This window comes from Simochromis diagramma, unplaced genomic scaffold (assembly GCF_900408965.1).
Source record: "Simochromis diagramma unplaced genomic scaffold, fSimDia1.1 OVJJ01000323.1, whole genome shotgun sequence".
Classification (NCBI taxonomy): Eukaryota; Metazoa; Chordata; class Actinopteri; order Cichliformes; family Cichlidae; genus Simochromis; species Simochromis diagramma.
Window position 1 is genome coordinate 654,442 of NW_024386770.1, and position 71,937 is coordinate 726,378.

Here is a 71,937-nt window from a genome sequence, read left to right on the forward strand (position 1 = left end):
GCAATAGTAGTGAGCTTTGTAAATCGAAAACACAAAAATGACCTAATGAGGCAGTCCAGACAGCTGAGAGGAAGCGGAGTAAACTTCAATGAACATCTTACAAAAAAGAATGCAGACATCACCTGATAAGCTCACATACTACAAAAGGAAAAAAATCCAACTAACTTGGACGAGAAATTGTAAAGTGATGATGAAACTTAATGGAACACCAGAAGAAGCTAAGTTTATCACGACTAAGGATGTAGAGGATCTGGATATTTATAAGAGATAATACTCCTGGAGTCGAGGGCAGGTGTCATGGTCCTGGCTCATTCGACCTAGCCTTTTCTGTTTCATTATTGGTATCCCCTTGTGTTTTGTGTTAGGGTTCTGGTGTTTGGTGTTTTATTATTCCTTCCTGTGTTCTTCCCCGTGTGCTCTGTTCGTGTCCCTGAGTTTGTGTTTGTAAAACAGTTTGTGAGTTTCCTTGTTTATTAGTTTTATGTTTAGTTCAGGCTTGGTTTTTTTATGTATTGTGCACTGTAAATAAACTCACTTACATTACCGCCGCTGTCTGCTGCTTGGATCCTCCTTCTCATCACCACACGACTGCTGCCGCAGCCATGACAGCGGGTGCTAATAAGAGTTCCTGCTCCTTTTCACCCATGGGTGCAGTGCTATATTAATGGGAAGGAGGGTTTTTATGTAGGAAATGAAATACTGTTGAACCATGCTTGAAACAAATAAATAAATGAAAAAAAAAGAAATCTGCGGCCCCTGGTGAGATCTTCATTAGATCTGCTGCAGTTTGCTTACCAGCCTGGCATCAGGGTGGAGGACACCATCATCTACCTCCTGCACCGAGCTCTGACTCACCTGGAGAAGCCTGGAAGCACTGTGAGGATCATGTTCTTTGATTTCTCCAGTGCTCTCAACACCATCCAGCTACGACTTCTGAGGGACAAGCTGGAGCTATCGGGAGTGGACCACCACCACATGTCCCAGTGGATACTGGACTACCTCACAAAACGTCCACAGTATGTGAGGACACAGGGCTGTCTCTGACACGCTGGTCTGCAGTACGGGGGCCCCACAGGGAACTGTGCTGGCACCGTTCCTCTTCACCCTCTACACTGCAGACTTCTCCATCCACTCCCCACGCTGCCACCTACAGAAGTTCTCTGACGACTCTGCCATAGTCGCCTCATCACAGGTGAGGACGACTCAGAGTACAGACGGTGGACTCTGGACTTTGTGGACTGGTGTCAGCAGAACCACCTGCTGATCAACGCCGGGAAAGCCAAAGAGTTGGTGGTGGACTTCCGGAGACGCAGACCCACCACACTGACACCGGTGAACATCCAGGGAGTGGACATTGAGATAGTGGGTGTTCACCTGAATAATAAGCTAGACTGGAGCCACAACACTGATGCTCTGTACAGGAAGGGTCAGAGCAGACCCTACCTGCTGAGGCGGCTGAGGTCATTTGGAGTCCAGGGAGCGCTTTTAAAGACCTTCTTTGACTCTGTGGTGGCATCCTGATAATCCTGTTAAGTTGGCTGTTGGTTTTTAGGCAAGAACATCATTACCATGGTGATCAGTTCTTTCTGGGCCCATGACACTGATCAGTGCTCATATATTGTCACACATCATTTTTTTAAATGGTCAGCAGGTGGTTCTGTTTATGTCTTATGCGGTAAATATAGAGCTATGACAAAATTATCCAGCAGACTGTAAAAACAAACAAGTCAAGACTTATTTCTGTTTTGACAAGAAGAGAAAGAAAGGAAAAAGAGTATAAACTTTTTAACAGCAGGTGATACAGATTTTCCTCATTAGATGCTCATATACAGTGGGGCAAAAAAGTATTTAGTCAGCCACCGATTGTGCAAGTTCCCCCACTTAAAATGATGACTGAGGTCAGTAATTTGCACCAGAGGTACACTTCAACTGTGAGAGACAGAATGTGGAAAAAAAAATCCATGAATCCACATGGTAGGATTTGTAAAGAATTTATCCGTAAATCAGGGTGGAAAATAAGTATTTGGTCACCTCAAACAAGGAAAATCTCTGGCTCTCACAGACCTGTAACGTCTTCTGTAAGAAGCTTTTCTGTCCCCCACTCGTTACCTGTATGAATGGCACCTGTTTGAACTCATCATCTGTATAAAAGACACCTGTCCACAGCCTCAAACAGTCAGACTCCAAACTCCGCCATGGCCAAGACCAAAGAGCTTTCGAAGGACACCAGGAAAAGTATTGTAGACCTGCACCAGACTGGGAAGAGTGAATCTACAATAGGCAAGCAGCTTGGTGTGAAAAAATCAACTGTGGGAGCAATCATCAGAAAATGGAAGACATACAAGACCACTGATAATCTCCCTCGATCTGGGGCTCCACGCAAGATCTCATCCCGTGGGGTCAAAATGATCATGAGAACGGTGAGCAAAGATCCCAGAACCACACGGGGGGACCTGGTGAATGACCTGCAGAGAGCTGGGACCAAAGTAACAAAGGTCACCATCAGTAACACACTACAACGGCAGGGAATCAAATCCCGCAGTGCCAGACGTGTTCCGCTGCTGAAGCCAGTGCATGTCCAGGCCCGTCTGAAGTTTGCCAGAGAGCACATGGATGATACAGCAGAGGATTGGGAGAATGTCATGTGGTCAGATGAAACCAAGTAGAACTTTTTGGTATAAACTCAACTCGTCGTGTTTGGAGGAAGAAGAATACTGAGTTGCATCCCAAGAACACCATACCTACTGTGAAGCATGGGGGTGGAAACATCATGCTATGGGGCTGTTTTTCTGCCAAGGGGACAGGACGACTGATCCGTGTTAAGGACAGAATGAATGGGGCCATGTATCGTGAGATTTTGAGCCAAAACCTCCTTCCATCAGTGAGAACTTTGAAGATGAAACGAGGCTGGGTCTTCCAACATGACAATGATCCAAAACACACCGCCCGGGCAACAAAGGAGTGGCTCCGTAAGAAGCATTTGAAAGTCCTGGAGTGGCCTAGCCAGTCTCCAGACCTCAACCCCGTAGAAAATCTGTGGCGGGAGTTGAAAGTCCGTGTTGCTCGGCGACAGCCCCAAAACATCACTGCTCTCGAGAAGATCTGCATGGAGGAATGGGCCAAAATACCAGCTACTGTGTGTGCAAACCTGGTAAAGACCTATAGTAAACGTTTGACCTCTGTTATTGCCAACAAAGGTTATGTTACAAAGTATTGAGTTGTATTTTTGTTATTGACCAAATACTTATTTTCCACCCTGATTTACGAATAAATTCTTTACAAATCCTACCATGTGGATTCATGGATTTTTTTTTTTTCACATTCTGTCTCTCACAGTTGAAGTGTACCTCTGGTGCAAATTACTGACCTCTGTCATCATTTTGGGGGGGGAACTTGCACAATCGGTGGCTGACTAAATACTTTTTTGCCCCACTGTACGATCTTACAAAATGAAAACAAACGAATGGACTTGAGGATAGTTAAAGATCATAAACAACCAAAGACTTTCCACATTTGCATTAGACCCACGAGGTATCCCCTGCTGAGTAATTTAATGTATCTCAGTGCCTCATGTTTTGTTGCTATTGTTACAGCAACAATTTGTTAATTAGTACCACGAGACCGAAAACTCTCCAAGGAGGATTCAGCTAACCCCAACCTCCCACACTAGCACCAGCTGAACTGAATCATCAAGGTCCTGCTTGTTTGTTGCAGAAAGTTTCCATTAAACTTCAGATGTAAACAAAGTCACTAGTTGGCTCCCAGAGATTTGCTCACACTCGAAACTTTTAGACAAATAAACAAATCTAAGAAACAAAGAAATAAACAAAGAAACAATCAGATGAATTGTTCAGGAATAAGATGTCATGAGTCTAAATTAAAAGACATTTTAAGACCAAAAACTGTGTCGCCGTGCTACCCTGCCCCACCCCACCCTGACCTCAAACCCAAACATTAACATCTCCAGATGTTTATTTTTGGACTTCATTGTGCTCATGAGTGAAAATGGCATAAAACTTGTTGAAACAGTATATTACTGTATTTCTTGTTTTTTGTATGTGTGGGTTTTTTTCTCTCCACTTTAGTCCAAATTCAGTAAGTCAGAATTAAACCCAAATAGTTTAACCAACAGATCTGCAAGGATAGATTATGTGGCATCATATGGAAGGACAAGACAACTAAATTTGTGATAAAGAAAACTGAGTTTCTGCTATGCATCCTGATCGGGATGCAAAGTGCATAATAGAAAAGTCCAAATGAAATACAGACTGCAGACTTCTCCAGCCTCTTAACGTGGAAATTGTAGGTGACTAAAATGTGAATTTGATCACATCTGGTGCACTGAGGCATACTGACCAACCATACGTTAGCTTTCGCTTAAAGTAACACCTGGGATAATGTGAAAGAAAAACAGCAGTTTAAAAGTTAAGCATAGTTGCAGTTTGTAGTTCAAGTCTTTTACTCAAACATAAAAAAACAAGCTTCTAATCCTTCTTGTTAACTGCCCCATCAGAATGAGGGTTTTTCAGAATAAAGGACAAGAAGTGTTTGTAAAAATCTGTTTTTTAAGGTTGAAAACGTGCAACAAACTGTGGTTCAGAAAAATAAAAAATCGTGGTCACACAATAGACCATTTGACCTTTGTAATCTTAGTATTTGAACTTTAATCTGGCTTGTTCCTGCAGTCGGCCTGAGTGTGTGCTCTCATCTTCGTGCCATCTTCCGGCTATAATGAGTGTTCTGGAGGCCTTATAGTTCCCAGGAGTCTCAGTGACCAGCAGGTTAATTGAATTAAAGGTTGCAGTAACAGTTTCTCTCTTGAGAAATCTGGGGAACTGGCAGACTGGCCTTTTCTTTTCATATTCACTTTCTTGGGATCTGATCATGTGCATCTGTGCATTACTGATTACTTCAGATACTTTGAATCTTATCTTTTTAATGATAATGGCTCCAAGTTTCACTTCTTTAAAATTCACTTGTGCACATCAGCACAAGCACCTCAGCTGTGGTGGAGGGGTGACGATCTGAGTGGACGTGGACTCCTCTGTGAGGACATCTGTCCAGTCAGAGTCCAGAGCTCAGAGAGCTGTGCACGAATCAATGCTGCAAACCTCAGTGAAATGAAGAGTGGAGCATAACTCTTCCACAACAATATGAGAGACTGATGAAGAAAACCAAAATTTCCAGCTATTACTGCTTAAGAAAGCTCTAGTTGTGTGGACTAAGAAAAAAATATTTTTCAAATGATTATATGCAAACAAAAGAAATGTGAGAAGTCTTTTTGCAGGTTAACCTGGGTTAACCTGGGTCATTTACAGTTGCAGCTGCCTTTGTCTGTTAGTGTCTCACCTGGCCTGCTTTCAGTGCCATGTGACTGAGGTGTTAGTAGACCCAGTAGATCAACAGAACCCATAGATATCTTGCGATAAAGGTTATGGTCAAATACATCTCACACATTACAGCACAGATATTCTCTGAGTCTTTACCACCCACGGCTCCACTGGTTCTTTTTTGTTTTTTAATTCAAGATTAATAAATTCTCCAGTTAAATAGACCTTATTCAAACATGCCATTATTACATTTCTGTAAATGAGATTACACTGAATGACAAGACTTATTTCTGATTGTGATCAAACTGAAACTGAAGTGAGTTCTCCCAAACTTCTCATATGTTTACATTCATTTGCACTTTTTAGTGTGTTTCACTGCTTTTTTGGTATTTCTTTTTTTAAATGTCAGTTTCCCAGAGTACACTTGAAACTCAGCAGGCAGAAGGTGATTATTAGCCCCTGTAGAGCTTTCATTACCACCTGTTATAATCAGTGTTGTCCTCTGAGCCCCATTAGCCTGTCTGTCTCTCAGAGGACTAATTACAATCAGAAATTGTTAATAAGTGTTTTGTTAAGATCCAGCTCACAGAGGAGCTCATTAATGACCACCTTTCTCTCAAAAACACTGATGCTCATTACCTTAGCAGCAAATACTATGATGAAACACGGGAACCACCAGGGGGCAGCATAGGCTCCCAGTGGTCCTAAAAATACAAAGAAGGAAAATGTTTGACTTTGAGTGGACCTCCCTGCAGATCTGTCCTTTCTAATGAAGAAGTCACACAGCTTCCAGATGTGGGAGGAACTATATCTACTTTTATTTTACTGTGTGTTCAGACATGAATAAGTTAAAATGCATGAAAAACGATGACGAATGCAATCTTTGAGATTTGAGAACAATAAGAACATGAGTGCACTAAAATCAATTATTAAGTAACATGTGTAATGGCCTTTTCTGATAAAAAGAGAAATATCAGTTTTCTGGTACAGTTAACCTTTTCCTCTGTTTGAAAAACTTCATTTAAATCCACATCCAGTCATACGATTTTTACACCTTCAATTATTCAAAGAGTAAGAAGTCTTAATTCTTTATTTTTAAAATATGAAAAACAAATATTCTGCTGGAGTCTAGCTGCCCTTTTCAGTTTCTGCCATCCTTGGTTTCTGTTCAGAATCAGATCTTTTCTAACCGAACTTACATTTCCACAGGGGAAACTGACTAGAGCAGGGGTGCAAGAAATAAGCTTACAAAGAGTCCAAATTAATATTGAGTAGAACTTAGTTCAAGTTTCTCATGTGGCCGTTTAGGAAAATGAATAACTGTGACTTTATGAAGCTTTAGAAATATAAATTTCATGTGATAAACATTTTTCTTCTGAATGCTCTCATCATGTTTTTGATAGAAAGTGTCGGAAGTAAGTACTAGTAAGTACTGTGGAAAAGTAGAGTACTTTTGGAAGTACCCACTTAAAATAGCTACAGTAACAGTCTATAGCAGGGGTGTCGAACTCCAGGCCTCGAGGGCCGGTGTCCTGCAGGTTTTAGATCTCACCCTGGGCCACCACACCTGAATCACATGATTAGTTCATTGATAGGCCTCTGGAGAACGTCAAGGCATGTTGATGAGGTCATTTAGCCATTTAAATCAGCTGTGTTGGATCAAGGACGCATCTAAAACCTGCAGGACACCGGCCCTCAGGGCCTGGAGTTCGACAGCCCTGGTCTACAGTCTAACAGAGGAAACAAACCTGACGTCGGCCAGACCGGCTGCAAAGTTTTAAATGAATAATTGTGTGTTCCAATCATTTGAACCCTCCTGTTATGTTGGTTTCCAGGAACACCAATTATGCTCCTCGGTTAATTTGACCCGGGTCAGAAACACTGGTATTGATTATTTTACAATTTTCTTTTATAATTTTGATTTTCTTCATTTTCTGTAGTGATGCAGATGACATGTGACATCTCTTCTGTTCTGGGTCAGTCTGACCCGCAACATAACAGGAGGGTTAAACCTCTGATAATGGGACTAAAAGCAGTTTTTGGTTTTTGCCTGAACTGTTTAATTCTTATAAAGTTAATGCAAAAATGATTTGAGTCATTGAATTAAAGCTGAAAGTCTGCAATCACATGTTGATTGTTTGATTTACAATCCACTGTGGTGCTGTTCAGAGCCAAAAGTACAAAGTTTTGGTTTCTCTGGTTATAAAACACCTTTCTGTGAGATAGGGTGACCATATTTTGGCTTCCAAAAAAGAGGACACTTGGCCCAGTCATGAAGAACTTTAATGACTGAATAAATGTTCTTTAAACTGTTTGTTTAAAGAAATTTTTAACGCATTTAAACGATACCTTCTCTGTGCGGTTAATGAATGGTGAAATGTGTGTTTCTACACACACACATGCTGGGTTTTCACTGCAGCTCTTGCAACACAATTCAGTGCATGAAGAATCATTTTCTTCTTTATTATTCGATTGTTATTGCTCTGCTTAGATTTTTGTGCCTCAGCCAACACATTTCAGAAGTTCGAAGGCAACAGTCTCTGTTTCTGGTTCACGACAACTTTTACTGTACAAGATTACTGAACAGACTGTGGAACAAGGTGAGGCTTCATCCACAATGAGAAAAACACAGGCAAATGTTAAAAATTGACCAGATTCAAGATGTTCCAGCACCAATCGGACAATACGAGGAGAATCTACACCATAAACTGACACATGTACAAAAAGCCAGAAGGAAAAACCACACAAGCTCCTCATCTTCAAAACTGTAAATGGTTAAACAACCAGGTGGAGTCACCCAATGACGGCACAACATTTGTGGGACTTTTGGTAGTTGCTCAGCAGATGTCGCACCACATGCTCAGCAGTAAAAGCCTCCAGTTTAATCTTCCTGCCGGGGAAGTCTTGGAGGTTTTGGATGATGTTCCAAACAGAAGAACCACAACCAGAGGGATTTTGTTACTACTGAACTCCCACAAAACTGCCTGGTGTCTTTGAGGGCTTCATGTTGAACATTGTTGGTGTTTGGCTGGAAGCAAATAGAGTGACACACTAACACACAAACCTAGCGATGACTCCTCCAGAAAGATGTTCCACTCTTTGTATTTCTTTTTGCAGGATTATGGAATATCAGATAAAAGCTTCTTTGTCTCAGACTTGAACTGAAACAGATTCTTCATGTGCTGTTAGATATTTGGCTTTAAATCAAAAGTGTTTTGTACCCAGCTGGACACGTTGGAGCCTCCCTCACGTAGCCATGTGGAAGTGCTCTGCTTCAAGCTCCTGTTTGATTTTATTTCTGCTCTGCTGAGCATTTTTCTGCTTGCAGCCTGACGTCAGTTCTTGTCCTTCTAAATAAAAAGGGAGGATCTGTACAGTCATATTTGCCTTTTCATGTATGTGACATTCAAAATTTAAGACCAAAGGTCACAACATGAAAAGCTCAAGGATCACCGGTATCACATTTAACATTTTTCACTTATAATGTCATTTCTTTTAGAAACACAATGATATTATTGTGCTCTGACTCTTTCTGGAGGCCTGTGCAAAAATGAGCTCAATCAATGCATCAATGCATGATAGACAAGTGATCATGTAATTTTTCACTGGTCCTGGGACTCAGTTGGAGCCATGTGATTTTTTGAATGATAAAAAGTCCATCAGGTCAAAGAACATTTGACTGGACTTTATCTCATGCTGCTGGTAAGATCATCATCATAGAAAACATTACTGAATATTAATGAACTGTTTGTTTGAATGCTGTGACCAATGAAAATTACTACCACACCTATTTTAGCTTTTTTAATATTTAATTGGTTCAAACAAACATTATTCAGGTTTGTGAGCGTTTGTGAGAACTTCTGCTTTTGTTGGCTTAAAATCCAGGTTTTGAAGATAGTAGATGCGATGTTTTGTTCACCTTGTGTTTGCATACCCAAGACTTACAATCCCATGTACAGTGTTTTCTGCTTTGTGCAGTGCTGCTATGGATTTATGTATTTATTGCAAAATGACGGTAACATTCTCTAATTCCTGCTTTGGGGTGTTTTATGTTTGTTTTGGAGGCTGAATTGATTGTGAAAGTTTTCTCTTGTTGCTGGGAAACTGTCAAGAAATGATTGCAGCAAAAAACAAAGTACTCATTGAAGCTCTTTTTATTTTTTTGGGTATATTTTGAGGAAGTCTGACAGCAAAGTGCCTTCCACAGAAAAGAAGAAGGGCTTTTCCATCACATTTACAGGCAGCATTTAAAAATCTTATGATAGATATTTATTATTTCTGATCTTAGTTATATTCCAAGTAATGTATTCATTGACGTCAGCAGTTCTCTGTCTGATCAGGCACATTTAGCAGGGTTGTGAAATCACTGGCGCTCAGTGGATATCAGAGGTGGCTTTGTGATGTGTCCAGTTTGTTCCAGTTCTTTAAGTTAAATCAGCTGAAGTGTAAAGAAATGCAGAGAAGCAGTGAATACACAGGCTGTGCTGCAATGCCAGCACTACATAAGAACAGATACATACAGTTAGGTCCATGGTGTAAATGGACAAATGAAATAACTAAAAATAAAACGTACATTTCTAATACTTGGTTGTGAACCCTTTGCTGGCAATGACAGCCTGAAGTCTTCAACTCATGAACATGAGCAATGTTCTCTCTAATGTTTCATGAGTCTGAGCAAACACACCCTTGGACCACTGTGAGCAACAGCAGACGTGTGCACTGTGGTCACGCCAGCATCCAATCCATCCAATTTACACGGTTTATTAAAATAATCAAATTACAGCATTTACATTTATGTTAGACTACTTTTAATTAACTGCTTTAGCCCACTTACAATGAAAATTAAAAAAAAATCTTGTTCATGACCTGTGCAGCATGTTAACACTATTGGAAGTAAAAATAACTTGAACTCCAGTTTTGAAAACACAACTTTCTTTTTTTTTTTCAAATAAAGCTCTGACTTGTATTATCCCATATGGAAAAGATATATATAAATCTTATAAAGTTTGTATCTGTCTTGTGTGAAACTTGTATGAAAAGCATATAAGAGTGAAAACAGATATAAGATCCATTGAAAAATTATATAATGAAACTTGTATGTTTCGGATACTTACTGAAACAATATATGAAAGTAATGAGAAAGTGGCCACTTTCATGAGTAAATCATAGAAGTTTTTACTATTTCTTTTCCATATGGGATGAGTCTGAGTCTGTGGTCTGGGAGAGAGTCTGTAACTCTCTGTCTGCAAAATACAGTATATAATGACCAATGTTGGGCAATTAATTATATAGTTACTTCTTTAAAAGAGTAACTGAGTTATGCAAACAAAGTGTTTTGTAGCTGTTTACCTAAAAATGCAGCCAAGGCGTTTTTTTAAATAAACATTTCAAACTATTTACAGAACAATCAGCTGTTCTGCATCAAATCTGATGCCACACAAATTATTTGTGCCACTCCAAAAAATAATTTCTGTCCACTATGAGATGAAGGAGAACAACAGCCTGATACCTGCAGGCCTGACAGCAGCAGATGTATCACTGCTGTAACACCTGTAACACTCAGCAGCCGCTAGTGATGGGATTTCCGGCTCTTTTTAGAGAACCGGCTCTTCAGGTTGTTTTGTTCCTTTAATTAATTTATTATTAACAATAATATAAAATTATGCACAAAAGGAATTACTAATGTAAAAAAAAGTGGTTTTATTTGGCCCCAAGAGACAAAGCACGTACAAACTCCAAAACACATTTCTAGCTTTAACAGTGATTTCACAACCCTGCTAAATGTGCCTGATCAGACAGAGAACTGCTATCATAACACTTTGTCCGTCAGTTGTTCCGTCTGTCCTGCTCACATCTCCAATGGTTGTACACATTGTCATTAACATGGCTTCACTCCACATCAGCCGCTTTGCTCGCTAAAACACTGGTGTCGGCACATAAGGACGCTGTCACAGCCTGTCAACCACGTCGATTAGCTGCGTATATACGAATGTGAATCGCATCATTGGCTGGACTATGGGATAAGGCGGCATCGTTCTAATCCTACACGGGCGCAGCCAGTCACTGACTGACTAACACTGCAAAACAGAATTGTTAACGTATTTATTTTAATTTCAATTCAGGTTAGATTTTTTTTTTTTTTTTTTTGTGCGCAATGCAGATTTTCTGTGCGCAGAGACGTGCCAGCAGTGCGCAATTGCGCACGCGCGCAGCTTAGAGGGAACATTGGACGTGACTGCTGTTTTCGTCCTTTTTAATGCTCTGCAGACTTTTACTGCAGCAGCTTTAAGTTGCTTTTTGTTTGTGGGGCTTTCTGTCCGAAGTTTAGTCTTCAATAAGTGAAATGCTCAGATAGGTTAAGATCAGCTGACTGGCTTGGCCATTCAAGAATATTCCACTTCTTTGCTTTAATAAACTCCTGGGTTGCTTTGGCTGTATGTTTTGGGTCATTATCCATCTGTATTATGAAATCAGTTTGACTGCGTGTAGCTGAAAATGAGTAGACAGTATGTCCCTGACACCTCAGAGTTCATTTTGCTGCTTCTGTCCTGTCACATCATCAATAAATACTAGTGTTCCAGTGCCACTGGCAGCCATGCATACCCAAGCTATCACACACTTCTGCGCTTCGCTGTGCTATGAGGTCCAGTCAATAGCCTTGTCTTGTTCTAACTGCTTAAATCAGTCTATCACCTTCTTCCTGAAAGACCATCTCTGAATCGAGGAGGAGGCCTAAGGGTACATCTTTGGCCATCTTACAATGCTGTGATTGCAGCCATTCCCCAACTCTCTGTGAATGGTACTCATGGCCATTGATCAGTGGTCTTTGATCAGTGGGTTTTGGTCGGTGGTTGTTGATCAATGGTCATGAGAATTTGCATAATTAAGATTAAGGAACTGACCTCCCAGCCCATTGTTCCTTCAGTGGGCTGGTTTCAGTCATTATGCAAATGTACTGTTTATAAGATTTGGGGAAACCTGCAGTCAGCTGAGACTGAAGAAGTCACCTGGATGAGTGACAAAACATTTCTCCCACAAAACGCTACGTCCAGATGAACAGAATCAACTTTTGGAGATCACCAAAGATGTGACTCCCTGCACGCCAGCAAAACCAAGAAGGGTTCTTGTGCTGAAATCTATGTTTGTCTTGATTCGTGGCGCTCCCACAATGCATTGAGGCGTTACGTCAACTCCAAAGCCCTATCCGGTCTTTAAGTCTGACGTCACTAGCCGTGTCTGGACCTAAACTCCGCTGCAGGTCCATATATCAAACGATCACTGTGGCATTACTGAGAGTTAGAAACTGTCTAAAGTCTTTCATCTTTAATAAAATGATCAGCGTTCTGCTCTAATTTATGACATTTAACGGAGTTAGAAGTTAGCAGGACGTTAGCTCGCTAGCTTCTATCTAAATACAATATAGCATGTCCTGAGTTCAATTCAATTCAATTTTATTTATATAGCGCCAAATCACAACAAAAGTCGCCTCAAGGCGCTTCATAGATACAGAGAAAAACCCAACAATCATATGACCCCATATGAGCAAGCACTTTGGCAACAGTAGGAAGGAAAAACTCCCTTTTAACAGGAAGAAACCTCCGGCAGAACCAGGCTCAGGGAGGGGCAGCCATCTGCTGCGACCGGTTGGGGTGAGAGTGCGGGGTTTTGGAAACAAATTCAAACGTACAGCTCTGTTATCACTTCCAGCATAAATAAAGACAGAAAACTAAACAGCAGTGATGTTTGTAGGGTTACTGAAGTTTGGCTAGCTGCTATATAATGATGTGCTACTTGACCGCTAGCGACACAGCTATGTTAGCATAATATAAACAAGCTAACTTTTTTTCCACTCGATAAAAGTTAGCGTGAGTGTTCTCGGTGGTCAGGAACAAATGTAATCGCATGGCAGGATGCTGTAAAAGGACCAAACTTCAGCCAGGAGAACAACTGAGATAATCCATCCACAATACGAGGTTAGTCATTCATATACTGCTGCATGGGCTGGGCTGTAGTTACAGCCTAAGGTTTTAAAAACTGAGCTTAAATAAATGATTAGCGGTAATAAAAGCCGAGGGAGGTCAACAGTGATCACTGACTGTTTTAGGAGCTTTTTGAGATTAAATAGAAGAAAATACAAAACATTAAACATGTTAACAACACAAAAGCCATATTAAACGCAGACTACTTTAGGCCCGGAAGTAGGATTCGTCACGTCATCACGTAGCTCACATCTTAGTGTCCACACAGATAGTGCCACCTCTGATCATTACAGTTATCTCAGCTAAAGTTTGAATTGCAGGAAGAAGAAGCTGGAAATGAACCAAAGGAATTTATCTCTTCCCACTGGGGACCCTCAACATTCTTTCCTTGCTGATGTGAAGATCCTATCTGGACCATTTTTAACTCTCAGCGGTGCCTGAGTGTTTTTTTGCTTTCAGTAACTGAAGGAGCATTTAGACCTCCAAATACTTAACAGCTTTAGGTGAAAACAAGGAACTACTCTAAAACTACAACTCCTGAATTTAAGCTCATTAGAGCAAAATTCATTTGTAAAACTAGTCATTGGGTTTTATCTGTGAGCAGAAACCGCTCACTGGCATATTTTCACTGTTGATCTGTGAGACAGGTCAGTCCACGGGTGTTACTATATAAATGTTTTGTTAATGTTTTCAGGAAAGAAGTTAAATTGTATAGAAGTCTTTGAAAAAAAGGGCTTAGTAAAGACTTTCCTGAGGAGTTAACGGTTCCAGTGACTTGTTTATGGCTCTTATTGACTCTAATGGGGCAATCAGAGCACGCTCAGTGGGCCATGAGCTGTCAATGAAAAGTTGCTAGAGAATAAGAGAAAAGTTAATATGGCGGTGATGAAGACATTTTGAGGTCTCATAAATAGGACTCCACAAGCCAATCAGTGATGTTACAGTGGGTATGTCCATCTTTGTATACAGTCAGTGTGCTGGTGAAAGCAGTATGTGTGAGATCATATCAGGTCCAGACATCCTCTCAGGATGCCCCAGGTTCCATTTATGTTCATAAAACTTAATTTTTTTGTTCAATCAGTAATAAATATTCCTGCATGACGTTTTATCACTGTTTATAAATCCCTTCTTAAATATTTACCTTAATAGATTTTAGATAAAGAGTCTGCAGGTTCAGACATCCCCAGCAGTTAAGGTTGGAGTGTGACAGATGACGACAGATAAGTGGAGTCCCGGCTCCTGTCAGTCTGAGGATACAGATGTTAGCAAGAACCAGAAACCTAAAATTACAGCTTAACAGTGTGCAGTCAGAGGTGATCAATAACAGGAAACAGACAGCTCAAGAATTTAAATCGTCCAACCTGCCAAACACAACCAGAAGAAAACCACATTCAGCAGCAAATCCAACAGCTTCACATGTGCTCTAGAAATGAAGCAAAGAAAGAAATTAGATTCACTGCCTTCAAAGCACCGCTGATGCCAAACTAAACAGAACATTTGAAATGGCATATCTGAGAAAGTCACATGATGTTTGAGGAAAAACTTTTTTTTTAATCTGGCGACTTTCTGAGTTAATCCAGAGACTTCCTGTCAGTACTTGTACTTGTACTTTTCATTTTTTAATTATTCCTTCTTCTCTCTGCGGGGAACATGAAGAGGTAAGTGTTCTTCATTCAACATACATGTTATTTCTGACTCTATTTCTGACTTCCGTGCCGTCCGTGTGGACTTTCAGTGAAACTGCTGAAATATATTTAAGTTAAACTTTCTATATGTGTTCAATTTCCTTAATTTTAATCAGTCATGTGACTGCTGGACTGCAGGTCTGAGGGTAGAAATTTAAAGCTCTTACTGAGATTTCATGCTTCATACTTTCAGACTTCAAGTAAACCCCCGCGTATCCTGTCCTTACTCTCTAAGAGTGCTTTTAGAGCAAGGTGGGACATTTTATGGTCCTTTTGTCTTGATCTGTTTGGAACCAGAAGTAGGAATAATGGGCGGAGAGGGTGGAGGGCAGAGTTATCAGCTGATTCCAGCTGCATTCATGCACTGCATTGGAGCATCAAACTACTTTGTCACACCCTCTGCCATGTGATTGGTCAGAAGATGTCATCAAAATACTTCAATTCCAACAGCATAAACGTGGTCCAGAAGTCCAGTCCAGGGACTCCAGTTAGCTAGCAGACAGCTATCAGCTACAGCCGCTTGTGTCGCCACCTACCTGTCAATACCAGAGGCCACGCCCCTAATAATGCAGACTTTAAATTTTAGAGCAATGTAAACATTTGTGGGAGTCTCTGCTGCCTCTGCTGGACGTTGGAGGAACTGCACCTTTTGTGTTATTTTTTTATTTAGGTTTTTAGTCCTGAAGAGAAGAAATCCCCCCCCCCCCCCCCACACACACACACACACGGCTTTTTTCCCTTTTTTCACAGATTGTCTTAACACAGAAGGAGGGTTCAAACTCTACCACTCTCCTCGCTCCTGTTGTCTCCTCCTATTCTCAGTGAGTTGGAGGTGTGTTGGCAGCTTGAGTGGAACAGAAAGTCGGAGCTGCAGCGAAGTGAGAGCAGCAGAGAGACGAGCTACACAGTGAGTCTGAGTGTTTTTCTCTGTGGGAGGTTTCAGGCTTTTAGTGGGACAGCTGGGACTTTTCACTAAAGCTGTGAGTACGCGAGTGTGTGTGTGTGAGTGACCACGTGTGTGTGTGTGTGTGTGTGTGTGTGTGTGTGTGTGTGTGTGTGACAGCTCAGCCGTCGCGTTGCAGGAGTGTAACTTGACGTTGCTTCAGACAGAGAAAAGCTGGCTGCAGACTCTTTGTGCTGTTAGTTGGAATAAATAAATTCGAGCTTGGAGCTGGATTTTTAAGCTGTTTGGTGTGTGACACGGCCTTTACAGTCATGGCGATCACGAGGAGCTAAACATGGTCAGAGACCAGCATAATGAGCTCAGCAGCCAGGCTCAGTCAGAGGTTTCACAGAGTTCCAATAGCACTAATATTATATTAACAGAAATCATAAAATGTGTTTAAATATTAATTTAAATCTTGATTATAAAGTTAACAATGATGTCATGACCTGCATGGCATTAGTTATTCCCAGGTTTAGTTTGCTCGTTCTTCAGGGACGTGGTGACGATGTGAGGAGCCTGTACACAGAGCCATGAGTGGGCCTGATTGTGTGATAAGCTATCAGTATCCTGGTTACTCATTATCCCATGCTGCTTGTTTCCAAACACTGTGCTGGCTGTCAAACATTTAATCTACTGAAAAAAAGACCTTGTCTTTGACCCGACTTGTAGGACATCTGCTGGAAATCGTTTCCTGACACCTTCAAGGATTTTTCTTCTTTCAGTAGTCCAACAAAAACCAACCAATCCCATTTTAGCAGGCTTTGGTTGGAGAGGCACCGGGGAAACCATCAGCAATCTTCAGATCAAGCATGTTCACGAACAGTGATGAGGAAAACTGGCAACATGGAAGACCTGAAAAACTGGCCAAAGGAAAATGTTTCCTTCATTACAAACATTCAGATTATTCCAACCATCAGGAATCTCACCTCACTCCGTGAAGTCTGTGTGGAGGCAGAGGGTGGAGGTGGTGGTCATTGGTTTTATCTTCAAACATGAAGGTCGTCTGTTTGTGGCTCTGACAGATAAAATCTGTCACAGAATCGGTTGACGTCTAAGATAAGAAGCTACTTCCTGTCATCTCCACCTCCTTCTACCACAATTTCTCTGTTTCCTGTTGTTGTTGTCTTTGTATTTCAGCCTGATTATGGAAATACGTCACACAGCACAAATCAAATCAAACACATTCTTGTGAATTTTGTTCACATTCAGTTCTGTTTTAGGGGAAAAAACTCTTTCAAAGAAAAAAAAAGCTTTGACCTTCTTGGTAAACATCAACATTTGTCTTCTGGTCCTTTGCCCTTCGTAATAAAAGCTTCCAACCAGACTCCTCTTCGCCATGATGGCTGTGCCAACATCAGTCAGTCCACCGTACTGGTCCAGGATGAAGTGATGACTTCTTCACAGACATTCATGGTGCCCAGAGGGTGAATGCTAATGTGCCGTCAACTGGTGAATGCAGTTCCTCTGCTTGAAGCGTCCTACGAAACACTGACAGTTTAAGAGCTAGTTGGACAGAAGCCAATGGGAAAACAGCCTTTTCAGGTCATTTTTAATAAAAAATGAAGTTAATTTTGCAAATTCATATTTGTCAACATGAAGAAATATCCAAAGTATGCACTCTGGCTACTAACTGAGCCAATAAGCATTCAGTGCTGATGATAGTGAAAACACTCCGACCAAAGCTTTTATCATTCTTCTTTAAAAATGCTGCAGAAGGTTCGAACAGCGCAAACACATCCAGAGGTCCAGTGCAGGTGAAGCTAGCAGCCACAGCAACCTGTGTCACCATCCACCTGTGACACAGGTGGTGCTGACCTAGCTGCTCTGTGACGCCGTGTCAAATCACCCTCAGAACGATCAACGTTTTACTCAGCAGCTCTATATCCAAACACTCACACGCCCTGTGTGTGTACGTGAGGACCAAAATCTGCATTCTGCTATACTTGTGAGAACCAACAGTCACTTGCGAGGACACACAACCCAGTCCTCACAAATTTGAAGCCTTTAAATGCCTTCAAATTTGTGGTTTTAGTGTCAGGGTTACAATTAGGTTATGATTAGGTTTAGGGTCAGGGGCTAGGGAAAGCATTAGGTCAATGAAGGTCCTCACTAAGATAGCTGAACGGGGTTGTGTGTGTGTGTGTGTAGGTGTGTTTGTGTGTTTTTGTGTGTGTGTGCACTCAGTACTTCTAGAAGGTAGTGTTTGCTCAGCATGAGTGTGTCGGGCTGTTTGTGCTGGACTTTCTGCTGAATAAAAGCGATGAATGGCAGGTTCACCCATGTTTGTGGTTCACAGGGTCACTCTTCAGTCTCCGTGTGAGTCAACAGCCTCAACATGACCTCTGACCCCAGAAGCCTACGAGCTCCTGCTCGATCCAGGAGTCTCTTCAACAGCATCAAGGTTTGTCTGCAGCGCCACAGCAAAGATAGGATGGAAGGAAAGAAGGAAGGGACTGAGGGAGAAAGGAAGGGAATACAACAAAGGAAAGAAAGAAAAGATGAGTTGAAGGAAATTTGTAACATTTATTGTTTATTTCAAACTTAGAGCTGAAAAAGTGGGAGTGGTGCTCGGGCCTGTCCGGGCTCGTATGAGGCCTGCTGGGTAAAAACGGTGGACTGTAAACGGTTAAAGGCCGATGTTGTGTCAGACAGATGTTCCAGTGGTTAAGGCTTGTCTCTAACAGCTCGTCCCACAAAGATCTGATTTCAGTGTTTAACCCTGGAGAACCCATGGGGTCAAATTTGACCTGGTTTCTCCAGGGTTAAAGTGATGAAGAAGAGCGCTCAGCTGGGTTTGTTAGTCTGCTCTCCCAGAGTGTCTGGAAAAACAAATGAAACACAATGACTTGATCACAGGATCACATGGCGCTGTAGCAATGCCTGTGACAGTAAAATCAGAAGTGGGCAAGGTCAGAGGTCAGATCCCTTCAGGCAGCGGAGAGATTTAAAAGCTGGCCTCAGACGCTCGCCTGTCTAAACACTGGAACCTGTGGGACTGAAACTTCACATCCTGAGCTTCATCCTGGAATTGTTCTCCAGTCACATGATCCCAGGACGAGCTCAGGGCAAAGAAAAATACTGTTTCTTGTCTGTACCTTTCACGTTGTGCTGAAATTGAGCCAGAAACAGACTGTTCAGTATGCACGATGGATGTAACCACCCTCAGGTTACTTCCGCACTGTGGGTGGAGCTACAAGTTACCACCTATAGATTCTCAAATGCTAATGTTAGCAGGTTTGGTAACTAGTGTGAAGTAAAGACAAAAGAAAATGTCAGAATTTAAGTCGGCAAAGTTGGACTTCAGAGGTTTTAACACAGCCTGTCGGTCTGTGTGTCAGTTTGTTGCCTCGTGTGGACGTAAGGGGAACTGCAGCTTGTGTTAAAATACGTTTTCTGACTTTCTGTCTTCTTCTTCTTCTGTTTGCAGTTCTTTGTGTTTTGCCACAGTTTGCTGCAGCTGGCCCAGCTTTTGGTGTCGGGCTACATGAAGAGCTCCATCTCCACCATCGAGAGGCGCTATGGCCTATCCAGCCAGAAGTCTGGGCTCTTGGCCTCCTTCAACGAGGTCAGTTCAGCTAGGACTCTGAACTCCTGCTTAATGAATTCATGGCTCTTCAGAAAGTCACAAGTTTGTTTTTGGTTTGAGAATACAGTCCAGTATACGATACAAGATGGCGATAAATGAATGATAATCGGAACGAGGTCTAAGCTTTATGTTTGAGATGTTTTAGTTGTCCTTTTGATGAAAACAAACAAAAACCTCAATATGAACCTGAAGGTGACAGGATTGGAAATCTTTGATGTTAGTCTTACATTACGGATGTTGTGTGTCTGCGTACAGGTGGGAAACACCATCCTCATCATCTTTGTGAGCTTCTTTGGGAGTCGAGTCCATCGGCCACGGTACATCGGCGCTGGAGCTCTGCTCGCTTGCCTGGCCTCTCTGCTGATGGGGGTAACGCACTTCATGAGTGAACCGTACCACTACACGAAGAGCATCATCGGTGAGAACACACACAAACACAAACACACGCACACATCGAACCTCCTGAGTTTTTTGAATGTTCTTTATTTTGTGGAGTAAGTTATCAACTGTCCCTGGTTTACATACTTCCTGGTTAACTGGAGCTCAGCCTTCTCTGACGCTCTGTTACCACAGTAACCTTACAGCAGTTATATTATTGGTCAGATTATTAATGCTCCAACAGCACAAACACAGTTCACAGGTCCAGTTAAGGGACGTTAATTAGCTGCTGTGCCAGTATATTAGAAATAGATTGAGTTCTGACTGAATCTTCTCCCTTTCAGTTTTATTTGCACAGAACGAAATCTGTGTGTTGAATTCAGACAATCTTAAAAGTGTCTCTCTGTTTTCCAAACAGCCTCCAATGAAAAAAGTGCCAACCTCTGCCAATCAGAAAGCTCAGTCACCACCTCATCCTACAATCAGACCTGCCTGAAACAGGAGACGCCTGCCCAGCAGGGGATCTACCCCATGCTGCTCCTGGGTCAGCTGCTGTTGGGCGTCGGAGCTGTCCCCATCCAGCCCTTTGGCATCTCCTACATCGACGACTACGCAAGCAAAAGGAATTCCCCGCTCTACCTCGGTAGGAAGCAGAGAATGATATTTTAACTCGCAATTTGGTCCCGATGTCACGTTCTGGGAGATTAAGTAGTTTAGAGGTTCAATACACCTGAGATGAAGACGTCAAGAAGTCTTTTGAGGGGGTTTCCTCAAAGTGAAGTCCCAAGTCCATCAGTGTCTCATCAGTGTTAGTGCACTGCATTTAACCAACTGTTACTGATTAGATTGAAGATTCTTTATTTGTCACATACATACTTATACAAGTACAACATGCAGTGAAATGTATCCTGACACACTCCCCGACTGTGCAAAAGGGGAGAGAAGAACATTATACACATTGAGTGAGTACTGCATTTTATGAATGTTTCTCACGTTTTGAGCCTCTGAGCACAGAAAATAACATTTTCTATGACTTAACATCTGTACCAGGTATTTTCCACTAAGGAGTATCCTCCATCTATGAGCTTATACTTTCTGAAGTGTTCAAAAACTTTTTACTTTCAAAGAATTCATAGCTGATAAACTTGAAACTGTTGTTGAAGTACGGATGACTGCAATCTAAGACACAGCTCATATACCAACACTGGTCATAACTGATTGCTGAAATTTGATCTCATAGAAGATTTTGATTGGCTGGTCTGGATGAACACTCTGATAAACGTAATTCCCGCTGAACTGCCAACTGTGATGCAGATCAGGAGGAAAATATTTAAACTCTCTAATTGGCTGGAGTGTTGAGTCTTTGATTCGAAGAAAAAGGGTCCAAACGCACTTCCAGCTTCAAACCATTGTTAGGTTGAATGTTTGAGGCGGAGACAGGACACGAAAAGAATCAGAAGACTTTCCCCAATCGCTGAAACAGATTTCTGGTCTCTGTGGTGGACTTTTTTTTTGACGAAAGAAAATGAACAATAGGGAAGTTTCCTCTAATTCAAAGACAAAGCCAGAATGACCCAAAGAGACACAACAGTTATTGCTCTTCAGCATGACTGCATTTCTTTTACCACCCACTGTTATATCATAGCTGTGTAACAAATACCTTTGTTCCTCATAACCATCAGGCAAACATTGGCAAGAGTTGTATTTAACAGACTGAAAGCAGATCACTTGAGGCCATGAAAGATTTTCTGCTCAGGTCAACTCACATTACAGAACTTTAACTGGGCGTTATAAAAATATGAGAAGGCGATAACAGCAGAGACCGAGGTCATCAAAGTCCAAGAAGCTCACCTGACCTGTTACAGAACAGTCACTGTGACAACAGACGTGATTGTAGTGCTGCATTGTAGTTACATTAGCCTGCGGCGTCTCTGCTTATACAACAAACCTGTTTTAATTAGGATCCTGGGACCTGCAGGCAGGAAGTCTTTAATAATGATGTGAAATTTCTTCACTATAGCTCCATTGTTGTTCTAATTTCAGCACAAATGCTGCCCTTGCTGCATATTTTGTAGACACGGTGTGATTTCTTCTCCTTTTGCTTTTGTTTTCTGTCACGCTGGTGTAAGGAAAGCTGGGCATGCTCAGATGTTAAAACCTTTTCTTTAAATGTGAGATTGCTTCATACAACAAATTTGCTGTTTTATCTCATTTTATCTCATTTTCAAGTTTGTTAAGCCCTCTGAGTGTAAGAAGAACTGCAGGACAGCGACACAGCAGCCACATGCAGCTCTTTGTAACACCTCACAGACCTCGCCGCTGTTTCTGGTTCCATATGTATAATGTTTACTGTTGTAACCTCATAATGAATCTGTCTATGTGATGGTGAGGAGGTAGGAAATGTTTGGTTAGCAGAATCTTTTTTGTGTTTGACGGAGGCGCCTGAAAAAAGCAGGTAAAGTATTCCAAAGTGATGTTTGAGGTGAAAGGTCAGGGTCAACCCGTTGGCCAGCAGGCGTCTCTTTCATCTTCTCAGGGTTTTTTTTATCGTGTCTTCCAGGCATCCTCCTTGCTATGACCTCAATTGGCCCGGCCTTCGGATTCATCACTGGGGCCCTCATGCTACGCTTCTATGTTGACTTTGACAAGGTACCCAAAGGTGAGGAGACACACTGTCCTAATGCTATACAGCTGTTTAAAGAAAGTTTATCTTACTCATTTTTAAAAGGAAAGGAGGACTTCCTGCATGTGAGCACTCAACATGGTGTTAATAAAAACAGTGTAAAGCTGACTAATGTGGGTCATTTCCTCTAAAATCTTCTACAAAAGATAAAAACCCATAAAATAAATCATATTTAAATGATGCAGTTTGGCAAACAGTGGCTGAGGTCTTCACTGGTGGTGGGAAGTTCTTTAAGACAGCCATGTTCTCGTGACCATCAAGCCGCAGACAGGTTTTGTAACAGATACACACCCTAATGACCTGTTTTTGTGTATTTGCTAACTGGAAACGGTGCAGCAGCGCTCAGTCCTCGGGCTGTTTATGCCGTGCCAACATTTCTACAAAAGGGTGGCGGTTTAAAAACAAGTGTTCTAGTTTATCCTGTTTTACTCATGAGAAAGCAATGCTGAAACAAAGAATGATATTTAAAGATTAATATTTGGGTTCAGCACACCGGGAGATTGTCAGTGTTTGCACACTTTATGCAGTTACTGCTGTGGAGATACTGAACCCGACTCTGCTGGAGGCATTGGTCTCTTGGAACAATACATTGTTATGTTTTTAACTTATATAAGAAGCATCATCATTACTGTCGATATTTGGTGCAAATAATAGAAATGAACTGAACTCAAAACTCTGACATCCAACAAATGATCAAGCTGTGAAGCCTTTCGTGAATGAGCATTTCTCATGTTTTGGCGGGTTTCCTGCTGCCTCTTCTTTCTTCACACTCAGCCAGACGTAATTGGAGGTGTAAGCTGGTATTTTGTAGCTGACGTAGTAGATTATTTGCTGTTGAAAGTTTCAGCCTTAGGGCAGATATCCAGATTAGAAATATGTTCAGACAAGGATCTGAGGTGTTTTCAGTGAAACTATTATATTTATTTCATTAAATACTCCACAGTCAGCTCTTTGAACCAGTCATACTAATTATCAGTCACCGGCCCCACTCCTGCTAACCAATTGTGTTTTACTTGCATCTGTTTGAAAGAGTGTAAACACGAAACATTATTTTATTTTATCTGCTAGAATATGCAGAAAATAGTTTTAAATGTTAAAAACATTTCTTCAAGTCAAAGATTGTTATATATGATTTAATTTTTGCTTGATGCATAAAGTTAAAAGATTAAAACTCATAAAACAAGTTTTAAAAACAAACATTTTCATTTGATTCAATGTTATATGATGGATTATGCAGAAACAATAAAATTGGGCTGGGAGGTCTATCGCTTTAATACATATTCAGGGTTCACATATCCTAACCCTAACCCATGTTTTTAAAAAGTAACTAAGTAACAAAGCAACTAATTACTTTTGAAAACTAGTAATGAGAAAAGAAACAGGATTACTTCATGTTTGTGACATTGCATTTCCAAGCTTCTTGCTTTAACGTGTGACCCTAACCTTAAGTGGCTAGCTGGTAATGTGCTGGATGCTAACAGGCTAACTCCCACCATTTCTGGGATCAATAGTTCTGCTACATCTGCTCATATTTCAGGTTTCGTTTCTGATCTAAGTTGAGTGAGAGTTTCGTGACATTCAATCAGGCATTGCAGTCGTTTGACGTCTGCATGATTAATGATGTTACAGTCTCTTTACAGACTTGTTGAAACAATAACTTGCTTGTTTCAACATTCCCAGTGGAATGCGTACATGGGCCAACAGATTGTGAAAGTGAATGTGCCGTCACACAACATGTTTAACAATTTGCATGTTTAGAAAAAATGTAAAATGTTGCATCAATTCTGTGTTTGTAAGTAAAAACATACAGAGGAGAATGTGTGCGAGTGTGTATATCTTATTTTATTTTGTGGGGACCAGGGACCAGGATGGGACGTGGAAAATTGAGGGCGCTTTTCTTTTGCTTCATGAATGTATGTTTGAGGTTTAATTTGTGGTGCTAAGGTTGGAGAGTTATGTTTAAGTTTAATTTCCTTGAAAAAAAAAAAAACAGCACACACGCAAGTTGAAGCTGTCACCTCGTAATCTGTATTAGGGATTGACACACTTAAATATGTCACTGGTGGTGGTTGGTGGACTAGTAAATGAAAAGCTTTTTTTGATGTGGTTTGATTTGTAACACAGTTGGCATGTAGGTTCATTGGCTTACACTGAGCCTTCAGGCAACTTAGCGCTGAGTAAGCACTAAATATGTTCAGAGGAGAGTTTAAGGACAAATATGTTCAATGAAACAATATTAAAAAAAACATTTACTGCACACACTACAAACTGTCCCTGTTTTTCTATAAAGTTTTGTCAATAAAACACCAAAATCACCCAATTATAGATTTTAACCAGCAGTCATGTGCTTCATTAGCAATAAGTATTTTTATCATCTTAAAAGCTCAACTTTAAATGCGTTTAGGCAGTTTTGATGATACATTCCTCCTTTTTCTTTCACTCATTTAGGATCACAGGAGATGTAATAAATAGATATGAAATTAAGGAACCAACAGATTTTTCTGATAACTAAAGTATTTTAACTTTTAATGTTTATCCATCCTTTCTTCTTTAGTTTTACAAAGAGTCAGCTACTCTGTGAAATAGTAATAATAATAACAATAACAGCTGGATTGATAGTGAGGACAGTAATTGGACAATAGATTAAAATTTGTAAAGCATTGTTTTTGTTTTGGAAACAAAAACATTTGTCTTTGTTTTTCTACAATTAATGGGTTTTATTTTGGAATTCTACTCTTGGTTGCTGCTGCATAAGAGCTGTCACACTCGCCTTATTTGAAACCTTCACCACTGGAACCAGTGCTAATGTCAGAGAATAGATAAAAGCAGAGCAGTCTTAACATGACAATAACTGCACACTGAGCAGTGTAATGAGGTTAATATAGTAAACAGGTAAAGCAGGTTAAGGTGTCCATTGCAAGATTTTTGGAATGTTGTTGTTGTCAGAGCAGGACCAAGAGAGTTACTCATTCCTGATCTTCAGTAATTACAGCCTTGCAAAGTTCCCACGGAGTTTTTCAATGATCAGGTTCCACTGGGATTAGCCTTCATTGTTTGGCGATTCAAACATGAATGTCACTAAAATCTGCAGAGGTTCTTCATCGTCATGGGTGCAGCCACAAACAGATAGGTAGAACCATTTTCATTGGTGTCCCTCGATAAGCAAAGCCATAACTGGTTTAATAAATCAAGGAAAACAAGTGAACATTTTTAGATGGGCAGTGACGTTTGTTTCAGATTGGCAGCATGTCATTGGTGCACAGTTAAATTAGTGGAAAGTTGTGTTTACAGACCACAGGTTGTGTCTTGATATCTATAAATTTTAGGATGTAGACACAATTACAGCGTCCATTTTTTTTCTTTAGTGTGTATTTTCAAACCTCCAATTATACATTTGGCTGATGTTATGTTGGCTGCTGGTTTATATTTGGATAAAAAGTTTATTTCTAGGACTGCTAAGTTCTTCTTGCACCTGCAGACTGCACAAATGCACAGATCCCTTCTAGTAACAAAGAAAAAAAATACTAAGTTCTAAAACTGGTGCTGAGACTTCTTGGATGGTCTGTTAGTACAATTAAATGCAGAGCAGCCATATTATAGCTCAGATAATTAAAAATGCTCCTAAAGGGTCCAAAAGCACAAACATGAGCCAGAGGTTGACGTGAAGGAATCCAATTAGCTGAGGTGAAGCTGACCAGGCAGCTAGCATCTAAATTTTCATCAGATTTTGCTTAGAACGTTCACACAGTACTGAATGAGAAGTTACACACAGTGAAAACACTAGAACCAGGGACCTGTAGGTTCTTGCAAGATCGAGTTATGGGAAGCTCACTTTTACCAAGCAAAAGAAAGTCGTTTGTGTTTCATCCAGAACAACCTCTGAAAGGGAAGAAGATTTCAGCTTGTACTGTAAAAGCATTCAGTTTTAGTTCTTTGTTAGGAATGACTCCATGACCAACCCTAACTATAAATAACAGCAATGGCTGTCCAAACATGGAACTCCACCAGCGTAGGCTTCATCTGACTTCTGTTTTTTTGTGTAAATGACGCATCTTTCAAACAAAGGAGGTATGATGACTTGTTGTTATACCATAAAGCGCACAGTATGTGTACAGTAGGTTTTTCCCTTAACTGGCTCAGTAAGTTATTTGGGGGGCAGTTGTTTCACCATTTAGGTCCAAGTATGCGTTTAAATTATCGACTGTATATTACAAATGTGAAGAACAAGTTATAAGTCAAACCTGCAGACGTACTTCTATCAGAAGATTCATGAATTTAAGCAAATTCAGTCTCTGTATACATGTTTTATTATTACTTTAGGCAGAACTACTGGAGTCAAAAGATTACTTCCACCTGGTTGTATTTCACAACAGAGCAGCATCACTGAGAACTAATATCACATGATTACTTTGAAGGTATAATGAAAAGGGGGAGGTGGGTTGCAAATTGGTTTGGAGTTTAAAGGTTAAAGCAGCGTAAATATTGCACCCTATATAATAATTTTTGGATATGTACTTGGATGAATGACAGGCTTATGGGCTGGCAGTGAATTAACCCTATGTTACATGTATTGATAATTTATTGGCTGATATAAGGCAATAAACAGCTGCAAATAAAATGAAAAAAAGAGTCGTATTCTTCGCATGTGGCAACACAGTGGTGCAGTGGTTAGTTCTGTTGCCTAACAGCAAGTTTGACTCACCATCTGGCCTCTCTGTGTTAAGTTTGCGTGGGTTCTCTCCGGATACTCCCGCTTCCTCCCACAGTCCGCAGACATGCATGTAGTGGGGTTAGGTTAACTGATTATTCTAAATTGCCCATAGGCATGAATGTTAGTGCGAATGGTTATCTGTCTCTCTGTGTTAGCCCTGCGACAGACTGGCGACCTGTCCAGGCTTTACCTCGCCTCTTGGCCCCCCTGACCCTGATAAGTGGAAGACAATGGATGGATGGATTCTTTGCATGGATTTCATGATTTGTGTTCTCTTCTGTTTCCAGAGGAGATCGAGTTGGACACTAAAGACCTGCGCTGGGTGGGAGCATGGTGGCTTGGCTTCCTGGTAGCCTCGTGCCTCCTCTTTCTCACTGCACTACCTTACCTCTTCTTCCCCAGAAACATGCCCAAAGAGGTGAGTCAGTCCTATCTAATACAGAAGAGTTATTGTTGGTGTAATTGAACTTACATGTAGACAAAATGTTCATGGACATAGTCAGCATCCGTTATGGGCCTTAATATCCCAGATCACGTTATTTGTAACATTTAATCCAGCACCACTCAAGGGCTAATGCTTGAAGCACATCAGATGCATTGACTTTGTTTTTCTTTACACACCTATAATCGCCTCGCCCTAGCTTAGTGATTAATCCAGACAGATCCAAGATATGCGCATGTGTAGCAGGTGTAACTGAAGATAATTACAGGGGGCTCACAGTGACTCATGTTCTCTGACAGGTTGATGAACTCTATTCTAGGGAAGAAAAACTGTTGAGTAGAGCGTAAATAGCAAGACTGTAAAACTTGTACATTTGTTCCACCAACAAAATAGATATCAATCTGATTAATGATTAATACACCTGACAGGTCTTTCATAGAACTTTTCTGCTGGAGAGTGGCTTTTCAAGTGAACATTTTATTAAATATTTCATAATGTTTTATTATCTGTAGTTAATATCGGATTGCATTTATACAGAGCTTTTCTAGGCACCCAAAGCGCTTTACAATTCTACTATTCATTCACACACTAGTGCAAGCAAACCACAGTTGTAGCCACAGCTGCCCTGTGACTGACAGAAGCGAGGCTGTCATATCGCACCATCGGCCCCTCTGGCCAACACCAGTAGGCGGTAGATGAAGTGTCTTGCCCAAGGACAAAACGACCAGGACAGAGAGAGCTGGCGGATCAAACCGGCAACCTTCTGGTTACAGATGAGCTTCCCAACCCCCTGAACCACGGTCGCCCCAGTTGTCTGTGGCTTTCCATCTTTCGCCAGCTATACACCAGTAGCTAATCTTTCTATTGGTACTTAAATGCATTGTTCTTTATCTTCTATTTTGGTTATTTTGCCAGCTCCTCTCTATATACTTGAATTTTTTTGAATTATGTTTCATGATGAGTGGTATTCAGCTTCTAGATGTGGCAAAGCTATGTTTGGCAGCCTGACATGTGGTACCGGGACACAGATTTAAATGGCCAGACTGGCTTCCGGCCCTCACCTCGAGTCATGACTGAAAGACCAATGTAGTGAATAAAAGCAACCAAAATAGGTTTCTTCCTCAGGTGGGCTGGGCTTAGCTTCAAAGCTGGTGAGGAGTTCGAACATGGTAAATGGCCTGTATTTGTAGAGCGCTTTACTAGTCCCTAAGGACCCCAAAGTGCTTTACACGTCCAGTCATCCACATTCACACACTGGTGATGGCAGCTACATTGTAGCCACAGCCACCCTGGGGCGCACTGACAGAGGCGAGGCTGCCGGACACTGGCGCCACCGGGTCCTCTGACCACCACCAGTAGGCAACGGGTGAAGTGTCTTGCCCAAGGACACAATGACCGAGAGCCCCAAGCCGGGGCTCGAACCGGCAACCTTCCAATTACAAGGCGAACTCCCAACTCTTGAGCCACGATCGGCCGAAAAATTTGGAATCACTGCTTAGCTGTGACTGACTTTTAACAAGAAGACAATGAATGGATCTTTAAAGACCTTTTATAATTGCTTTCTTTCCAGTGGGAAAGTTTTAAAACTTTTATTTTACGATAGTTTATCAGACCACCCGAGAGCTGCTATTGTTATCTAAATGATGAATATGAATTTTAGTTTAAATAATCTGCACAAATGTGGGATGAAGTTTTCTACACAGGGATAGAGGAGGAGATCTGTCTTCTCTCCTCACAGCAAACACAAGCACCACTGAAGGAAGGAGTGAAGGTTGATAATCAAAACTAGGAAATGAAATGGCTTGTAGCCAATATATCACAGTACTTTTCATCAATTCAAGAAGACCTTTGTGGTTTCTTCACTCAAACATCTTAATGGCAGCAGCCAAAATCGAGTGATTATCTTAATTATCTGGATACGATAATGATCAACTGAAGCCGACCTGCAATCCAAAGAGGTTTTAATGGTCGTCATTATAGGGAGTAAGTATGTATGTATGTGTGTGTGTGTGTGTGTGGGGGGGGGGGGGGGGGTACTTTGTTTGTTTGTCAGAAACTGCATGAGGTAAATGAGTCGTTTAGTTAAAAATATCTGTAATTGCAATGCAGCAAAATACAGCTGTCACTAACTAAAGAAAGCAAAAAGCTCACAATGCTGTTATTATGTTTTATGATAGAGAAACTTTCTGCTTCTAAACCACAGGAACACAAAATGACAGGATAAGATGAGGCTTTGTTGGTGAAGCTGAACTTATTTCACTTCAACCAGTGCAAACGTGAAACTGCTTTTGTGTGTTTTGGCTCAGTCCCAACACAAAAGAGAAAGTTCAGCTTCTGCACATGTTTTATCAATTAAATGAGACAAACTATCCAATTGCCCAACAGAGTTTCTTGGAATAAGACTCCCTGAGCATGCTGCCAAACATCAGTGCTCGACCAAATGTTTGCCTGAAAGCCTCCCAGTCACATTTTTTAGCCTGTTTTCATTCCATCAGGTCAGAGGTATTTGCAGAGATCTACCATCTGAAATGTTAGCTCTAACCGTTCAGGGTTGGACTCATTAAAAGTGAGTTTCTGAGCGGACAAAAATAGAGCCATGTCATTTGAAATCTGGCTACCTTGATGTGAATGGATTTCAAACCGTAAGTTATCTAATGTTGGATGGTTTCTTTTGTTTTGCTTTGTTTTTGTTGATGGGGAAAAGGACTTTTTTCCATTTGGCAGTTTAGACTCAGAGGGGATCTGTGGTTTATCCGAAGCTAAAAGACTGGTCTTTTGAAATTTGAGCAATTTAGTTAGAGTGAAGTCATTTCACAAATAAGGTAAAGAGGGGAAAATGCAGTCAACAAGAAATCATGTGAATTTCATAAGAAACAGAAACAAAATCAAGCCTTGAAGATTGATCCAACCAGGTTTTGCTGATGACTGACGAACTCTGCCTGTATGAAGCTGGTGAAAAAAATGATTGATTCATTGTTATTGCTGCACACAGTGCTAATGCTGTACTCTCAGAGCTGTGAGAAAAAACGAAAAAAGGAAAGCAGACTAGTCAGTCAGGGAAAAGAAGGGATCTGGACAGTTCCAGTCCAGGATGTTTTGGTAGAAAGATACATGATGAATTAAAAATAACTTTTTGGGCTAAATTCTGAGATTTTAATTATTTCAATTATTGAATTAAAAATCTTTTCTTAGCTGTTGAAAGTTGATCTACTGACAAACTGCCTGTCTGTAGAAAGGCAAAGGCAGTTGGACTGATAGGTCAGGAGTTCATCCAACTGCAGGAAAATCAAACAGATCAAGCTGGTTCGAGATGACCTGGACTGTCCAAGAATGCAGAACAAAGCAAAATATCTAACAAATTGAAACAAAATCTGTATGTTTTATATATAGAGACATTAAATTTCAGTCCATCAGAAAAATACACCCAACAGTACCATACATTTCCTGCTGCTCATGCTACCTAAACCTTACATAGAAGTGGTCAGGCAAGAGACTCTTCTGAGATAGCAAATCAGATCACTCTAAAACTGAAGATGTAATAACTGTGTTAATGTCAGCAGGGTGTTTTATGAAAACTTCAAGTTGATGCCTTGGAAGTTTTCCACTGTTAGACTTGCATCACATAAAATTTAAAAAGACCTCCTGGACCTTCCTTAGAACAGTTGCATAAGTAGCCACTAAAGACGAACTAACAAAGTCCACATGCTGCATGAGGGTAAAAGATTACTGTCTATAGATTAAAGCAGGGATCTGTCCATCAGATCCAAGGTAAGAACCATAAACCAGCCAGAACAGACCAATCAGAATAGTTTTGACTATACAGCAGGAAACTCTTCTATCTTCACAGCTGCTTTAAGTAAATTTTCATTTTTAGACGTCACACTGCGCACTGCTGCATCCTAATCTTGTCCCCACATAAGAAAGCATTTTTTAACCTTTAAAGGGTTAGATGATGAAACTTATTTCAGTTTTGTGATGGAGTCTTTCTCACATATTTCATTGTTTAATTATGTTATTGTTAATGAAACGTAACTCTCTGTAGCACAACTCTGACTAGATTTTAAACTGAAAGTATTTCCGTGCTTAAATAAAACCTTTGCACTTAGTGTGAGATAAATCACTGTTGAGCAACAGTCTGGAACAGACTCGGTCATTTGTTTGAAAAGCTGCAGCAGTGAAAGGCTTTTGTGACGACTCCATGAACTGAACCAGGTTTCTCTGCTGAGTTTGGTGAAGAATTACTGACTAAACTGGCCAATAATTACTCACATGTATCACATGTATGTATATATGTATATATATATACATATATTGTGTGTGTGTTATGGCCTACTATCTTCACCTCATTACTTAGCTGGAGGGAGCTGGAAGCTCAGCCCTGACCCAGATATTTTGGACAGTATCCAGTTTGGATCCTTCCCGCCCACACAAAGACATTTGTGAAGTTGAGAAGAGTATTTAAGCTTTCCGATTTTATCCAAACAAGGTTCTTGGTGAATAAAACATTTTGTAGCAAATTTGTGTGGCAAAAAGACTCGCAACAGTTTTTCTTTCTTACCTGTGCAGCATGTGCTTCACAGACTGCACAGCTGCACTTTCACTTCTTGTTTTTGAACAGTGTGCTATGCTCAGCACTGTGCAGGAATAAACACATGCAATGATAATACTGCTGCTAATCTGACAACTTGAACATTAACACACCCATGAGTCATTGTGCTCTCTGACACAAAACCGTCTGCAGTCTAACAGACTGGAGGGGAACAACTAACTACTAAATCACACTGGTCCAGGTTTAGGGTCCGTCACATTGTAAAATGACCACCACAGGGTCAATAAATAGTATCAGTCACAGCTGGTTAGGCAGTAATGGTACATTTTCAAAGTACACATCACCCTACTGTTGCTCCACTATCCAGTCCTGGCCTGTGGTTACAGTGGGAATGTAGATTTATCTCAAGGTTCAAACGCCTTCTTTATCTGCCACAGGGTAAAATAGTCTCCATTCCAAAAACCGTTCTTCAAATAATCTTGGCATTTGTCAAGATTTTAGATTAAATAATTCATGCCTGCGAGTAACTCGCATTTCCCAGGAACCAGCCAGGAAACATTTATCCAAAGCCTCAGACAGATTCATGAATGTAAACTTCCATTTACTGGTTTCACATCTCACAGTGGAAAAACAAGGCTGCCATGTGATATTCTTTCCATATTTGTGCAGGAAGATCCAGAAGACATTGACCCCGAACCAGAAAGTAAGGAGCAGCAGCAGCAGACAGACACACGACAGGAACCTACCCTCATTCAGTTCCTCAAAAGTAAGAGTCCTATTTCCACTTCTGTTTCCTGTCCAGCTGAGGTGACTGAAGGGTGTCAACCAATTTAAAAGAGGTCAACAGCAGCAAGGGCTACTTCATCCAGCTGCTTCATCCAGCATTTTATGCTCTTTAGTCTATGTACCTATTACCGGTAGTCTAAGTGCTATTTTTTGTCCATTAGAAACTTAGTAATGCATATTAATCCTCAGTCATACTGTACACCTCCCTCAGGTTTTCCTAAAATCGCTCTGCGAACGCTGCGAAATCCCATCTACCTGCTGGTGGTTCTGGCTCTGGTGAACTTGTCAGCTCTGCTGTCCGGCCTTGCCACCTTTATGGCCAAGTTCATTGAGAAACAGTTCAGCCAGAGTGCCTCTTTCTCCACCATGATGATAGGTGAGAGGACCTGAATAGTGCCATGAAAGTCGTTACAGCGGAATCAAGCTGTGGACATAAAAATGAAGCTTCTGTTTTCTGAATTATTGATTTCTCGCAGGAGGAGTCGGGATCCCAATGGCGGTACTGGGGACCGTCCTGGGTGGAGCTCTGATGCGACGGTTCAATCTTTCAGTCAATGGCGCCAGCAAATTGTGCACAACAGCCATCCTTCTCTGCATTCTGACTGCCCTACCAATGCTGTTCCTCGGCTGTCCCACACAGAACATTGCTGGGGTCTCTAACAACAGGTACTTGTCCCGTTACCATGTAAATCCATGATTTATATTTTTTATTGTATATTCAGAACAAATTCACCTTAACAGGGAGCTAAGTGTACCATAGATGGCAAACAAATGTTCTCACTTGTTTATTATAATATCACAAACTCGTGAAAACTCGAACTAATAAAACGTAAATTACTGATTAAATAAAACAACTAAGTTGCCCACTGTTAGGGAACTAATGTCAGGGAAATGTACTATAGTGCAAAACTTATTTCACTCCTGACTGTGAGGTTGTTTTACCAGCAATGGCAGAAACTAATTTGATTTGATTTTGATTTGATTTGATATACCTTTATTAGTCCCACAAGGGGAAATTTCATAAGGCTGCCGACGTATTGCACACAATGGCGGCGCCATCTTACCCTCCGACCACACATACATTACACAAAACATCACATGGGGAAGACAGGTCAGAGAGGTATAACAATGGAAAATGCACCACATGAGGAAAGATAAGGAGAAAAAAATAACTCCCCCCAGACTGAGCTCCAACAGGGAGATCAGTTTGAGAACAGAGAAAAACACCTCTGCACATGAAACAACTCTTAATACACCAAAGAAACACATGACAAGCAACAGGGGGGGTAAAGGGTGAGAGACCGCCGATGTAGACAGCACATCCGGGCCTGCGTGCACTGGTCTCCTTGATCCACCGTCAAGATCGGAAGGGAATAAGCGTCGAAGGCGTTTTTGGAAAGGGAGGGGGGGAGTGTGTGCATATCAGTGTATATGTATATGTGTGTATGTGTGTGTGTCCAGAGTTCAGCTGAGACAGTGTCCTTCGCCCTGCCAGGCTAAGTAAACAGTCTTCCAGCCAACCCAGGTGGCCTTGCATGGAATGGGAAGGAACAGACTAAACACAGTCGTTATCAGGGAGTTGTTGTTCAGCTCCAGCCTTGAGCCCACAGCTGGCGCCGAGAGGGTCTCCGCATGAAGTGATGGTGCTTTTTACTTTAGTGCGAACAACTCGTATGAATTTCAAAGCAGTTCTACAGTCCAACACTGGTCTCTCAATCTCCCGTTGGAGAGCCGCGAGCTTCGCCATACTTGCGTTCTGTGATGTTGTCGTTCTTTTTGCTCAAAGAGCAGGTTCTGAGAACTCACGACCGCAGTGCACTTCCCCAAGATGTGATCGAATTTGCGCTCAAAGGTGTTGTTCGAGCTGGCCCCTCCAGATGTAATCCAGTTTTTCACTCAGTGGTCTTGTTCTGAGTGTTCACGGCAGCCGTAGCCTCTCCAAGATGACTCAATGAGCCCATTTTGAGAAACTCACGCCTCGTCCCATCATTCCAATCCCAGCGGGCAGCCTTGTGGGGGTTTGAACAGCCGGTTCCGCTTTCTTAATTCTTCGATAAGTCAGGGCCAAGCCAGCTCCGATCAGCAAGAACCCTGTTACCATGGTTCCAAATAGGTAGATATCTTCAGCAGTCAGGCTCACCTGAGCCCAGACTTCTCGTTGAGAAAGGGGTGTCAATTGCATTCAGAGACCAGTTGATCAAATCCATAATTCCTCTTTTAGGCTTTAGAGAACAGACTGTGAGAGAGTGTTCCAGGGAAAAGTAAAAACACAAGACAAGACAAGGACATAAGAAGCTAAGCAGGGAAGATAAGGGAGAGGAGAAAAGTGCGACCGCCTTCGTCAAGAGCAAGAGCAGAAACCCCATATGCTTATTTATATAGTTTCAGGGAAAGGATACCACTGATCAACCATCAGTTAAATGGTTCATTTGACCACTGGTGGCAACCAATTTTACCTTTGGCACCAGTTTACTTCACTGCTGTAACTGCTACAGTGCAAAAGGCGTGATTTACAGGTTCCTTTCTTTTGTTGGTGATGAGACCTTTGTGTAACTGATACTTAGTAAAGCCTTTGACATCTCATTTTGATAAAAATCCAGATGAACTTGATAAAATGATTCAGAATATATGTTAATAATGCTTATTGTAGGCATCTACAGCTTCTTTATTCACCTTTAAAATGTTAATAAAAATGTGTGTTCGTATTTTCAGCTATGATTTGTTGCAGTGCAGTTCTAACTGTCACTGTTCTGAGGAGGCGTTTAACCCGGTCTGTGGTTCAGACGGCATGGAGTTCAGGTCTCCTTGCCATGCTGGCTGTCAATCTGTAGAAACAGACAACTTCAGCAAAGTCGTGGTAAGACTCAGTTAATCATCTTTCCAGAAATTTTTTCCTGTGAACCGATCTGTTATCTCACATTGTGAATAAGGCTCAGCTCTGTTTGCTATTCAAATTTAAATTCAAGTGGTGTGTAGTCACAAGGAACTGGCATGCTTTCTGTGGTGGTTTGCTGCCAGTTCCCATTTCATTTGTTTGTGCTCTTAGGAAATCAGTGACATCACATTCCTTGAGAATATGAGGCATTGAGATGTGGAGGCGGCAGAAACGTTTCGTTTTCTCTATCAGTCTTAGATATACGCTGGCTTTATTTCAGACTCTTACACACACACCATCATCTTGTTGATATTTGTGTAGCCTGAACATTCTGTGGAAAAGGCCCTAAAAGAAAACAGACCACAATAAACTGCACTGAGAAGCAAATTTAGCTGCCAGTTTATCATTATTATTATTTCATTTGTATCCTTGAGTTTTAATAGCTTACAGCTGTTCCAAGGTGGTCTCACTATTACAGATGTTAAGCTTAAATTCAGTGTGTGCTGCCAGAAAGGATTAGGGGCCCACTCAGGGTGGTATCTTTAGGAGTGTCATGTGTTTGTGTCACTGCGATGGTATGAGTGTCCCACTTTTCATTTTACCAGTCTGTCTGTGGATTTACCTATGAAAGTGAAAGTAAAAATACTGGTTTTAAAGAATCTAAACTGGGACCTTGAGTAATTGGCCAGATGTGCAAGAAATTCTACATCCAGATGTTGCAGAACTCTCCCAAACCTCTCCCACTGTAGGAACATTTTTTTGTAGGTTTGACGGACCCTAATGGTCTAACAACCTTTGACCTCCCATGATTTTGTGAACTCAGTTATTCACTGACAGAATGAATCAATTTCTAATCCAAGCACCGTTTCTGACTTTATGATGAAACTGGCACCGGCAATACTTATATATACACCGACTTCATTATTTAAAAATTACTTTGTACAAGAGAGGAAATAAAATGCAAACAGGTTTACTTAAAAAAAAAAAGCTGTACAAATAACAGATCTATTTGCATGTGCGTTTCTGTAGAAATACACTGAGTGCCGGTGTGTCGGTGGTCTCAGCTTCGCCTTACCTCGGAGCTGTGGCAGTGGGTGTGAGCATCTCCTCCTACCCTTCGTGGTCCTGCTGGGTCTCACTGCCTTCATCGCCGCCTTTTCCCAGACACCATCATGCATGATGATACTCAGGTATGGAAAAGATAATATAATGTCAAATAATGGGGAATGCTTAAGTCGGAGTCTTTTCATTAGCAACAGTTTTAAGTAATTTAAAGGAAGGACACCAAAACAAAAGTTTTATGAAAAAAAAAGAAAAACTTGTAAAGCTGCCTTTCATTCCCTACAGAGTCACATGACAAATTGTTGTTGTTTTAACACAATCTGTAGCCTTTAGACAAATATTTTCACATTCCAGTCAGGTACTACTTTCTTTTCTAAACATGTGAAGAATCTAGAGATTTCTCTGCAGATTGCCTACTCCATTAAATAACAGCTATTGGAAGCCTGTTTTTCGTTATCATGAATGTGATGTCTCTGCTGCAGGGAGGTACCTCCAGAGGATAAGTCTTTCGCAGTGGGAGTTCAGTACATGCTGTTCAGAGTCCTCGGTAAGTCATCACATACGTTCTCCAGTGACACGAGGTCTGTGTTTAAACTCAAAGACCTGCTGAAGGCATTTTCTTTGATGCTTATATGCTTAGATGCAGTTTCATACACTGGTTTCTGGCAATGTTAAGAATCAGTTTTACCATCTTATTTATTTTTTATTTTTTGGAGCCAGATATGATTATATTTGCACAAGACAGCATAGTGCAAAGAAACATTAAGATAAAAATCCTCAAACTTCAGTCACCAAAACTAGTGCTGAGACCTACTGGACAAGCTCTTCGTACAATTACCACAGTGGCCATTTTACTGGTCAGATAAATTAAAAATGCTCGAAACGGCTCCAACAGCACAAACATGGTCACGGACTCCAGTTAGCCAAAGTGAAGCCAAGCAGACAGCTAACAGCTACAGCCACCTGTGTCACCATCCACCTGTCATAGAGGCTGCACTGTTTACTTTTTGACATAAATAAATCCAAATGAATGAATTATTTAAAAAATAATAATAATTTGGGGCCAAAATTATGATTTTAACTGAGTATTCATCTTGGTCTGTTTACAGCATTCATGCCCGGTCCAGTGTTGTACGGCAGTGTCATCGACACCACCTGCATCTTATGGGGCAAGAAATGTGGCAAGCAGACCTCCTGTCAATACTACAACTTAGAGCGCTTCAGAAGCAGGTAAAAGGAACATTTAAAGATACTAACAAAATACAAAAAGTGGTCATTAAGTTTATTTGACTATTGAAATGAATGCAGCAATCATTCCTTCTCATAGTAGGAAAGGTTAAATTGTCATTTATATAAATATTGTGATGCATTTTGTGAGACAGGCTGTAAATTCTTTTTAAAAGAGTTAAACAATTTCATAATCCTTATAAAAACAACAACAACTGAAATGAACACATTTTCTGCAGCTATAAAGGCTAAAAATTTCACTGCCAGCACAGAATCACACTTTTCTCATTCTTAGTAGAGATTTCTTGCTTTGTAAAGCGTTCTGTCATCTGATTGCATCCCGGACTAGCCCCCAACCATCAAAACAACCATAAAAAAACCATAACCACCTGTTTGTGTATTCAGGTTTCTGGGACTGCAGGTGGTCTTTGTGTGTGGGGGGTTGCTCTGCTACCTGCTGACAATCGTCGTCCTGCGGAAAAGAGACAGGTATCAGGAAAGTGATTACCAGATGGTGAATCAGAAAATATCAGAGAACGGCAAAGAAAAAGAACTGATAACATGAAGTGGATTCTGAGAAAACACTTTTCACTGAGACTGCATAGGTAGCTTTTTTCTATGCTGGTTGAAAGGACACTGCCACTAAGCAGTGAATTACTCGGTGTGGTGGATGCTTCACTTATAACGGAGCAATGTGCTTGCATTATAAGGCAAAAAGAATTTTTTTTATCACTGTTTTGTTTATACATCATGGCTAACATTTCAGAATGGTTTTCTTGTTTTTAGATAGAACTTCTTAATGTGACTGACAGTATATACTTATGTAAAGTTTCACTTACGATGTTTAGTTTTTGGCCATTGAGCAGTATATCAGTCCCAAACTGCGTGCCAAAACTAATAACCTGAGTAACACGGGACTCTGTTTTTCAAGATTTTTTTTTATTTGTCTTTGATGAAGTCATAAACTACATAAAAAGGTCGCCCTAACTACTGTGACGTCACCCCTGACATTTTGACTATCCAACTTTAGTGTTTTGGCCTCCCCTTTGTTGGGTTTTTGTAGCCAGAAGTGAGGATGCACATAATATATGCAATCATATACTTAAGCACATCTATATATATAGGTAAATGATCAAAATATAATGTTTTCTTGCTATAGAAATTTAGTTAAAGTAACACTTGCCTGGCATGGAAATAAGGAAAAAATATCACGTTATAGGGAGACACATGAGTTGCCATTGGCAACATGTAACGATATGTTTAGCACTACACTGTGGGACACCACTGTACCAAATTCCACTTCTTCTGCATGTATAATATTTCCTGTTTTGAGATGACTTATCTAATCAAACCCATAAATCTTTACCAGTATGTCAAAGAACTGTTAGTTCCAAGCAGAAATTTTCCATGTTTCACATGTTTTCACTGACTGCTAGCAAACTCCAGCAATGAATCACAGCCAAACGGTGGTTGCCAGGCAGTTGCCAAGCAGTCTTTAGGCCTGTGGGGCTGGGGTGAAGTAAGTTACTGACACCCTCAGGTGCTGCTTAAAAATACTCACATTGTAAAAGTAGACCTTTGCAGTATATGTGCACCTGCCTGATATACAAAAAATTGTCTCGCAAACACATGCTTTATTTAACCATTAAGAACACAGCCTTGGTTAAAATAGTGGCTTACAAAAAGCAAAGGCATAACAAGGAAAATTAAACATTAAAAGCACAGCAGGCTTCCAAAGACATGTTAATAGACCCATTGGTAAAATGGTGCCTCTGGTGGTGGAAGGCTTAATTACATTTTTTAGATGTAATTATCAAAAGTACCTGTACCTGTAAACTCTCTAATAATGAGCTCAGTGTACTCACAGTGATCCCTGTGACTCTAACGCTCAGGCTGTACACTGCTCTAAATACTCACTTTATTACAGTTTTTTCTACTCTTGGATCTGTGTGACATCGCCATTAGGCGATATCCCTAACATGGTCATCTCAGGCACTTAAGCTCCGCCTACCTGCTAGTCAAACTTTCTGTTTACAAGGAGCAGTTGAAGCTGTCTTAAAGGGGGAGGAGCTAAAACAGCTCAGTAAGGTGGCTGCACGACAACCGAGTATGAGACAACGAAAGTTTATTTTGAACTGTGAATCGTGCACACAATTGGAATACAGTTGTTACCTCTGACAGATCAATGTGATTGTGGTCTTAAAGATAATACATCTGCAAAAGCATCACTATAGGAACAAGTTTCAGGTGTGAAAAATGTGGTCATTATATCATTTCCTGTACATCAGTTAAATTACATCCAGCACAGATTCCTTTAAATCTCATGTTCACTTTTACTTTCACATTTAAATGTGTCAAAAGAATTCTAATTTCAACATCACACTAATGAGGAAGCCATCAGCTTTCATCACTGAATATTTTTAGTGTATCATCATTTTCACTGGAAATGAAATAAAAGAGAAACATCCCTGTGTACAGTGAATGTATTTATGCTGTGATCTTGAAGAGAGAAAGCAGCTAGGCCAGCTTGTTTCAGACAGAGGGTGGACTGAGGGCTGAACCAGAGCCCAGGATGAGGTAAATAACAATTATTGCCAACTGTGAACCATGCAATGCTACTCTAGTGGAGCTCAAGAAAAAAAATATGGAGCTATATTGAGCAGAAAAGGTTTTCTATATGGGGGAACTACAACTTTACCAGAACACTGTGACAGGATTCTGGAGTCACGAAAAGACTTCAAAGAGATTAAAGAAGGGAAACTAAAAAAGAGAGAGGGATGGCAAACAAACAGAAAGTACAAAAAGGCACCACACCGCTCTTTTTATATGAAAATGTGAATTCATGAACTTAATTCTTCCGGCACAAACGGATCCCGTGGACATTTTCCGAGTTTTGATGAATTTAATCCAGCGAGATGTCTTCAGTGTTTTGTCACTTTTTTATAAACTGTTTTCTACAAGTTTGATAAAATTATATTGTGCTGAACGTTTAAGTGTTTGTATGATAACCTTTCATACTCGAAACGCTGTTCTGTAAATATTTATATCCAATTGAACAGTGAATAAAGGACACCGGCTTTATAAAAAAATATATGAAACATATAACATTTTAGAATAAAGTGGAGCAGTATCACTAAAGCACTAATCGAAATGTGATGGACAACATATCATATCATAAAATATCATCAAAATTCATAATTTTCTTTTGTATGTTTTTAAATAAAACTAATTGACACATTTAATGTTGAAGTGTGTTTATTGTGTTCATTTTTCCACATGTGATTTGTGCACATGTGTACATTGTTTACTGCTTTTTATGTAAAAGATAAATTGGCAAATAAAAAGCAACTCGGTTTTTCTGAGCATTTACTTTTGATTTGTTTTTGTTTCTTCCATTTTTAAATCCACTTTAAAGTTTCAAAATTTATTGATTTTTTGTTTTTAATGTCCTAACACCTTGGGGATTTTTTATGTAGCTCGTTTGTTAGAAATATTTGTGAATAACTGTAGTTTTCATTGTATTTTATATGTGACAGCATTGGGAGTAACAGCATAATTTCAGTAAATTAAATAGAAGATCTTAATATTAGTGCCACCTTTTATTTTTTAGATTCATAGAAAAGAAGTAAAATACCCGCACTCAGCTTCTTCCATATTAAAAAAACATGTTGAAGACATGAAGACCGTGTTATAGAGAAAAGAAAATCAAACTAAATGTGGTATCTATATGTAATGTATGTATGAAAACTCGGTTTAAACATTTCACATTAATGCTTTCAGCATTTTCAGTGTTTGGATCCAGATCACTGCACCACTGATGCCACCATTAAACACAGGAGGTGATCTTAAATTCAGATTAAAACAAAAATGTCGCTCGCGCACACACACACACTAGCAGATCTGTCAAACTGCGACCGAATTCCCTGAAGCCTAAACAGGCATTCTTTCCAACTGACAGATTTATCGAGCTCCTCGTCAAGTTTTCATGAAACATTCCAGCTTTGAGGTCGGACCACCTGCACAAACAGGCAAGTTCAGGCAGAAGCTTTAAGATGTCATTGGCTGAAAGTCTGTGACAGTTGGAGCACTGATGGTGTATCTGCTGCAGGCTCAAACATGTGCGCTGCTCCTACTTCAACACACAACAGGTATGTGCAAAGGCGTAGCATGCGGCATCACACTTCAGTGCAGCAATTCACAATACAAGGTAAATATTTCACATCGAAATGTCAATAAACTCAAAGAAACATGAACACTAACTGAGACGTGAGAAATGACTAAAAAGAGCTGTGAAGAAATTCAGGAAGAAAACCAAGAAAAGATCCTAAAAATGGACACAAATATACAAAAAATCCCAAAACAACAAAGAAGAAATGCAGACTCTGCGGCTTGTTTCTAAGTTTATCTAAAATGCCTGCAACAGTTTGGCCTGAACACAGCTGGTGAGTCACCCGACCACAGAAAAACATATAAACCTGAAAAAAAAAAACATTAAAAAAGAGATGCAAAGCCAGAACAACACGATACAAATTCAACAAAAGGAGATCGAAAACGGCTAAATGGGCGAAAATATCCCATAAGAGAAAAATAAGAAAAGAAACATGAATAAGCAAGAAAACCACAAAAACACAACGAGACAAAGAGCAGCAAAAAAGAAGGACAAAGTGAACAACACTGTTATCCCTTATGCAGCAAGTTTGTCAGACAAACCCAGGAGAGTCTTCTCCAAGCACAACATCACAGTGTACTTCAGATCCAGCCACACACTCAGACAAAAACTGGTTCATCCCAAAGACAAAACTCCTAAACACAAACTTAACAATGTGGTGTCTGCTGTACAGTGCAGCGAGGAATGCCCAGACCTCTGAGGAAGAAGAACCTGGACCAGGAACTGCTGCTGGCCTTCTACAGCTCCTCAGTGGAGAGCGTGCTCCTCCTGCATGGGTTTTGGTACTCAGGGGCCATGACTGAGAACAGTAAGGCTGGGCAGAGGGTCATTAACACCACCTAAAAACTCAATGGCTGCCCTCTGCCACCCCTGAAGGCCATCGCCAGATCCTCCTGTCTCAGGTAAACCAGGGCCATCGCAGGTGACCCCTCGCAGCCCGGCCGCCACTCGTTTGAGCCGCTGCCCTCTGGACAGCACCGCAGATCAATCAGGTCCCACACTATCTGAGCCATGGTCTGAGTAACCCTCATCACTCAGGCCACTCACACACTGACTCTATACTCAGGCTAAGTCTTTTTGCACTGCTTCCAAACACTTTGTTCTCCATTGTGTGCCTTTCTCTTGTTTTGTATGTATTCGTCTTGACTGTACATCTCTCTTCTTTTTGCAATTTATTCCTGATGTCTTTATTATTTATATTCTGCTTTTTACTCCTGCAGAGTTTGCCTGGGGCACGCATAATTATGTTGTACATGTACAATAACAATAAAGGGCTATTCTATCCTATTCTATTCTATGATCAATGGTGGATCAACAACCATTTTAAGTGGCAACTCCCACCAGGCTTTAATATCTGGGACTCTCCACCATTTCATCTTAGAACTGAAGACGCTTCTCAGATGAAACGTCTTCAAGAAAATTAAGTTTCAGTCGCTTTCCTTTCCAAGTTCCTTAGATTACTATGACCTGGATGCCTGAGAACCTACACAGACATACTCCTGGAAACAGGAACAATCAAAGCTCTGTGATAGCTCCCATTTCAATGTAGGGCTCTCCAGGAAGTGCAATGCTATTCATACATTCAAAGGCAAACTTGGTTCAGCACCAGAAAAAAGCATGTTGAAAAAATCCATCCAAGTTTCATCTGTGTGACCAACAGTGAGCTCAAGAAAAGAAACCAAAGAAGGAGAAAAAGCCCAACAGTGAAGTCCAGGCTGTATTCATGTGTTAACAGTCTTCTGTAGTGTTTCAGCTGATAGACCTCAGCAGCAGTATAAAATCTCCTCCATATTTAAACATCTTCAGCTTTTTTACATCTGCAAGCCCCTTTGCAACCCCCCTCTACCCTAGCTCCTCCTTCCATGCTGTCACTGAACTAAACAAACGTCATCATTATTAGCTAGTTTTGTTAGTAGGTAGTATTTTTCCTAATGCTAATGAAGTTGCAGAGCCATCACAGATCTGATGAGACATCCTTTACATCAATAGCAAAATATATGTTTTTTTATAGCGCCGACTAACTGGTAACATCTCAACTCTTTCAAATGTAAAAACTCAAAGTCAGTCTGTGAGCCCCAGTTCTGTGTGGGAAGTATGAAAAACAAGAGGAGAACATCTCTCCTGCTTAATCTCCATGAATATCATCAGTAAAGTAGAAATGTGGTGGGCCTGGCCTGTGGGGGGGTCTCGCTGCTCGTCTTATTGCTCTAGGCTTACAGTGGGGCAAAAAAGTATTTAGTCAGCCACCGATTGTGCAAGTTCCCCCACCTAAAATGATGACAGAGGTCAGTAATTTGCACCAGAGGTACACTTCAACTGTGAGAGACAGAATGTGAAAAAAAAATCCATGAATCCACATGGTAGGATTTGTAAAGAATTTATTCATAAATCAGGGTGGAAAATAAGTATTTGGTCAATAACAAAAATACAACTCAATACTTTGTAACATAACCTTTGTTGGCAATAACAGAGGTCAAACGTTTACTATAGGTCTTTACCAGGTTTGCACACACAGTAGCTGGTATTTTGGCCCATTCCTCCATGCAGATCTTCTCGAGAGCAGTGATGTTTTGGGGCTGTCGCCGAGCAACACGGACTTTCAACTCCCGCCACAGATTTTCTATGGGGTTGAGGTCTGGAGACTGGCTAGGCCACTCCAGGACTTTCAAATGCTTCTTACGGAGCCACTCCTTTGTTGCCCGGGCGGTGTGTTTTGGATCATTGTCATGTTGGAAGACCCAGCCTCGTTTCATCTTCAAAGTTCTCACTGATGGAAGGAGGTTTTGGCTCAAAATCTCACGATACATGGCCCCATTCATTCTGTCCTTAACACGGATCAGTCGTCCTGTCCCCTTGGCAGAAAAACAGCCCCATAGCATGATGTTTCCACCCCCATGCTTCACAGTAGGTATGGTGTTCTTGGGATGCAACTCAGTATTCTTCTTCCTCCAAACACGACGAGTTGAGTTTATACCAAAAAGTTCTACTTTGGTTTCATCTGACCACATGACATTCTCCCAATCCTCTGCTGTATCATCCATGTGCTCTCTGGCAAACTTCAGACGGGCCTGGACATGCACTGGCTTCAGCAGCGGAACACGTCTGGCACTGCGGGATTTGATTCCCTGCCGTTGTAGTGTGTTACTGATGGTGACCTTTGTTACTTTGGTCCCAGCTCTCTGCAGGTCATTCACCAGGTCCCCCCGTGTGGTTCTGGGATCTTTGCTCACCGTTCTCATGATCATTTTGACCCCACGGGATGAGATCTTGCGTGGAGCCCCAGATCGAGGGAGATTATCAGTGGTCTTGTATGTCTTCCATTTTCTGATGATTGCTCCCACAGTTGATTTTTTCACACCAAGCTGCTTGCCTATTGTAGATTCACTCTTCCCAGTCTGGTGCAGGTCTACAATACTTTTCCTGGTGTCCTTCGAAAGCTCTTTGGTCTTGGCCATGGCGGAGTTTGGAGTCTGACTGTTTGAGGCTGTGGACAGGTGTCTTTTATACAGATGATGAGTTCAAACAGGTGCCATTCATACAGGTAACGAGTGGGGGACAGAAAAGCTTCTTACAGAAGACGTTACAGGTCTGTGAGAGCCAGAGATTTTCCTTGTTTGAGGTGACCAAATACTTATTTTCCACCCTGATTTACGGATAAATTCTTTACAAATCCTACCATGTGGATTCATGGATTTTTTTTTCACATTCTGTCTCTCACAGTTGAAGTGTACCTCTGGTGCAAATTACTGACCTCTGTCATCATTTTAAGTGGGGGAACTTGCACAATCGGTGGCTGACTAAATACTTTTTTGCCCCACTGTAGATGTGAAGCACAGACCAACACGTTCTCACTCCTAATGACGAGTTAGAGCACAGACGGGTCCCAGAACAGAGCCACGATGCCAAACCTAAAGAGTGACTCTTTTTTCTTTTAAACTGATGCAGCATGCTTTCATCCTCTTACATTGTAGCGCTGTACAAAAAGGAAACAGTTTTTCAGGCTAAAGGTCTGTTTCATCATGATGTTGTGACACAGAGGAGGAAGTGAGCTTTCTCCTACAGACATTGTGCTGTCAGAGCTAAAGCACCACCACAAAACTGCACCGACAGCTCCAAAAAACTCCATCTTCATCTGGGCTCTGTTGCTTTTGTAGATTTTGAGAAAGCAAATTGTAATTTGAACCACGGTTCATATCGTAGACATTCATGAAGGCTCAGCAGAACGTGCTCACCACACGCTAAAAAAAAGAAATACAAACTTTTTGAACAGTGACGATTTCAAACTGTTGGATCAGCATTTTTGATTTGTGTTATGTGAACCTCCTTATATTCTTTACACAACAGGTTGTTATGTGTTATACATGTATTATTAATTCAACTTTATCTAGGCAGTTGATTTTTTTCTTTTGTTTTGGGGTCAAATTTAATTTGAATTTAAAATCTTAATACCTTTTTCATTTTCAGTTTGTTCATGTGAAATCTAACTTTTTTGTTTTTAAATGAAACTATTTTAAAGGCTTTTATTTTCATTTTCACTGATCGGGGACTTTGTAGCATTTTAATACTGTTTGTTTTACTTTTGGATTCAGTATTTCTCTTTGTCTCTGTCGGATCTTTGGGTTCTTCTAATCCTGGGATGCTCTGCTACCTTCACCATGAGTACCTTTGCTTTTCTCCAGTTGTTTTGACTTTTTTCTGATTATTTATTTAAATACTTAACTTGTAGTTGAGCATTCCCACTTTTTGGAATAAACGGAGCCTTTTAAAGGAAGAAGGGGTCGAGACAGGAGGCACAGTTGCTTATTATAGTTTTATGCCAGTATCGGGAATGTCACAGCTGCAGCTTCCTGGTTGTAGAAAAGACAATCTACCCCGCCATCCGAACTTTTGTCCCTTAGCAATAAAAAAAGCGTGGCAGCTTTCACTCGAGTATAAACATGACCTCCAACCTCCTTCTTCAGCAGATTTCCTGTCAGGTGTCGTTTCCTCCTGAATTCTTCCATGAGGTCTTTGAACCAAAACACGAGCGACAGCTTAAATTCACAGAAAGTGACAGATGGGTTCAAAGGCTGCAAAGACTCCCAAAGACTGTTTGTCAGATGGAGAAGGACAACAAAATTCAAGCTTTCTATCATAAAAAAACTTTTCAGGATATCAGGATTTACCAAAAAAAAAAAAAAAAACGTGTTGGATCTTCGTGTCCAACATGTTTTAACAACACAAATTAATTTCACTGCCACGTCTTTTCCCACATTATCTGATATCTATCTAGATCCCAGGTGTCAGCAGACCTGAACCCTCGCCTGCAATCAGCTTGTGGGTACATCCACCTGCCGTGTGCTTTGCCAAAGCGCCTGTTCTGTTCTCACGCTGATGTTGTAACGCGTCGGCTCCCTTTGACTTCCTGAGTAAACAGTATGTAACATTAATCCGACGTCGTTCTCTGTCGCAGCCTTCGTTTATGCAATCGCTTCATTCATCAGTCTCATGAAGGACTCTGGTTACTTCTGTCTTGTGCTGAATTTTTACTTTCAATTTACAGAAAATATCATTGAAAAACATTAAATTCTTTTAATTTTACATTTGGAAAAAATGACAATTAAGAGTTAAATACACACAAAAGGACAGACAATCATTTCAAAATGAAGCAAACTGACAGAATAATCAGGGCTCTGCTCCAGGAAGCAGGTTCACAAACTCAAGTTTATTATATCTGAGATCGCCAAGTCAGTGTTTTTAGTTCGGTCAGAGTTAGTTTGACAATTAGCCATCATCAGAAGAGCATGACTCACCATGGCAACAGATAAGTAAAGGCCAGAACGTCCATTTTAATCCACTGGATTGAGGAATATGAATATGCTCGTGATACTAGGAGGGGAGAAATGATGAACTGCAAAAAGGTCTTCTTCTTTTTTTTATCGCACTCTGTTATTTCTGCCATTATGGAAACAGTTAGTAAGATTTAGAAGATAAATCTGATTTCATCTTTAATCTAATTTCGGTCTTCACTGATACGGACACACCAGGTCAATGATAGTGACCGTTTCACACTGATGGAAGAAAGAAGCAGAATTTTTTTCAAGACTTAAGTAAAAGCAAACATGTTAAAATAAACATTGAACTATAGAGCTGTCTGTGTGTTGAACAGATAGATTTGACATATTTCAGTTTAATTTTAGACTGTGGACAAAATCAGCAGCTATGACACGGGGGTTTATCCGGGGTAATCTGGAAAATGAGTCACGCTAAACCGGATCCAGTGTGAATCCTTGATCCATCCGGGAACTGCCCTGTTACAGAGCCTCGGATTCCTTCAGGGGAATCTGGTTCTGGGTCCACCCACTGAGACTGATTTAGCTGATTTTCAGTAGAAAAATATTGAGGCTCAGAATGTAAACATTTAAAATGTTGTTTGACACCAATCTGAATTTCAACATGATATGTAATCAGATTACAATTAGACCGTCTGCAGCTGCATTTAAAGTGATCGTGTGCGCTTTGCTGTTACACCACATGTGAGCTGAAGTTCCTCTGCTGCCTCTGGCGGATATCACTGAGTGTTTGTCGCCCTCTGATGGACACTCAGAGGTGTTGGCTGGTGAGTCTGGACTGCAGAGTAATTATCAGCATTTCATTAAAGTACAAATGTACTCATTTACATTACTGCATTTAAAATGTTGTGAACTGAGCTGATGGAGTCATGTCAGTGTTTCTCCTCAGCATCCTGCAGCTTTAAGGCTACGTCCACACTAGCATTTTCAGTCATTTTCACAGAGTTGCACATCCACATTCAAACTCTTACATTCCAGTCCTGCGCATGCGTGAAACACAAGACGATTCAACCTCAAACGAAAACGCATTAGTGTGGACGTAGCTTCAGAAACTTTAGTCCAGAACAACAAGGACATCACACACAACGAGGACTTCTTCAAGCTTTGCTCACAAACTTTCTGTCCTTTTTCCTCCGTCTGGGAAGTGTTTCAGGAATCTCAGACTGGGTAATTGAGACCACATGTGTGCACCACACTGATGTGTGACCCACACCTCCCTGTGAACATTACAATCGCCCGTCTGAGAATGCTTTCCACCTCTGCTTACGTTCTATTAAATGTTTCAGAAAAGTGTGATTACGTCAACTTCTAATGATTCACTTGATGAGTTTCAGTGGGTCAGGACTGCAGCTGCCGTGTGTTGTATGACAAAAGCACCTTCAGGTATCTCTGTGCATGGAAGAGTTATGTAACCTATTAAAACATGTTGCCAGTAGCGCCCTCACAAGGCTAGTTATAGAAGTCAACTTAGGAGTTTTTCAGCCTCCTGCTGTCCCACACGCTTATATGTTGTTGTTGTTTTATTGTTAATTTATGATGTGATCTCCAGTGTTTTCCTGAAACTGGGGTCACCTGTTGTTCATGTATGACAATACTAATAAAGTTATAGTTCAGTGGTGTTCATAACACACACACATTGCGAATACAAACTGAGCTCTCTGTCTCACGGTTCATTCTTCTCACTCTGCTGAAGTTCCAATGAAATGCAGACTAAAGAACTGGAGAGAGGTCTGAGAGCTGGAAGAAGCCGAACGTTTGTCATCTGGAAAACCTGGAACAGATGCAAATGAAGCCAGGCACCAATGAATAATTCATAATTCTTTTTTTTTTTTTTTTTTTTTTTTCTTTTGCCTGTCCCGTTTGGCTCTTTTGCATCAGAATTGTTGTCTAAAGGCAAAGAAAGATGCCCAACGGATTTACTTTACCAAATTGACCATCCCAGCCTTGCCGTAATGGTCCATTTGATTCACCTTTTATTGTTTATTTTATTTTCACTTACTGAATACGGGACAGACTTGACTGGGGGAAAGAAGGGGAGAAAGAAAGAGGGAAAGAGAAACAGCTGAGAAGAGGGACGGGGGAGAAGGGCAAAAAACAAAAACCAACAGAATGAGCAGAAGAAAAAAAAAGAAATAAAAATGCATCTATCAATCACCTGGATCACCTGCTGAGAAAGAAAAAAGAAAACAAGCAGAAGAGAACAAGAGTAATAGAATAAACAACATCACAATGATATATGGGAATATGACAGTAAATACTAAATATTAAACATTATTGTGCAGCACATAAGATCAACAGAACACAGTGTGCTTTGAGGTAGGAGCCAAAAAGGGTGTAGTTTGTGGGTGTGATCACCCGTGTGTACACCTGTGAGCATGGACGCGCTTGTTTGTTTTTTTAAAAGGTTCCTTCATGTAATGATCTGCTAGAGGGTGTGGGGGGGCACAGCCCCGTCCTGCAGGGCATGAAGCAGGTATGGAGGAGATCAAAACTCCAGACATCCAGAGGCCCCCAGAACACAAGAGACCAAGGAAGACCAACAGAGGGGCAGCCGCGCCACTGTCCCAGTAAGAGCTGAGGAGAGTCCCAGATGAGGGCTCACTCAGCAGCCGCGGAGCAGAAGCCAGGGGGAGTTGCAGTGACGCGCCTGTGAGCTCCGCCGGCAGCCAGCCGTGCCTGAGTGACCGAGCCCCAGGCCGAGAGGCCGGGGGCACCCCGCCTCCGAAGTGGCCCGAGCGAGCCCCAGGCTCCAGGCCCCAATAAGCGGCCGCCAAGGAGTGAGCCGGTGTGTACCTGGACGCCCATTCCCGGACACAAAGAACCACCAACGCACCGATGTCTGAGGGAGTCCGCCACTGGCAGGGGAAGTGGTGGTAGGGGGAGATAGGCCTCCAAACCTTGGAGGGCCTAAGATGTCCCCAGAGAGGTGGTGCCTGACACCCAACCTGACATATAGACACAGACATACAGGCACACAGACACAAACATCCATTCCCACCCTCATGCTCTCATATGCACTTACTCCACACTCAACCAACGTGGAGACAGACATAAAGAGACGCTGTACACACGATCACACTCCCCAAGCGTACTCTACGAATCGGGTCTAGGTACCCTTGCCCCTGGAGGGGGGGAACTGCACCCAGACCCAGGTGGTGTTACCCTTTTCCCTGCGGTGGGGGGAGGCAGACCGCCCCGACTCCGCAGCATGAGGGAGGCCCCACACTCCAGACCGCAGTCGGACGGCCAACTCCTCCTCCTAGCCCCCCCGCTCCAGCAGGTCGCAGAGAACGGGGGTGAGAGAAGACTCCAAACCTCCCTCCACCCGCTCATTGTAGTGTTGATGCATGTGTGTTCTAAGGTGCATTTAAAACCCAGGAGGGCATGGAGCTACCTGCCAGAGAGCAGCAGGTAAGCGCATGGTCCCTCCTGCTATCCCTCAATGTCTACGTGTATTTAACCTTGAGAGGTGGGCAACGACGCCAGGGGTGGGGTGTACACCCTGATGGTACTTTGGATTCCGTGTATTGTGCCCACCCCCAAGATCCTATATGTATGTGTAATGAGAGTGTGAGTAATGTGAATGTCTAAGTTGTGGGATAAAATTGAGGCAGAGGCAGCCAGAAGGGGACAGGGGACAGGGGGGGGGGTAGCCTCCTCTGCACCCTGGTGACATACCCCTACTCCAAGGTCCTGCATGTGTGGGTGGTTGTGGTGGAGCGGGAAGAGGGAGGCAATAATTCATAATTCAAAAGAATATCAACATATTGACAGCAGAACATGAATGCAATTCAATTCAGTTTTATTTACATAGCACCAAATTCCAACAATCAGCTCAAATCACCTTAAACATCACCGTCAGCTCACAGTTATAGTACAGAGATGAAAGCCTGCACAGCTGGTGTGCTAGCAGCTGTGTGAGGCTTTACTTTGATCTAAATGCTAATATCAGCAGCTAAGAGATATTCTGATCTTACCCTTCTGCCGGAGGTTTCTTCCTGTTAAAAGGGAGTTTTTCCTTCCCACTGTCGCCAAAGTGCTGCTCGTAGGGGGTCATATGATTGTTGGGCTTTTCTCTGTATCTATGAAGCGCCTTGAGGCGACTTTTGTTGTGATTTGGCGCTATATAAATAAAATTGAATTGAATTGAACTGTTCTCGAGCTTCAGATTCACAATGAAATTTTATCGTGCGGTTTAAAACCAACTGTTAGTTTGATGAATATGACCTCGATGCTCTCTTGCTGGCACCGTAGGGGCTTCTGTTATCACTATATTTACTGTATGTGGACTTTGATGATGCTCTAGCTCATTTTGTAGGAACCTGAAATTCACCTTAGCGCAGTGATGTGCTGCCACAGGTCTTGATCACACAGCTGTTGGTATGTCAGTCAGCTACTGCAATTTTACAGAAATAATACTTTTTAATTCTTCAGACTGTCTCGTGTGAACCAAATGCCACTTCAGCTTCATAAAGCTTTATTAAACAACAAATGTAAACTGACCAATTCCACTTTGTATTCATCAAACTTTCCCTGATAGCATCTGTCCACAGTTCAACTTTGTAAAACAAGTCTACACATAATGAAATGTTTGTGCAGCATCCATAAAAAGATCATTACCTGTGTGGGTATTATGCTCTGACTGAGTGTTATCAGAGGAGAAGTAGAAAATTAAAATGACCAAATAAAACAAGTCATTCCAACATCCCAGACTGATTTACTTCCTGTTTTATTTATAGAAAAGGCAAAGCTCCAAACAACCCAAACAGGACGTGTTGCAGCTGTCACACCTCTCACGTGGTGAAAAGCAGATGACCACTGAAGGTAGTCTGATGGTTTTTATGATGGAAAGTAAATCCGTTGGGCATCTTTCTTTAATATAATAACACTCTTATGTCAGCAATGAGACGCAAAAACACCTGATCTCCAACCTCCAGAAGTAGTGAGGCAAACTTAGAGGAACTTCCAGCCCCAGATCGCAGGTGTTCATATGCAATGAAAATCTTCTTTCCACTCTTGTACAACACAGTCAAAGTGGTAGGCTCCTCTCACTGGTGCAGTGAAAATACCTGTGGGACATTTGTTTTTGTTAAATGGAAAATCAGCTGTTAGAACATCTGGAACATCAGCCTGACATCAACATAGCTGAGAAGTGACATTAAATAGAGAAGAAGTAATATTAAAAATAATTGTCAATAAATAAATAACCAAACAAAAACATCACCATGAATAGTGTTCGTTTCTCATTTCTGTTCTGGAAATAATTTAACCTGAAGGAGGCTTCCTGTTGCTGGTACGTCCCTCACCTGGCATCATACTCTACCTTCATTGGCCTTCTGTAGGTCTTTGATCTGCTCTTTCACTTTCTCCATACTGTCCCCAGACATGTGCTGTATAAGCGTCATCTCCTAACTCGAGCTTTTTATAACATGGCACGGGCTGCGTGGAATCTGCTGGTCATGGGAAATGTGATGGCAGTGTAGACAGTGCAGATTTGGGCTCAGGACACACAAGCAACAGAAGACAAAAAGGTAAACAAGACAGAGCAAAGGAATGGAAATACAACAGGATTAATCCATCTGTTAACAAAAGCAGTCAGGGAAGTAAAGACATTGAATAATAAGCACCAGGAAAGCATAACACCATAACCAGAAGGTGAAATAACTATACAGAATAAATGACCAAAATACAAGATTATCAAAAATGCAAACTAGAAACTCCTAATCATCCCAAAACTCAAAACGCTACGTCCAACAACAAAGGGATACAATGAACCATAAATATGCTTCTGTGACTGTAAAAATTTTAAATGAATAAACTCGCATTCTGCTAAAGCTACCATGACATATATGACATATATTTGATATGAAACATACGTCAGAGACATTGTCCTAAACTGGACTAACAAGGAACCATGAGTCCAACATGAAACGTACATTACATAGCGTAAGGCTGAAGTTCATTGATCATTTTAATCATAAACTTGTTGTTGAAATGTTTTTACTGAACATGCAAACATCTGCTGATGAAAATGTGTTGATTTATTGGTCTGTTATGAAGCTATTGCTATTTCTAATGTGTTTTTATCTTTCTGATGTTTTATTAATTAAACAATACATGTATTAATTGGGTTATCTATAGATATAGTATTTATATATATTTATTTATAGTATAGTAAAAATGTTTAATTATTACTGTTTAAAACACTAATATGTGACATGTATTAGTAGTGATGTTGTGCTGAGGGTTAAAATGCCTTTTTGTCTTTTGGTAACTACAAAATGACAATAAACCATTAATATGTCTTTGCTGTGCTCGTATTTATTTTACCCTACTCAAATTCAATTTATGATGCATTTTATTTTGAAAGATTTAAAATGGTTTTTCAAAGAACCATTTTAAAAAAGGTTCTTTGAAAAACCATTAAAGGTGCCCCAAAGAACCATTTCTTGATGGTTCTTTGGGGCACCTTTAATGGTTCTTCAAAGAACCACTGAAAGAAATGGTTCTTCAAAGAACCATTGTTTGAAAGGTTCTTTGTGGCACCAAAAAAGGTTCTTCTATGGCATCAGTCTAAAGAACCACTTTTGGTTCCAGTTGGCACCTTTATTTATTTATATTTATTATTTTGTTCAGCCTCATCTTCACTCAGATATTTACATCATCTCCAAGATCCAACAGTGAAACACAATTTTCATTACCGTGACTGATGAATGATCGGCATGCTCTGTTTAAAGCTTTACACTGATCAGGCTGATTTAAGCTGATTGTGCAGTAACGTGCAGCGAATGTTCATAGACTGACCGACAGTCTGACAGCATCACTGCCCACAGACTCTCAGAGTTACAGAGACTCCAGCTTTGATTCTGATGATAAATCTGTGATAAAATCATCGTCTCTGTCTTTATATTGATGACTGAATGCAAAAGCGCAAAAACCAGCAAACTAATATTGAATGGTGACAGACACAAAACAGAACAAAGTCTTGCCTATTTGCAGCACTTTTCTTGTGCTATGAACACCAGGCCAGAGCTTCATGGTCTGCAAAGTGAGGTCGGTGCTGAAAAATGTGGCCAGTAGAGGGCGTCTCCTCTTGTTGTCCTGGTGTTTAACAGTCTGCGAGTAAATGAGCCTGCTGCTTGCTCGACCTTTGAGACTTTGATTAGTATAGCAGGAAACATGATCTCAGGTAAGTTTATTCAGTGAATCGTGATCTCATTTGGAGCCAAAATGAGATGTTGTAAATGAGAAACAAACAAAACACACGTGCTCAGGTTCATTGTCGTGTTTACTTCTTTTTAACAGAAATGACAATATTTGATTTTATAAAAAATGAATCTTTTGAGTATCTTGGGTGTGTTTGTGTATCCGCCGAGATCAACGTGATCACGTTTCAACATGAAAAATAATCAGAATCAGACATCTGCCAAACACCTGAAATCCCTCCTAGGACCTGCTAAGAGTGTGTGTGTGTGTGTGTGTGTGTGTGTGTGTGTGTGTGGGTGTGTGTGTGTGTGTGTGTGTGTGTGTGTGTGTGCGTCTGTGTGTATGTCTGTGTGTGTGTCTGTGTGTGTGTGTGTATATATCTGTGTGTGTGTGTGTGTGTGTGTGTGTATATCTGTGTGTGTGTGTATATCTGTGTGTGTGTGTATATCTGTGTGTGTGTGTGTGTGTGTATATCTGTGTGTGTGTGTGTGTGTGTGTGGTGTGTGTGTGTGTGTGTGTGTGTGTGTATATATCTGTGTGTGTGTGCGTCTGTGTGTGTGTATGCGTCTGTGTGTGTGTATATCTGTGTGTGTGTGCGTGTGTGTGTATATCTGTGTGCGCGTGTGTATATCTGTGTGCGTCTGTGTGTGTGTATATCTGTGTGTGTGTGCGTCTGTGTGTGTGCGTCTGTGTGTGTGTGTGTGTGTGTGTGTGTGTATATCTGTGTGTGTGTGCGTCTGTGTGTGTGTGTGTGTGTGTGTGTGTGTGTGTGTGTGTGTCTGTGTGTGTGTGTCTGTGTGTGTGCGTCTGTGTGTGTGCGTCTGTGTGTGTGTATATCTGTGTGTGTGTGCGTCTGTGTGTGTGTGTCTGTGTGTGTGTGTGTGTGTGTGTGTGTGTGTGTGTGTGTGTGTGTGTGTGTGTGTGTGTGTGTGTGTGTGTCTGTGTGTGTGTGCGTCTGTGTGTGTATATCTGTGTGTGTGCGTCTGTGTGTGTGCGTCTGTGTGTGTATATCTGTGTGTGTGCGTGTGTGTGTGTATATCTGTGTGTGTGTGTGTATATCTGTGTGTGTGCGTCTGTGTGTGTGTATATCTGTGTGTGTGTGTATATCTGTGTGTGTGCGCGCGCACAGCTGCCTCTGTGGGGACCAATGTGAGTTTTAGGTCTTTAGAGTGAGGGCGTTTTCAAACTTTTAAAGGGCTGTTTCAGAGTTAAGTCTAGGTTTTGGACATAAGTTCTGAAACAGTCTGCCAATGGCGGTCCCCGTGAAGACAGGTGTGCAAAAGTGTGTGTGCGCTTTATATCGACAGGCTTTTGGGGTTGACCACCCGGCCGATAAAGAGCAGCGCCCCTGAGGTTTCATCCCGGATCAGGTAGAGGAAGGGGCGGTCCACTCGGTATGTCAGGTGGTTTGGGGTTGTGTCGCTCGGGTACTGATTCCCCTCCGGCGCCGTCTCCATCGTGACCTTGTGATTGACAGAAATAAGTTTGGCAGCCTGAGTGGAGATTTTCTCCAGCTCCGGGTTGTCTAGCCATTCAGAGAGACCTGCCGAGAGGGAGAGGAGGACGACCATGTTAATCAATCAGCAGAAAAAGCCTACACTACACTACGGCTTCATGAGTGGGTTTTTTTCCTGAATGGACAGTTCGGCATTGATATATAAATACTAGTATGCTCCTATATTAGAACCCTCGAGTAAAAAACGTGGTGGATGAAACTGACCAAGGTCGCCGAGCAGCGGCAGCAGGTCTGTGGAGTAGCTGAGCTTCAGGACGGGCAGAGTAATGGACACTTTGGCAGGAAGTAGCGTCATGGAGAGGTCCTGGACAAACTCAGAGGTCAGACTCTCCTCCACAAGGGTCATGTTGGAGGTCACATCCTCGGGCAAGAAGATGAACATGCTGACATCGTCCTGCATCTGGATCTGAGCGATCTGAACGAGGAGAAAAACATGAAGAAATGCGCTGCAGTTACGCTACTGTAGCCATCGTTCGGAGACAGCTGCCGTGAATTCTTGTTTGGTTTTATTTTTAAACTTAATAAGAAATGTCTGTCAAAGACCTGATAAAACTATTTTAGTCATTTAGCTCTATCCACTTCTATTCATTAAGTATAAGCTCATTAGTGCCCCCTACTGCATCTACGGCTGAACTGCAGAACTATTTTTGTACAATGGGATGAATGAAAGGAAGTAGAATGGCTCTGTTAGATCTGCTCTGCCATCATCAGGAGCTCAGCAACGTTTTCCTCTCTGCCTTTGTTTTTAGTAATAAATATCAACCCTGTATTATTTTTTCCTTCGTAAAAAATGTGATTCTTTTGCATTATCAGTAAAGTCCATTTAAATTTGTATAAATGTCCTTGGGCGAGACACTTCACCCGTTGCCTACTGGTGGTGGTCAGAGGGCCCGGTGGCGCCAGTGTCCGGCAGCCTCGCCTCTGTCAGTGCGCCCCAGGGTGGCTGTGGCTACAATGTACAGTAGCTGCCATCACCAGTGTGTGAATGTGTGTGTGAATGTGTGGATGACTGGACGTGTAAAGCGCTTTGGGGTCCTTAGGGACCAGTAAAGCGCTATATAAATACAGGCCATTTACCATTTAAATGAAACTGGATAATAACCTGCTTCCGTTTAAAGCTATTCATCACGCTCACCGTGCAGCCTAAGTCCGAGTCAACTCCCATCTTCACTGGGTAGTTATCCTGTTGCATCATGGGAACGCGCACAGGTGCTGCGCCATCCACCTGGAAGTTTTCCAGCCCTCCACTCTGAGCGAACCGAGTCGTCCACTTCCCTGTTAGGACAGGAAACTAACCCATTATTCATCATGGCTGAAACTCACTTTGAGGATCAGTCACTTGTCAGAACCTGTTCATGGTTTCAGTGGCAGAGGACATGGATACACAACCATACACTTTGAATTTGTTTCATCTTTTCCAAGATTCGCTAAACAGATAAAGGTCATTTTGTAGCAGCGATCGGTCTATAGTCAGCTCTCCGAGTTAGTCCCATTCCTAAAAACTTTAGTCAGGTGCCCCAAAGTTCAGGTGCGTTGAACATGTGAGCCGATCACTTCACCTACACATAAACCCATACACGAGCATTTTGGAAAAAACTCTTACACTTATCTGATAAGTAATATTGATCACTGAATCACCGTATGGATTTTATTTATATGATAATTCTAACTAATTCGTAGATATCTGTGTCTGCAGATCTGAAGACGTACCTTTAAAGTAGGCGGCGCTCACAATGCTCATGCCGGCGGCACGAGGGAGGGGCTTGGTCAGAAAGCGCTGTACCTTCCCGCCCGTCTGCTGAGACACCCAATCGTTGATTTCTTTCACATCTTTGGATCCTCCCAGCAGCGCCTTGGGGCGAACTCCATACTGCTGCTCCACAAGACCAAAGAACTCCTGCTTCAAACGAAGTCCTGACAACATGAGAGAACATTAGGATCTCACAGTAAAGACTCAAACACAGAGACAGCGAGCAACCACCAGTTCCACCTGGCTCCTTTACTCCCGCTCACCTCTGTAAACAACTTCATGAAGAGTTTATTGTCTCAGTCACAAATTTCATCCAAACATTTCAAACATTAAATTACGGTGTAAGATAAGGTGAAGGTGCTTAGCTCACTTAGCTGCATCTGATGAAACTGCAATGTCTTCTTAACAACTAAACACCAAAATCCTTTTTAGGCTTCTGATGGTTTTCTTGCTCACGTTGACTTTTTCTCCTCACATTTCTACCAGAACTCTTCCCAGAAGGTTGAAACACAACTGAGCCAAACACATTTTTTTTCTATGGTCATCGGGTCCGGCTCACGCACCAGACGCTGCCCCTCAGCGGGCTTCCAGAAGAAAGCCAACCAGAAATGTTGGGTTTAATGGATAAGGTCCCTAAAGAGGCAGTACAGGACTACAACTGCACCTTTCATTGGCCTTTTTGAAGTTTCTGTGTAACACATCAAATAAATAAGACCTTTTGTTTTTATAAATCATGCTAAGCTCCTTCGGAGGAGTAGGAATGAAAACTTGAAGCAGGACATAGAAAAGAAATGAGCTGAATTTGTGTTCTGTTGTTTTGGTTTAGCTGCAAAGTCACAGCTGATGTTTAGACTCCATCTCAACCCCAACGTGAACTCACGTCTCGCCAGGTACAGGCGTGCAGCGGTACTCAGGCCTTTCCCCGCCGTCCTGACTGAGGCCAGCATGTCCTTCAGGGTGTTGTGGAGCTGAGGGTCCTGCAGGGTGTGGTACCTCAGGGCCCTGTACAGCTGCCTCTGAGCATGCTCAGATCCTCCTAGAGGGACAGGAGGGCTTGTGTTAAGGTCACAAACCTCTAACACAACTGTTTTATTCACTAGAGAAACAGACGTGGGCATCACTTTTACTGTAAGAATGTCTCTGTTTTTAAATTAATATTCTCCACTAAGGCCCTCGTGTCCACCTCCTCCACACGGTGGCGCTGTTGTACAATCTTAGCTTAGTTGAAAGTGAACAGAGGAAAACTAATTGTGGAAGTATGAAAACAGACAGAATAATTCACAATGGAGAAAAAACAAAACTGGTCCCGTGACACTGACGGTGTTTTTGGGAGCAGCAAACAGAATGACCTTGAGCCAGTCTGGCCTCTGAGCTCGTACCAACACTAAAGCCGAAACTCGGGTTTGGACTGAGTTTGTGTGTTTGTGTCTTCACCCATGGACAGCTGAGTCAGCGCCTCGGACACGCTGAGCGGGGACAGGAAGACGTTGGTGGAAGCGTCGCGGCTCGCCAGGACGCGGAAAAGGTTGTAACCGAAGTCGGAGGTGGCAGCACCCATCTTTGTAGTCGGAGTTGTGAAGAGCTCCATGTGTTCCTCCTCTCCGGCTGCCTCCTCGCCGCCGGTGTCAGACTGCAACGGACCAATGATGGAAAGATTTCATGATTAACTGAACTTTTAAAACTTCGTGCTACCGATAACTCTCAGACAGACAGGGCTCCTCTGAAGCAAACATCATGTGGATGGCAGCAAATGTTGCTCATAAACCCGTGAAGCTCTTTTTGAACTGAGGGTGGTCTCAGCCTGTGCAGCCACCTCTGGAAAAACCCAGAAACCATTCTAATGTTTGTCAAACCACGTCTTCATTGATCTACCCTGAAGCGTCAAAGCTCGTCCTTGAGGGCATGGTGAGCTGGTATTTTTACACACAGTCACATCACTAAATTACCTCATCAGCTCTGAGATTTTCCACCAATGTTTCATCTTCGTGTTGTTGATGTCGCAGCTTTTTAAGGCATGTTGCTGCCATCAAATTCAAACATGTTTTAAAATTCAAAGTCCGAGCCACAGACTGATTAAAGATGGATGTAGTTTCCAGCGAAGGCACCTGAAACCTGCGCTCTTTCTAAAGGCCACCAGGGGGCGACTGTCTGCAGAGGGACTGCGCTGCAGAGACGTCTGACACTTTATGGGCGCGTTCGCTCATTTTAAGTCTGTCTCGTGGTTTAGATTAGTTAGCCAATCAGTGTGCGGCTTTACAGTGAGAATAGGAGAGAGCGAAGACGCTCACCTCGAGGCTTCATAAATCAAACCAGTGGGTGGGGTGACGTTGGATACATCCATCTTTTTTACTGTCTGTGGCTCCAGCGTTTTGGCTCTGGGGATGTAAATTACATAACTGAGGAAGCAGAAGCCTAGAAAATATGTGCAGATGGCAGATGTTGATACCTGAGCGTCACAGAAGCTCAGCACGACTCCAAACAGCAGCAGGAAAGTCGTTCCCTTCATCCTGAAATCCAAACAAAAGGAAACAAGTTTTCACACATTTCCTCAAACAGAGAAGAAAATGAACCATATTTCATCACACAGCTGCTGTTCCTCAGGCAGGGATACCCTCTGCGTCAAACCAAACGCCCCTAATTTCTCCATAAGTGCAAAGAAAGGCTGAGCCAAACCAAGTCCAGAGGACGAGTACAGAAAACAAGTTCAGCCGCCACAGAGGCTACAGAGACGAGATTATCCAAAACAAAGACACAATTCAAAGACAAAGATTAGAGTCAGAGCCAGAAAACCTCCGAGCTGTGGAAACTCTGTGAAGTTTATAGCAGGTTATGTAACAAACTCTGAGCTGCTCATCGGGACACAAATCATGATCTCAGGTCTGAGCTCAGCGTTCATGAAAGAGTAAGTCTGACACACACAACCCTGTTCAGCTGTCTTAGTGAGGACCTTCAGTGACATAATGCTTTCTCTAGCCCCTGACCCTAAACCTAACCATAACCTAATTGTAACCCTGACACTAAAACCACATTTTGAGCCTCAAAAAGGCTTCAAACTTGTGAGGACCGGTGTGTGTGTGTCCTCACAAGTGACTGTTGGTTCTCACAAGTATAGTAGGGATGCAGATTTCGGTCCTCACAAAGATAGCTAGACAGGAACACACACACACACGGCCTGCTTTGTTCCACACACATCTGGACCTGCTGCTCGTGCTTTTACATAAACAGAGGTCTGTCATTTGAACCTAAAACCACACACACACACACACACACACACACACACACACACACACACACACACACACACACACACACACACACACACACACACACACACACACCACAGGCCTGATGGAAAACCCAGATGCTTTCTTCTTCTTTAACCTCCTGATCGTCGCAGTGTGTCTCATCTTTTCTTTCCTACAGCTTCATAAACTCAGAGATAACATGTCGTCAGTTAGATCGTTTAAACGTTTATGAGAGAAATAAAAGAATCTTTCAGATCATCTCAAACTGGTTTCTTGGAGATGTGAGACAGGGAGTGACAGGAAGCTCGAGCCCGTGAGTCCGAGGTCAGGGTTAATGAAAACTGCAGCAGAGATCTCCAAAAGTTGATTCTTCATCTGGACGTAGCGTTTTGTGGGAGATCTTAATAAACAGTACATTTGCATGATGACTGAAACCAGCCCACTGAAGGAGCAATGGGCTGTGAGGTCAGGGCTGGTTTCAGTCATCATGCAAATGTACGGTTTATAAGTTTGGGGAAACCTGCAGCTTTTGGAGATTTACTTTCCTGGATGATTGAGATGCATCGAGATGCAGCAGCACTGAGGGCTGGGTGAGCTGTACCTAATGATTTGTCCCTTTAGTGCGTGGATAAGAATACCTGCGCACGCGCCCCGAGATACACAACAGTGTTTCTGCTGAACGACACACGTCAGTGTAAACGAGTGCAGAGAGGTGACGTCGTTGACGTCTCATCCTGGACTACTGTGTGTGTGTGTGTGTGTGTGTGTGTGTGCGTGCGTGCGTGCGTGCGTGCTCGCGCGCTAATCCCCCCCGCCCCTGCAGACCAGCTGACTCAGCGCGCTCCCGTTCCTGCACTGACTTGTCTCCGGTCCTCACTGGAAAGTTTTTTCATTGGCTGTTTGTGAACTCTTTGATATCACATCAGGGATTTTTAAAGTCCAGGTCACTAACCTGAACATGTTCCACAGTGAAATGTTTTTCTTGGCACGAAATTCTTTACAACCCCAAATATCTTCAAACCTGCAAACTTATTAAAAATCATCCGTTTTATCCGAACAATGAGAATTTAGAAAAATTAAAAATGTCCTTACAGACCGAAGCTGATGATCGTCTACTTGGTTTTAGTGACTCTGACCTGCTGCTCTTATATAACCTGCTGAGTGGAAAAGCCCAGACTGGCTGCTGAACAGGAGGAAAAACGCAGCGTGTCTGAGAAACAGCAAGTTTTTCACAAAGTCTGAATCAAAGCGCTTTGAATTCTGCAGAAAACCTCCCTCTGCTTCATGTCTGAGCTGCGCTGCTACGAATACGTCCAAGTTTTACACTTTTTATTCCAGCTGGCGCAAATAAAACGATGCAAAAAAAAAAGTTCAAATTTGTGCGTAAAAAGCGCAGAAATGCATCTAATGCAGCGAGAGTCACTCACCTCTCTGCTCCACGTCGATCAGCGTCTCTGCCAGCTCAGAAAGTGAGTCTTCCACCCCGCTGACGCCTCTTGTCTCGGCACCCTCAGCGGCGCGCATCCAGCTGCTGCCAACAGAGGCAGCGGGAGCGCGCATTGATCCAGAAAAAAACGAAGCTTAAAAAATTCTGGTATTTAATAAAAAGTGTAAGCACCTTAAAATAACTGAAGTTTTGAGAGAACACAAAGAAACAACAGCTCAGGAGTGTTTCAGAGAAATCAGCTGACGCGAAGCAAAGACTGTAGATGAAAGATGTATGTGATCATGTGACACCACCCGATGGTTTCTGGCCTCCACACGTCCCTGTGCACGTTCTTGTGCCTGTTTGTGGTCCAAGTGCTGATCAAACCCAAAGTTTGCATCTACATAAAAAAACCTGGAGGTGTTCATGCTCCGCCCCTTTTACCCAGAGTGCATTTGAATCAAAAGAATGAAAACTGTCAGTTATATTATCAGAACACTGCTGTCGTCCAGGATGTGACATATCTCCACCACTGTTTTTAAGATAAGATAAGATAACCTTTATTAATCCCACACGTGGGAACTTTGTTTGGAGATGTGAGGTCCTGCTAGCAGATAAAAATCTGTCATCTGTTCCTGATCAAACCCTCAAACTTTGGTTAAAGCACCTTCTTCACCTGTGACTGATCTGGCTGTCTTTATTCTACTACATGTCCCACTGTTGTTTTATTTTGGTTTATTAAATTCATTGTTTCTGCACAGTGCTGCTGAGCGCCTGAAGGTCATGGGCAGCCAGTGATTTTCAGCCTCATCCTGTGCGTAAAGAGATTTCTCCAGATTGTTCAAATCTTTTGATGATATAATATACTCTGATCAGATGTTCAGTTTTCACTGTTAACGTTGATGAGCACTAGCTGTATTTGTAGATGTTTAGATGCAGTTTTTTGTAGATTAATGAACCGTCTACTGACCTACTGAAAATGAACCTGATTGGCTGCCCATCCATCCATTTCTTTACTTGTTACTTTTGTTTCTTTTCCAGCATCTTTCATTTATTTATTTATTTTTTGCCACCATCCCAACTTTTAGTGTGGATAATATTTTTCATGCAATGTCTCTCTTTCAACATCTGATATCAAATCATTGCAGCCTGTTTGTTATACAGAGTCTTGACTTTGCACTTCTGTGACCTGACAATGCAGCGAGTCAATGACAGCAATAAGAAAACCCTGTTAGTGTGGCTAATGTGGCTGCTAGCACCACAACATATAACATACTGATGCTATGTGACAAATCGTAGGTATGTTACATGTTCAAAGGCATGAGAGCCAATGGATCCATACATGTAAAAGTGTTTTACATTCTGATCCCGAATCCCTTTGGAAAACACTGATACAGTTAAAGTTATGGTTATGGTTAGGGCTGGATTGGAGGACTGGAAACTCTGCTCAAGCGCGTGTTAGAGCCGTGAGCGGCATTCTGTTGGATTCAAAAGAGAATCCGGAGCGTCTCATAAGGATGCAGAAGGGTACCTCTGTGACAAATCATCGGTATGTTACGCATTGAGAATGAGAATGCTCTCGCTAGCATTGATAGGGAAACTAATGATCTATAAAAACTGTACCGTGTGTGACTAACTGCCTCCGCTAAACTGTGAGCCTGCTACATTCCTTCTCCTTTGTTCTGTCACTCACACTGGATGTTGATTAAGTTAAATTTCTGAAAAAATCTGTTTCTGTGTTTTGAGACAACAGAACGACTGACGGATTACTTTAAAGTAACCTGTAAACTACAGGAAACATCATTAAGATGCACAAGAGATGTAAGCCAGATTTTGAAACTATGCCAACATTCATTCTTTCAGGTCAGTTCAAAGCTGCATACACAGAAAGTGGCTGTTAAAGTACGAAGTACATTAAACCTTTGAAACCTGCAGCATACAGGCATTGTACAAAAAATCATCTGTAGATTATTTCATGATAAAATGTGAATTATACATTCTGGGTGTGTGTGGGTAATTTTTACTGTGTAACAGGTGTGTTAGCTTTTTGGTTTATTCCACTTCATCTCTTAAAATAAAATCAACACACTAAAAATGAAACTTCTGTAAGAAAACAACATTCATGATGCACAATTTTGTGGAAAACGTTTTTTTTTTTGTATCAAACAACTTTTATGAATTTGTGTGTGAAGCTCTGAAATGCACCAACAGTCACTGAACACTTCATCAGAAACCTAAAATGTTTTAAAATGTCATTGTTAAAAGTTTTTGCATGAACTTTTTGGAACAACCGATTCCTGCATCTGTATTTTTTGTTAATCTACAATATCTTGTGAACACCAGGTGCTTCCTCTGCTGTAATTCTAAATGCACTTTCATATCAGATGTGGTGTGCACCGCACTCACCGCTACCTAGAAAAGTTCAACTTTGAACTTTGACCATCCACGTGTACTCACGCTGCCGCGCTGGCGCTTTCCTTGGCACAGCAGGAAACCGTTATTGTGCAGTGCAAACAATAGAAGTGAATGTGTTTCAGAGCACAGCGCTGCATGTGCTGCTTCCAGCGTGAAAGGGCCTTAAATCTGATTTAAAGGGAAAATGACTGACACTTTTGAAAATAAGCTAATTTTGCTTAACAGAGAAGGAGTTAGGATAAAACAAATAAGACATCAAGTATAATTAATGAACTTTAGAAGTGCTTTTACATGTATATTGATTTCCAGTCCCTTACTGTAAGCAAATCTAAATTGTTTGTTTTCCCAAAATAAAATCTTTTCTTTAACTTTACACAGTTCAAAACTCAGGGAAGTCTATAGTACCATTCCCATTACCAGAGATGGGTTTGTATGACTGCTTGTTGTGGGACTCATCATTCAGCATGGGGTTGTCGGGGGCAGGGTTTGTGACGATGCCCATGAAGAGGGGGGTCAGGGAGGCGTCATCGACGAGAGCAAAAAGAAAAGGGGAGTTTACAGAGAACATGGAGACTGAGCGCATGGAGGTTACAACGGTGGTGGCCGAGGCCTCGACACCTTCTTCACTGAGTTCTATTGTGCTGGCGTGCCGGATGCCGGTCACCGTGAGGGGCTGGTCCGATATCCCAGAGAGGTCAGGACCAGAGAACAGAGAGCCAAGGCCTGATAGATACAATGAGAGAGAGAGAAAAATGTCAAACGCTTGCAGACTAACAAGTTTTGGTCAGTCCCTGCAGGTAACAACAACTTGTGGAACCACACAATTTCATAAGTTTGGCTCTTTTTTTCATTCTCAGGACCAAAATGAATGCTGAACTGGAGTAATAGTCAGTTGGCGGTTGGCGGTAAAATCAAGGTCTTTAAGTCTGACGTTATTAGCCATGTCTGTGCCCAAACTCCGCTGCAGGTCCCAAAATCAAACGAACACTGCTGGATCACTGAGAGTTGAAAAACTGTCTAAATTCTTTCATCTGTAATAAAATGATCACTGGGGCTGCTCCACCAGGTGTAAAAATTAAGTTTAACACGGTGGTTAGCACTGTTGCCAGCAAGAAGGTCCTGAGTTCAATTCCACCATCAGGCTGGGGTGGAGTTTGCATGTTTTCCCTGTGTTTGCGTGGGTTCTCCCCGGGTACCTCCCACAGTCTAAAGACATGCACTTTGTGGGGATAGGTTAATTGAAGTATCCAAATTACCCATAGGTGTAAATGTGAGTGCGTCCCTGTGTGTTAGCCTTGCGACAGACTGGCGACCTGTCCAGGGTGTACCCCCGCCTCTCGCCCCGCGACCCTGAAAAGGATAAGCGAATGCGAATGGGATGGGGGATCCAGGCATCCATGAGAACAGAATTTATTAAATTTAACGAAGATAGAAGTTAGCAGGAAGTTAGCTTGCTAGCTTCCATCTAAATATAATATAACATGTTCTGACTGAGAGATTTCTGGAAAAATTCAAACGTACAGCTCTGCTATCACTTCCAACATAAATGAAGACAGAAAACTAAACAGCAGTGACGTTTGTAGGGTTACTGAAGTTGGGCTAGCTGCTATATAATGATGTGCTACGTGATCGCTAGCTACACAGCTATGTTAGCATAACATAAACACAGTGAAGGTGGAGGATGAACGCTAATTTTTTTTCCACTCGGTAAAAGTTCACATGAGGGTTCCTGATGGTCAGGAACAAATACAGTCGCATGGCAGGATGCTGTAAACGGACCAAACTTCAGCCAGGAGAACAACTGAGATAATCCATCCACAATACGAGGTTAGTCATTCATATACTGCTGCATGGGCTGGGCTGTAGTTACATCCTAAGGTTTTTAAAACTGAGCTTTAAAATGATTAACGGTAATAAAAACCGAGAGAAGCCGACTGTGATTACTGACTGTTTTTAGGGGCTTTTTGAGATTAAATAGAACAAGATATAAAGCATTAAAACATGTTAAAAACACAAAAGCCTTATTAAACGCAGGGTAGTTTGGGCCCGGAAGCAGGATTCATCACGTCATCACTTAAAGACCAGATTATAATTTACTGGGAGGAGGGAGAGACAGAGGTAATAACCTTGCCAATAGTAAACCTTGGACAGCACAACAACTCCCTCTAACATAATGATAAATGAAAACTATTGACTGGTTATAACATTTGAAAAAGTATTAGCTTTGTCTATTCAGTGTAACTGACAAGCAAAGAATGAAATATTTCACATGCCAAAATGGAACACCCCCAATCTCCTATAAAACTTTGCTGTGGCCAGCTTATTTTCTCAGCCATCCAGCAGTGACTGCTAGTGTAAAGAAAAGCAAGAATAGAAAAAGTAAAAGACCAACCAATAATTTTAAGTCTGCCATATAGATTATAACAACCATAATCAGAGAAGAAATACTTTATACTTGTTAATGAGCAATAGTAAATATTAAAAAGAGAAAAAATAAAAGGTTTTTCAGAATGCATTCCTTATTGGTTTCCATTTTAGAAATTGATATGTTTTTGTAGTGCTGTCACTGTTAATCTCATTAAAATGATCATCCCGTTAACGAGCTTACCTCGCTAACGCGTTGACGCTGTCCAGCCCCATGCACGGGGTGATCCGCGGTAACTCGTTAACGGAGATTTGCCGCGTTAATGCAGTTATGGCGTTAAGGTCATTTTAACGAGATTATTGCTAACAGCACTAGTTTTTTTGTTTTATCTGCACAAAAAAATTACAACCTTTTACATTTTTAAGGGCAATAATTTCTCATAATTATAATTAATTTTGAGATCCCTGCAAGCAGTCAATCCCCAAGCTCGGGTCCTCTACCAGAGGCCTGGGAGCTTGAGGGTCCTGCGCAGTATCTTAGCTGTTCCCAGGACTGCGCTCTTCTGGACAGAGATCTCTGATGTTGTTCCCGGGATCTGCTGGAGCCACTCGCCTAGTTTGGGAGTCACCGCACCTAGTGCTCCGATTACCACGGGGACCACCGTCACCTTCACCCTCCAAATTTTTTCGAGCTCTTCTCTGAGCCCTTGGTATTTCTCCAGCTTCTCGTGTTCCTTCTTTCTGATGTCGCTGTCATTGGGAACCGCTACATCGATCACTACGGCCGTCTTCTTCTGTTTGTCTACCACCACTATGTCCGGTTGGTTAGCCACCACCATTTTATATACATCAAAAATGACGTCACTTGGGGCAGGTAATGGCGGACATGCGATAGTTTGAGCTGACGTCTATTCCAACGTGGGAAGTGTTACGAACAGCTGATCAGATCGGCAAAGCGTGTTTCTGGAATATTATGTTTTTGTTGCTGCAAGTGCTTTGTATGCAATTTTTGCAAAGCTATATGAGGAAGGAAACTGTGACCTAGGGCAAGCTGATGGCATAAGATGTAAGCACAACTCCTCCGGTTTCATATGCAAAAAAAATTATTGCGCTAGCTTATGTGGTTGCAGAGCTACCGGGATTTTAAAATAGTTACGCAAAACAGAGCGTGCCCGCTCCGACCGGCTTTAAAGGGTTAAAGGCTTTTTTGTAAGTTTTCACTGTGTTAAAGATTGATGAAAACTATTAAAACTCTTTGAATTCCAGCATACATTCTTTGTGTTTATTCTGCATTTACTTCATTGAATTGCATAAATGTCTGCTACAATCTTAAATTATAAAGTTGAAAAAATGTAATTGGAGCCAGGCTATTGATCAAGTAATTGCAATTAATAACAGAAAATTGTAAGATTAATTAGTTATTTTTTTTAAATCTATTGACAGCACTAATATATATATATATATATTAGGGGTGCAACGATATTCGTATCGATATTGAACCGTTCGATACAGTGCTTTCGGTTCGGTACGCATATGTATCGAACAATACAACATTTGTAATTTATTTTATCAATCTTCCTTCTGACTATGCTGTCTGTGTTGAGCGCTCAGTGGATCTGCGCTCGACAGTGCAGCCTAGGCGGAGTAGTCGAACACAGATTCACTGAGCGCTCAACACAGACAGCATAGTCAGAAGGAAGAGCGCAGGGCAAGCTAGCGAGACAGAAGTTAAGCTCTACTTGCAACAGGCAAATTGAACCTCATTCAGATCTGGCGTTTGGAATTATTTTGGTTTTCATGTGACGTATGACCCTGAAGGTAAGCGAGTCATGGACTAAAGTAAAACAGTATGTTGGATGTGCCATGCAATGCTCAATTACATTGGTGTGAACTAGTGTGTTAGCGCAGTTAGCTCGTTAACGTGTTTGCCGTCTAGCCCCATGCACGGAGCGATCGGCGGTAGCTCGTTAACGGAGATTTGCCGTGTTGTGGCGTTAAGGTCATTTCAACGAGATTAACCTGAAAGCACTAGTGGGAACACAACGAATATGACTGCACATTTACGCCGACATCATCCTAGTGCAAAGACAAGTGGAAGCAGACAAAAAAAGCAAGCATGCTACTAACTTTAGCCGAGTCATTTAGACAGCTGTTAGCACATGATTCTCCTTATGCTGCTGAGAATATAGCCCAGAAGAAGCGGATAGTATAGCTTTTATTTTGGAAAGAGCCATTTCTCTGTAATAAACTCTCTTTTCCAAAGATGAGTGATTCCTCAATCAGATACAGGGCTTGCAATATCGCTAGCCCGATGTCCCGGAGCTAGCGATTTTTTCAGTCGGGCTACCAAAATCTATCTCTGCCCTGCCCGTCGGGCTATTGTAGGAAAAATATATGTCAATGCTTTTGCATTCTTTCAGAAATGTAGCTGGGTAATTATGTCATTGGCATCGGTGAGCCACTGTCAATATGTGACATATTGAAGTCGCGTTTGAATTTGCGCTTGTTTTTTTGCTTTCACTTTGCAATCGTGCGAACTGTGTATAGAGAGCGACAGCACTGATCTGTGAGTGATGATAATTTGTGCACCAATTCCTCTGACATCGTCTTATTAATCGTTAGCTTACTATGCAAACATGACAAGTGAAATCTCCCGCAGCTTAAACATGTGAGAGGTTGATCGCGCAGAGAATCGCTGAGCTTATGTGAGTGAGCGTGTAAAAGCATTTCAGTTCTGCTGAGCCAAATAAGACAGGTCAGGGTGAAGAAGTGACAGCCAAAGAAAAGCTTACCACAAAACGGAGAAGTTATGACAAATCAGACTATAAGGCAAAAAGAAAGTGCAGCTTTATGGTTTCATGGACAAAAGAATTTCTGTGGCTGCAATATGACGAGCTAAATAACCAGGGCTGCACATAAGTGGTCCACAGGTGTGCATTCGCTGTCAAAATAAAAAACACGCACAAGGGTTAGGGTTAAATTTAAAAACTGTACTTTTGAGTTAAAATATATATTTATAATTTTAATAAATGACAAATTAAAAATGCATGAACATTTTTTTGTATCGAAAAAATATCGAACCGTGACACCAAAGTATCGAACCGAACCGAACCGTGAATTTTGTGTATCGTTGCACCCCTAATATATATATATCGGCATTCTGAAGTTTGTGCAGTATCTTTAAAATAAAACCCATCCTGACTCTGAGTGGTGCTGACAAACTAATTTATGTTAGGGTGCCAGTACAATCTGTGGGTATCTCAACTTCCATAACATTGACCTCAAAGCTACACGGTTTCATAAAGAGTCAATAAATTCTGAACTTTACTGTTGGACAACTGCTATCTGTTGTTCCATTTTGTTTAAATACAACTTTAAGTGGCACTCAACCAACGCAGATGCCAACAGACTTAATAAACTAATCTGTAAGGCCAGCAATGTTGTGGGGATGGAGCTGGACTCCCTCAAGGTGGTGTCGGAGAGGCGGATGCTGTCCAAGATAAAGACAATGTTGGATAACACCTCCCACCCACTCCATGACATGCTGGTCAGTCACAGGAGCACGTTCAGTGAGAGACTGAGATTACCCATGATGCACCACTGAACGACACAGGAAATCCTTCCTGCCTGTGGCTCCCTGTACAACGCATCCACACTGGTTACTGCTACAACTACACGTTTCTTTTCCAGCTATTTATTAATGAGTGACTTATGTATATATATATATATATATATATATATATATATATATATATATGTATGTATATATTGTACTAT

At 41.6% G+C, this 71,937-nt stretch overlaps 3 protein-coding genes across 5 annotated transcripts in view; 1 reads left to right on the forward strand and 2 right to left on the reverse strand.

The window, feature by feature from the left end:
* The first annotated feature begins 15,754 nt into the window (after positions 1–15,754).
* On the forward strand, positions 15,755–41,485 carry slco2b1 (solute carrier organic anion transporter family, member 2B1). 2 transcript variants are annotated; one of them, XM_040038486.1, is made up of 15 exons: positions 15,755–15,974; positions 18,237–18,341; positions 19,368–19,505; positions 19,782–19,944; positions 20,323–20,547; positions 22,465–22,563; positions 27,586–27,716; positions 32,959–33,055; positions 33,287–33,451; positions 33,552–33,741; positions 35,788–35,932; positions 36,980–37,140; positions 37,495–37,559; positions 38,122–38,242; positions 38,645–41,485. In XM_040038486.1, exons 2-15 carry the CDS (start codon positions 18,276–18,278, stop codon positions 38,802–38,804), a joined length of 1,926 nt encoding a protein of 641 aa, XP_039894420.1. In that variant the 5' UTR covers positions 15,755–15,974; positions 18,237–18,275; the 3' UTR covers positions 38,805–41,485. The 2 variants fall into 2 exon arrangements, with proteins under 2 accessions (XP_039894420.1, XP_039894409.1); XM_040038475.1 differs by having other exon boundaries at positions 15,755–15,901.
* A 15,142-nt stretch (positions 41,486–56,627) lies between these two features.
* On the reverse strand, positions 56,628–63,506 carry serpinf1 (serpin peptidase inhibitor, clade F (alpha-2 antiplasmin, pigment epithelium derived factor), member 1). The gene is made up of 8 exons (XM_040038573.1): positions 63,383–63,506; positions 61,157–61,217; positions 60,145–60,340; positions 59,591–59,746; positions 58,671–58,874; positions 58,096–58,235; positions 57,165–57,375; positions 56,628–56,987 (listed from the first exon to the last, which is right to left on the reverse strand). The coding sequence occupies exons 2-8, from the start codon at positions 61,214–61,216 to the stop codon at positions 56,740–56,742; spliced, it is 1,215 nt and encodes a 404-aa protein (XP_039894507.1). The 5' UTR covers position 61,217; positions 63,383–63,506; the 3' UTR covers positions 56,628–56,739.
* Positions 63,507–64,414: 908 nt separating this feature from the next.
* serpinf2a (serpin peptidase inhibitor, clade F (alpha-2 antiplasmin, pigment epithelium derived factor), member 2a) overlaps positions 64,415–71,937 on the reverse strand; it is a 16,832-nt gene continuing 9,309 nt past the window's right edge. For both annotated transcript variants that reach the window (XM_040038555.1, XM_040038560.1), the window contains exon 9: positions 64,415–66,519. In XM_040038555.1, coding sequence (XP_039894489.1) covers positions 66,176–66,519 — 344 coding nt within the window. In that variant the 3' untranslated portion in view covers positions 64,415–66,175. The remainder of the gene's footprint in view (positions 66,520–71,937) is intronic.

What these genes read in the sequence shown, in the direction of transcription:
- slco2b1 (XM_040038486.1), top strand. Translation starts at nt 18,276, where the DNA reads ATGACCTCTGACCCCAGAAGCCTACGAGCTCCTGCTCGATCCAGGAGT. An exon ending in GCTGGGGTCTCTAACAACAG is followed by an intron (nt 33,742 to 35,787) that starts GTACTTGTCCCG and finishes TCGTATTTTCAG; the next exon opens with CTATGATTTGTTGCAGTGCA. An exon ending in TCATGCATGATGATACTCAG is followed by an intron (nt 37,141 to 37,494) that starts GTATGGAAAAGA and finishes TCTCTGCTGCAG; the next exon opens with GGAGGTACCTCCAGAGGATA.
- serpinf1 (XM_040038573.1), bottom strand. Translation starts at nt 61,216, where the DNA reads ATGAAGGGAACGACTTTCCTGCTGCTGTTTGGAGTCGTGCTGAGCTTC. An exon ending in TGAGCTTCTGTGACGCTCAG is followed by an intron (nt 60,341 to 61,156) that starts GTATCAACATCT and finishes GGTCCGTTGCAG; the next exon opens with TCTGACACCGGCGGCGAGGA. An exon ending in ACTCGGACTTAGGCTGCACG is followed by an intron (nt 57,376 to 58,095) that starts GTGAGCGTGATG and finishes CTCCTCGTTCAG; the next exon opens with ATCGCTCAGATCCAGATGCA.